We start from the raw sequence: 72,089 nt of genomic DNA on the forward strand, positions 1-72,089 counted from the left end.
TTTGACAGAAAACTCCTAAAGGAAGTACACTGTACCTGAAAAAGGCAAAAGGCCATGGGTTTATCTCCTTTGAAGGCTGCTTTTGCTCCTGCCTCTGGCCATGGCTTACAATAGCTTCACTTTGAAGTAAGAAGTAGTCAGCTTGTTCAGTCTGAAAAGGCTCCAAGACTTAGTCTGCCAGCTATAGGCTCTTAACAAAGCTGTATTCCCTCCTACTCTGCTGGCAGATTGGCTAGCTCTAATCTGGGTTCATCTCTTCTGTAGAATATTATTGACAGTGTCAAGAATTAGCCAACACACACCAACACTAAAAATTTCCTATTATTTTCATTAACGTCACTGCCCTTTGTTTGTACCTTCCCAGGTTCTGCTAGCTACTGTTTTACCAGGATTGCCAACTTTCCAGTCTGTAATAGTTCTGTCATTGCTGATGCCATCCAACCATGTCCTTTAAACTAATCCTACATTTTAGCTAATGCAGTAGACCCCTTTTGGTATCAAAATCTATATTAGTTAGAATTAAGTTTGGGTGCATGGGTCATGGCTTAAATGATGCATAAATTTATTTCTCTCCCTTGTAAAAGAGTTCTGAGGGAAGCAGTCTAGAGCTGATACAAAGGCTCCACAGTATCATTAGCGTTTCACGATCTTCTAGCTTTCCTCTTCACCTGCCCAGAATGAGACCATTGACCATGTGGTTCAAGATGGCTGCTGGAATTCCAGACATCACATCCATTTTCCATACACAAAGATATAGGAAGAGGGAGAAGAAGGGTGTACCCTTGCTCTTTCCTTGAGATTTTCTGAGAATTCTAGATTACATTATATATCCTATACTACATTATAACTGAACCATCAAAAGCTTCAAGAGAGACTGAGAAATATAGTCTTTTTAGCTGGGTAGATATATCCAGCTATTTATCAAGGTTCTGTTACTAAAGTGAAGGGAAGGTGGGTATTGGGGTAGGAAACTAACAGCTTCTGTCACAGATAAATGTTTAAGTAATTATAAATTAAGGTAAACGGTTTTATGTGCCTTAAAGGAGCTTCAGGTAGATTTCAGTGAGAATTCAGGTGGGGAGAGGTAGCCTCCAGCTGGATGGACCAGGGAAGGCTTTCAAAAGGAGGTAGCACATGAACTCATTCTTTGAGTGAGTAAGAGGGAAGTAGGACATTCAAGCTGGAGAGCTTGAGGCATGAGAGCAGAAATTTTGTGCCCTAGGTGCCTCGCTGACCTAACACTAGTCCCAGCCCTGGACTAGAATAGAAAGTACATTAAGGAGACAGGCCACAAACAAGGGTGGGATGTCAACTTTACCAAACTCAAGTAAAGGAACAGAAGGGCGCTCCCACACTCGTCAAGAAGAAAGCTTAGCATGGCAGGCCAGTTCCACATGACAGTCTGGCAATCCTTCAACCAAAGGAAGAATTTTGCTGTTAACTAGCAGAGTAATTTCTTGTAGACTATACACCAAAGACAAATGACATTCAATTTGCCACGGATATTCTGCGATTCTAAGCAGTGTTTTACTCATTTTATGATGAGACCTATATCAGATCTTGAGTGAGGAAACATTCAGGATATCTGCTAGGATGTTAACATAGCTGATACCGGCTGTAAAGACACACAAATCGAGGATGGGGTGGGGGAGGGCGGATGGGACAGCACGTTCCCTGGGTGGGCTTCAGAGCGCATGCTCACATGAGTCAGTGGGAGGGAGCGCTTCCTCGCTTGCGGTGTAACATTGGCGGGAAGATGCAGGGGGCGTGTCACGTTCTCAGTTACTCTACTCTGAGAGTAGCTTGGTCACCTGCACGGAGGATGAAGATAAATGGTTACGAAAGCCTTTAATAAAAAAGGTAAGCTGGGAAATGCGAGAAGTTGGTTATATTGCGTGGTTACAATATCATGAAAGCACTAAAGCACCACGTCACCTCTTTCCTAACTCTGCAGTTAAGATACTGGAGTTCTGATTAGTCTTGGTGGATAGGGGTTAAGTGACTGGAAGGGACATTAGAGGAGTCTTCTGGGCTGGTGGTCATGTTCTGTATTTTGACTTGGATGCTGGTCACAAACTGTGTTCACTTAATGACATTTGTTTAACTGTAAAAAAAAAAAATAAATAAACTGGAGTTCTAGGTTTATAATTTCTATAACCACATGTTTTAGATCCTGAGTCTTCTTCCAGTAATAGTTAAAGATGCTGGAAACTCCATTCATTAGTTGGTCTGCCTGCAGCTGTCTGGTAGACGGAGTGGAGAGTTGGTTATAGAAAACAAATGAAAAGTAATGGACGCAATTTATTGAGGTACTTTCTAGATGCCAACCTCTTGCCATTCATTACCTCATAAAGCTCTTTGTTCTTACCTCTAATTATAGGTAGAAGAAATGGAGGTTTATAGAGATATTAAATTTTGTGTTCAGTGGTCATCTTGCTTATGTTGGAGAATGTTCTCAGATGGTAACCCACTTCCTCTTGAGAAGAACATCTTTGGGCAACTTCAAGCATAGGAAAGTTATTTTTTATGTTTGATCCAAAAGTTAATTCCTTATAACTTCTGCCTACTGATTCTAATTCTATCCTTAAATATGCAAAGATAGCTATCATGTTTGCAGGTTTATCTTGTCTCCTGATTAAAAATTCAAATTCCTCATGTGGTCTGATTTTATACTTCTTCCTTACTGGGCTTTCTATTCTTTGAATATGTTCCAGTTTGTCTATAAGCTTTAAAAAAGTGAACAAACTAATCCACCTGTGAGTTTCTTAATGCATATTCAAAAGGGGACTGTCACCTCCCTTATTCTAGAGTTTACACTTCTATTAATGGAACCTAGAATTTCATTACATTTTTTAGGGTGTCAGAGAAGGGCCATTAATATTTTATAGTTGATGTCCATTGAAGATACTGCTGACAAAATCTGTAATTCTTTTTCTTTTTTCACATTTGCTTTGCTATACCTTGTTACCTCTATACTCTATTTCTGCAGTTAGTTTTTTTGGATGCAAGCACGGATCTTACATTTGTCACAGTTAAACAACATTTTATGAAATTCAACCCATTGCTTCAGGTGCTGAAGATCTTTTTGAAGATTGATCTTGCCATCCACTGTACTATTACTTCTAGCTTCCTTTCATCAGCTCATTTGAAAGCCTGCCCTCTATATCTTCTAGGCGAGTACAACTAATAAGATGGGGCAGAGATCTGATCAGTATTTGGCACTCCCCCTCCAGTTGACATTGATATGTCACAAGGAGACCAGTCCCCAGCACCTGTCAGTTGGCAGTCTGTCCTTCTTGTGCTGTTTTTGGCATTCAGATCCTTGTTTATAATGTTTTCCCTTTAGCAATGGCCTAAAGTCTTTCATCACTTAATGTTTCAAGGTCTGCACATTTTCAAGGTCTAACTCAAAGCCCACACCCTACATGAAGTTTGCTCTGACCAACTGTGATTCTTTCATCTCAGAATTCCCTTTGCACAGACTCTTTTTGTTTTTATTATTATTTGTTGTTGAAGTATAGTTGATTTACAATATTATACTAGTTTCAGGTGTACAGTATAGTCATTCAGCATTTTTGCAGATTATACTTTATTATAGGTTGTTATAAGATAATGGCTATAATTCCCTGTGCTATACAGTATATCATTGTTGCTTGTCTATTTCATACATAGTAGTTTGTACCTGTTAATCCCATACCGCTAATTTGTCCCTCCCCCCTTCCTTCTTTTGCATAGACTCTCCATTCTCAACCCCCAGTGATTTTCTATGAATGTAAACTGCATCTTTACCTCTAGTCTCATGAAGGCAAGAACATGTTAATTATTAGCCTCTAGCCTCTGGTTACTATAATGCCAGGCTGAGAGTAGTTCTCCATTGTTACTTGCCTTTGATTGATTAGGCCAGCAGTTCTCAATGGCAGATGATTTTGTCTGCCTCCTCTTCCCTTCCCAGGGAACGTTCGGGAAGGTCTGGAGACATTTTCGGTTGTCCCAACTAGGGACGGTGCTACTGGCATCCAGTGGGTGGAGCCAGGGATGCTGCTGAACATCCTAAAATGCACTGGGCAGCCCCCCACGTGAGCGGATTAGCTAAAGTGTCAGTAGTGCTGTTAATTCACCGGGTGTTAGACAGTTCAGGTGTGTTCTGATTGACTTTTTAAAGGGCTGCTCCATCGGCCTGTTTATAGGTACATTTTGGTGGCAGGTGATGTGTCTGGTGTCCCTTCCTAGAATGGATTCTGCGTCTATGCAGTCATGTCTGGCATTCAGGCAGTTAGTCCTGGATAAATTACTGAAAATGTGATTGTGAGGGAGTTAGCAGGTATCACTACAGATGTAATGAAGTTGATTCCACAAGCTACACCCCCAAAATTAGTTTTATTAGTTTCTGGCCATGCTCTGTTTAAATATCTAGGTTTTTGCCTCCTCAGTTTATTTGTATGTTAGAATGAGATAATAATAGCCTTCTTCCAGCTATTTTATAAGGATATTTTGGAGAAAAAGGAGATGGTGTAGATGAAGAGTTTCCTCTGCTGGGGAAATGACTATTAAAAACTTTATAATGGTAGGGACATCCCTGGTGGCACAGTGGTTAAGAATCCGACTGCCAATGCAGGGGACACGGGTTCTATCCCTGGTCCAGGAGGATCCCACATGCCACGGAGCAGCTAATCCCGTGCACCACAACTACTGAGCCTGCGCTCTAGAGCCTGCGAGCCACAACTACTGAGCCCACATGCCACGACTACTGAAGCCTGCGTGCCTCGAGCCCGTGCTCCGCAACAAGAGAAGCCACCGCAGTGAGAAGCCCACGCACTGCAATGAAGAGTAGCCCCCACTCACCGCAACTAGAGAAAGCCTGTGCACAGCAACGAAGACACAACGCAGCCAAAAATAAACAAATAAATAAATTTATAAAAAAACAAAAAACAAAAACATTATAATGATAATTAGTAGTGACGATCTGGGGTAAGGAAGAACAAAGAAGTTCATATACAGTGTGTTATCCTCCAAAGAAAAGGGCTAATTAAGGCAAACATGCTGTTCAGGTTCTAACTCTTATTTCTGTGGCCAGGGTTGATCCCTTAAACTAGAAATATGCCTTCCAATTATGTGCTGGGGAGACCCTACTGGGTGCTCTCTCCCCCACCTTCGGAATGTGGCCAGGGCAGAAATAGCGGATGAGGGACAGTAAAATGTTTGCCAATCTTCATGTGCAGAGTGCTTTTATTATTACTGAATGAAGGAAGTCATCTCTTGATGAACTCAGCTCATTTCCATGTTTTCTTATGTAGCTCAGAGAATCTTTTTTGTTTGTTTATTTATTGAAGTATAGTTGATTTACAATGTTGTGTTAGTTTCAGGTGTACAGCAAAGTGATTCAATTATACATATATATATACATATTCTTCTTCAGATCTTTTTTCCGTTATAGGTTGTTACAAGATATTGAATATGGTTCCCTGTGCTATACAGTAGGTCCTTGTTGGTTATCTCTTTTATACAGAGTAGTGTGTATCTGTTAATCCCAAACTCCTAATTTATTCCTTCTCTGCCCTTTCCCTTTTGGTAACTATAAGTTTGTCTTCTATGTCTGGGGGTCTGTTTCTGTTTCTAAGCTCATTTGTATCATTTTTTAAGATTCCACACATAAATGATGTTGATATTTGTCTTTCTCTGTCTCACTTACTGCACTTAGTCTGACAATCTCTAGGCCCATCCGTGTTGCTGCAAAAGCCCCGGGGGATCTTTCGGCACACGTGAGCTGGAGGACTTCTGAGCGGTGACAGTATGGCTGCTCCCAGGCATGTGTCCCTTTGGCATGCAGTCTCTAGCCTCCACGACGCCTGCCCGCCTCACCTAGTGTTTGTCTGTGCCTCTGTGGCTGGTGTGTGATTGGCATCCGCCCCCATGCTGGCATGCCAAAGGAGTGAATGAACAATGGCATACCCTGGCACCGACGGGCGTTGTAATAACTGTGGAAAATGAGGAATTTACAGATGCATGAGTCAAGCTCCCACTTCAAAGGTCCTCACCCGAAATCCTCCTGAAATTAGAAGCAATACTGCTGAACACAATGCAACCTTTTGCATGGCTGCCCAACGTTACTATAAATCTGTGTGTGCAGTGTTTGGGAAAGTTACATTACTGGGAAACCGGTGCACTGTTTTCATCTGGGATTTATGTGTAGTGTTCGGTAGGTAGGTCCCGCTTGGGAAATAGGAGGTATGTCATGGGAAGCAATTTGCTTTCAACGGGCAGCCAAGACTCAAAACAGGCCCGGGCTCTTTGACCAGTTACTTCACCAGCAATCCTCCTGGGTTTGAACTGCCTTCACTCTGAATAAAGAACATTCTCTCGCTCCTGGGCCTGGTCTGAGACTCCATGAGAAAAGGGGGAGAAATAAGTCCTCTGTGTCCCATTTCCTTTGTCCGTACACCCCACTTCCTCGCCAGGTCTCAGTAGAGACCTGAACGCTTGTGATGTTTATAGTGGACGCCGTCTCTCCTCCAATGGCTCCCTGTTCAGGTCTGTCCTCCCCAGCCAGGCCTTGGCTCCAGACCTACTTTTTCCTCTCGTGAATAACTGCTACAACTTGTCCAATGCTCAAGCACTCATGAAACCTCATCTCACCCTGTGAGGTAGATATTTTTCACCTCTATTTTGTACATAAGGGAACAGCCTCAAAAAAAGCATAAATAACTTGCCTGAGGTCACACAACTAGAAGCAGAAAGTCTAGCCCAGGTCTGAAGCCCAGGCTCATACACTGGATGATATTCTTCCTGCTCTTTACTTTGGAATTTAATTGTGAAATTCCTCATTCTTTCAGATTAGCAGCAACCCAACTATTTACCTCTAACGTGTTTTCATAGTATTTATATCTCAGCAGGGTCTTCTTGGATACAAGGCCCAAATGTTACTGTTAGATTTTCCCACACCTTGACAAGTGTTGAGGACAGGGTGGAGCCTTTTAACTCTCTACCAAAACTACCGCCTGGATGGGGAGACCCGTGGTTGGTTGGCCTGCTTTGTCCAGTCTATGCTGGACTTACGTAGCTATTCTTAGTGGACAAGATAAATACGGGACAGTGCTCTCTGGGCACTGTTGATGTTTGCCTTGCTGACTCTCATGTTTTCCTTTTAATTTCAAGGCTGACCATCATCTTGCCTCATTTTCCATTCTGAGATGCTAAGACCTTCCATTCAGGGTGATGTCAAGTGTCTTCTAGATATTTCCTTGGTCAGGTGTCTCTCTGAGGCAGACAAAAACTGTGAAATAATAACAACTGGCATTAGGCACCAGACCCTGTGCTGTATTATTTTTATCATCTCATCCTCACCAGAAAACATTTGAGAAATGTGTCATGGTTTGTTTTTTTTTTTTTTAACAGGCCAATATTTATTATGAGCATGAATATTAATATTTTAATCAAGGTATTAGCCAATTGAATTCACAATATATAAACAGATAATATATTATGACCAAGTGGGGTATATACCCAGTATACAAATTTGTCTTAAAGCTTTATTTTTTTTTCAATTATACATATATATATATATATATATATATATATATATAATATATATTCTTTTTTTACATTCTCTTCCATTATAGGTTATTACAAGATATTGAGTATAGTTCCCTGGGCTATACAGTAGGTCCTTGTTGGTTATCTATTTTATATATAGTAATGCGTATATTTTAAGAGAAATGTGTCATATTTTAATCTTGAGGAAATTAAATGATGGTAATGGGATAATTTAAGTGATTTTTCCAAAGACACACTTCTTAGCAAATCCAGACTTTAAAGGGACTAGGCAATAGAGGTGATGGTAGCAGTTTAGTTGTGGCTGATGTGACATACAATTCATTACATTTTTTTTTTTTTTACTAGCTTCAAAATTATAAACTGGATGGTCATGCGTGGTTGACTGGTGGAGATTGATGATACTTCAGTTAGAGATCAAAGAAAAATCATTTTCCCAGTTCTCGACCTATTCACATTGTTTAAAAAAAAAAATTCTTCCTAGTTTTCCTTCTTTCTTCTTCTTTCGCAGAGTAAGTGCAGGCCAGGAAAGCTTTGGAGTGTGACTTCAGGGCCAGGTTGTGTTTCATTGCCGCGTGACACTGTATGTCATCAGTTGCTATTGCTGAGTCTCGTTGGGTGATAGAGCACTCTTCCTGGAAGTCTGGGTCGGGGAAGGGAGTCCAGAGCATGGATGAAGTTAGTAGTATTCTATCAAGTTGGTGCAAAACTTCTTCTAGTTCACCTATTTTTTGCTTTTCTTTTTGTGTATTGAAAGTATTTTAAGGCTATGTATTTCTCCTTCAGTTTTTGCCTTGCTAACAATATCTTTGTTCTTCATTCTAAGTAGTTGAAATATTTCCAAAAAAATTTCTTTTGCATTCCATGAATTATTTGGGGGTGTATTTCTGAATTTCTAGTTGCGTGGATTTTTAACTTGTTTATTTATTTTTCTTATTTTTTTTTAATTGAATGAAAGAGTCTTTAAATTCTATAGTGCTTTACAACCTTCAAAAGTTTCACACACATGATTTTGTATAATCCCGTAATAAGCCTTTTTAAAAAAATCTCCTACCCTTATCTTGCCCTTCCCCGCTTCCCTCACCTCTCTTGTAACCACTAGTTTGTTCTCTATATCTGTGAGTCTGCTTCTTTTTTGTTTTATTCACTAGTTTGTTGCATTTTTTAGATTCCACATATAAGTGACATCATATAGTATTTGGCTTTCTTTGTCTGACTTAGCATAATACCTTCCAAGTCCATCCATGTTGCTGCAAATGGCAACATTTCATTCTTTTTTATGGCTGAGTAGTATTCTATTGTGTATATATATATATATATATATATATATATATATATATATCACATCTTCTTTATCCATTCATCTTTAACTTGTTTATTTTTGTGTGAGAACATGGCCTGTATATATTGATTCCCTGAAATATGTTGAAACTGGTTTTATGGCATAGTTTTGGTCAGTTCTTGTAAATGCCTCATGTATGTTTCAGAAAAATATCTATTCTCTAATGGCTTGGTCTAGAGTTCTATATCTGTGTATTAATTCAAGCACATTGATTTTGTTGTTGAAATCTGTCTCTTTAAAATTTTTTTCTGCTTGATCTGTCAATAAATGAGATAGGTATGCTGAAAGCTTTTACTATGATGATGGGTAGATCAGTTTTTGCAGTTTATTAGTTTTTGTTTTATAAATTTCCAAGTTATTAAGTACACACAAGTATAGAATTATTATGTGATACTGATTAATTTAATATTTTAAAAAATCAGTATGTAATAAAGACCCTTTTTATCTTCAATAATGCTTTCTGCTTTAAAGTCTCTTTTGTCTTATGTTAATTTCATGGCCCCCATTGTTGTTGTTGTTGTTATTTTGATTAGTATTTGTCTATATAGTTTTTTTTTTCTTTTTACCTTTAACCTTTCTGTATGTGTATATCTTATTGATGTGTCTCTTGTAAAGAATATATAACTTTAAAAGAAGCAAGCAAACAGTTTGGCAATCTTGTGTTTCTAGTGGATAGTTCATTTCGCTTATATTTATTGTAATTTTGGATATATTTTGAGCTGTTTCTACCATCTTACTTCGACTTACAGTTTGTCTTGTTTATCACACTCTATTTCTATTTCTTAGTGATAAAGATAACACTTGAAATTTTTCTACCTTTTCAGAAGATATGATCTTCACATTTTAATAAGGTGTAATGTGCCACTCTGTTCATGAAGCCAAAGCATAGTTGTGACTTAACAACAAAAAAATATGGAGAAGCTAATGGCCTGATTCCCAACACTGCTAAAATATGTCAATCATTTATTGATAACAACTGTCTAATGGTTGAAAGAAATCTTGAACTTTAGCTTTCTTTATGGTTTTTGTCTTGCAATATGCCTGTTAAGCTGTGAAAACACAATAACTTTTTCTCACAAACTGATTTCATGAGGATTTCCCTCTCTTCTTATGTTTTCCCTGTTAGCGCTTTCTCCACCATGTCTGGATATGTCTCTGGCTGCCTGGTTTCTAGAGATTCTGGGCCTTGTACACAAGCCTGCAGGCCTGTCTCTCACTTAACCATTACCTGTCCTTTGCCAGCAGCCACGTCGTAGACCACAGCCACTCACAACCCGCAGGCTCTAGCGACTAACACAAAGAAACAATTATACTTTTACGTCAGAGGTATTTAATAAACCAAGAAAAATAAAGCTCAGAAACTTGGATGGAGGTGGAGAGTGAGAGAGAAACATTTTTAAAGTTCATGGATCTTTTCTTAAACAATCAAAGAAACCAACACCACTACTGTTTGTTTGTTTTCTTACATCTCCCTGTGCTCTTTTATTCCCTGTTTATTGATCTGGTTTTCACATCCCATCACTTAACCCTGGTCAAAAGAATTCTATGTTGCAGCTTATTCAAGGGCTTATTCTGTTCAGTGCTGGTATAAAATAGCTCCAATTTTCCATTGCTTAATGAGAAACATTTTTTAAAGCCATTGTGAGAACTAAAAATTGAAGTTGTGGATGGGTAGGAGCCATGGGAAAAGAGACTTCCTTTTAGATATTCTTGATAGTATTCAGAGGTTAAAAAGATCAGCACCTAACTTAAAAATGGTATCAAATGTCCTTTTAAAATTGGTGATCCCATAGTATGATATTGTCCTAAACCAATAAACTCTAATGCAGATATTGCACATGATCTGTTTACACTTTTTAACCTGTACTTGGCTCTTCTCAGATGTCAGCTGGTGTGTGCTCAAGAAATGTGAACTGACATTTTATATGCATCTAAACAGATTATAATAAGGTAAGCAAATTTGCTGGGGGAAAATTCAATGGGGATGACTGTCAGTCCTCCTTATGGTGAATAGTACATGGACTTCGGTCTCCAGCTACTCCATTGGTTTTGCTGGTTTTGGAACTCAAGGCCCTAGGAGAGCTTTTATTTTTTTAAAAATAGTTTTAGGAGGTAAGGATCAAACTTAAATATCCAGAACAGGTGCTTGTCTGCCAATGTGTGCATGCATTGGCACACAGCTCGTGAATTTGCAGCATGTGCCAGCTTGGTAATTGTGGGTGGAATTTAGGCATTAGCTCTAGAAAATGTAACCTGCAATGTTCTTTTTTCCCCTCATCCAAACAAAAGCATCCAGGACTGTGTATTTTCTATGTGAATAGTAATAATCCAGAGATGAGCACTGAGAAATGGATTGTTCCACGTGAGATAAATGTGTTTACCCCCAAACTGCCCCTTTCAATGCTAAAACCGACATTCTTAATTTTAATTCCTGCCTTATTAGCCATCCTTGACATTTATTGTTTGAATTGACAAATCGTTGGTCATTATTGAAGCTGGGCAATGTTTACACAATGCTTACTCTACTCTCACTACTTGGGATATGTTTGGATATTCCCAAGGTGGATTTGGATAGGACAGAGGAGCAATTAACCTTTAGGTGAGAGCTTGTGGCAGATTGCACTTCCCAAAGATGGCTGCCAACATTCCCTTCTGCACTGTGACCTTGACCCCCATTGAGAAATGGGGTCTACATCCTATCCCCTTATACCTGGCCAGGCTCATGATGAGTATGGCAGACATGGCACTATGTGTCTTCTAAGTCATAAAAGACAATGCAATTTCTGCCTTGTCATTCGCTTTTTGAGTCTTGAGTCATCATGTAAGAGATCTGACTTCCATGCTAAGAGGAAGCCTAAGCCACTTAGAGATGCCACGTGAAGGTGGGCACAGTTGTCAACTCCAACTGAGGCCCCAGCTGACAAGCCTCAACCTCCAGGCACATAAGTGAAGACACCTCCAAATGATTCCAGCCTTCAGCTGCTGAATCTTTCTCCCAAATCCCAGCCCTTCTTCACTCCTGCATCCCCTCCGCACCCCAGCTATTGAGTTTTCCCAGCTGAGGCTCAAACATCATGGAGCAGAGTCAAACAGTTCCTGCTGTATTCTCTCCAAATTCCCAAACTACAGAATCTGGAGTGCTTTGTCACGCACCAGTAGTAACTGAAACAAAGCCCCAGGGATTCTTCCGTAAGTGAAGACCAAGAGCTTTAGTGCCTAGTCTTTGTGAAGTGCTGTGTGGGTTAGTGGTTAAGACATTGAGCTTTGGGGTTGGACAGGTCCGGAATCAAATTCTGGCTCCATCAGCTGTTACACCCTAGGCAAGGTGTAATTATTATCCTCTTTGTATAAAAGGGGGACTAATTTCCTGTCATGGTTTTTCTTTTTTTGGCTGTGTTGGGTCTTAGTTGCAGCACATGGGATCTTTCGTTGCAGTGTGCGGGTTCTTCGTTGCAGCGAGAGGGCTTCTCTCTAGTTGTGGCGTGTGGGCTTCTTTCTTTCTAATTGTGGCGCATGGGCTTAGTTGCCCCAAGGCATGTGGGATCTTAGTTCCCCCACCAGAAATCGAACTCATGTCCCCTGCATTGGAAGGCGGATTCTTAACCACCAGGGAAGTCCCCCATCATGGGGTTTTATGATGATGAAATATTCAATATACAGCATTTAGCAAAGTGAATAGCACAGAATAAATACTCTGTAACTTTTAGTCTTTTTTTTTTTTTTTTGGTGTGTGAAATGTTTGACTTCTCAAAGACTGCTATTAGTGCCTTCCTGATTCTCAGCTGTGTTCCAGATAATTGAGCCTTCCCAGATAAATTAGGTCCTATTATATAACTGTTGAGATTAGGCAATATTATTTTCACAACTCAAAACTTGGAGAGAAATAGTTATTTTCACAACTCAAAACTTGGAGAGAAAATAGCAGTATATATCCACTGAAGCAGAGGTTGCTAGATTATAATTTCGAGGAGGACAGGGACCACATCTCTCTTTTTCATCATTGGATCTCTAGAGCAAACACAATTGAACACATAGAAAATGCTCAATAAGTACTATTTGTATGAATCACTGTAACATCCTATTTGTGTAGTCTTTGGATGACACAAAAGATGGAATCACCTTATCATCTGCTTATTTTCGAAACTATCAAAGATGAGGAATTTTCTGAAAAAAATTTACCCAGAAGCCTCAAATTTTAATATCCATTACAACTCTTTTCAGATGTCTTAATTTTATTTAGGACCACAGAAACCCACAAAATATTAAGATAACCCATTTTTTATATTTGTAGATGCAAAATATTTTCTCCAGATTCTTGGAATATTATGATAGATCTGAAACAATTTGTTAAGTAATTAGCCCAGTGCAGTTTTGCAGAAATTCTTCCAGTTTTGGTTTTTATGATTCAGAGGCCAAATTGGTAATGTTGAGGAAGCCCTGTGATTTAAATTAATTGTAACCTTAAACTTGCTTCATAATTGCAGCCGCATGGGGCAATAGCTTGACTTTCTTGTCACAACACATAGAACATTAATTAGAGTGAAAATTATAAACTATGGCAAGGGATCTTGCTGTATTCTAGCGACCCAACTTTAATGGAAACACTAGATTCTGGCTTGTATTGATAAAACAGGATATAAGCTCCTCTTCGAGAGTTAGATACCCTTGAAAGCTTTGGCATTTTATTGATGACTAGTACAGAGGCTATAAAAGCAAATTCTGCTGCCCAAGATCCAATTACTGCGCTATCCACATAGGTTAGTTATGCTATGGTGACAAACAATACAAAATGTCTTTGTCACACCGAGTCCACTTTAGGTTCAAGTAACTCTCCAGGTGGTGTCCCGACCTTCCAGGTCCTTTGATCTTGGTGCAGCTGCATCTCAGTGTTTGTGTGATCCAGCCCTGTGGCCAGGGAGGTGAGCACAGAGAATCTCGTCTTGACACTGGCTGCTTCTGCTGCGAAGTGATACTCCCCACTTCCGCTCCACACTTTACTGGCCAAAACAAGTCAAAGGGTTATGTTCAATTTCACCAGGTGGGAAAGAGTCGTTCTCGTATATGTTCAAGGATGGGAAGAGAATGGGGAACATTGGCGAGCCCTAGTAATGTTCCAGAATCTTGACTCTCTAATCAGTGCAACTTAAGCTACAATAAAGTATGGTGTAATTTACTGCAAAACGGGATTTGGTGGGAGGTGGTTCCGTCTTGGATTCTTTGCAAAGTGTGGGGATACTTAGTAGAGAAAATGCCAGAGGGACTGGGTTACAGCACTGCTTTGCTGAGAATGCAGTTCTGAGGCGAGGGCCTGGAGGATGGTACCATAGGGAGGCTCTCATTTAATCATCTTCCCTGGGACCCTGAGACTAAGACGTACAGTTTGAAAAGTAATCTTAGGAAACAATATTATTATGTTTCACATAGTGACTATGCGGAGGTAAGTATCCACCTTTCTTTTCCTAAGAACCCAGTGTACAGCCACTGCTGTCCCCTACCAGTCACTGCCCTGTTCTCAATTAAAAGAATGGACACAAATAGGGAGGGTCTGATATGACCCAGTTGGCGAGATGTGTTAGTTGTCATCTTTTTTCCCCCTCTAAACCAAACAAGGTATATTATGCATTTGCCTCTTTTTAAAGGCTGAATATGATCTCCTGTCATGATTTTTCTATTGCTGCATCTGGGTTCTTGACTTGTGCAAGGAAAGTGTCAATAATTTGAACCTCTTGGCACTTTCTCTAATGACCTTTGGCCAGTAAGTGCTAAGGAAGCCTTTGATGATGGGACTGTGGTCCAGCATGTTGGTGGTCAACTCTTGGACCATCCTTTTTTTAGAAATATGAAGCCTGATTCTTTTTTTTCAAATTTATTTATTTATTTATTTATTTATTTTTGGCTGTGTTGGGTCCTCGTTTCCGTGCGAGGGCTTTCTCTAGTTGCGGCAAGCGGGGGCCGCTCTTCATCGCGGTGCGCGGGCCTCTCACTATGGCGGCCTCTCTTGTTGCGGAGCACAGGCTCCAGACGCGCAGGCTCAGTAGTTGTGGCTCACGGGCCCAGTTGCTCCGCAGCATGTGGGATCTTCCCAGACCAGGGCTCGAACCCGTGTCCCCTGCATTGGCAGGCGGATTCTCAACCACTGCACCACCAGGGAAGCCCTTGGACCATCCTTTTAACTGAAATGCATCGTGGTAAAATCTGGGAAGAAAGGGGTCAAACAGGGAATTCCCTGGTGGTCCAGTGGTTAGCACTCAGTGCTTTCACTGCCATGGCCAGAGTTCAATCCCTGGTTGGGGAACTAAGATCCCGCAAGCCTCACGGCGCAGCTGAACAAACAAACAAACAAACAAACCCCATTCCCCATGCCCCCCTCCCACAAAAAAAAGAGAAAGAGGTCAAACAATTATTGCCCTTTGTGTTTCTTCCACACCACAAAAGAATCCCTACGTGTAATTAACAAATGAACTTTCCTGGTACATTGTTTTTGTCATATTAACACAGGATTTGCCTGGCGAGCATATATGGGGGTCAGGGTGGGGTTGGCCTTTTGTTGAAAGTCTGTAAAAGTGCCTCTGCAATGTGCCTTTCACAGTAAGTGCCAGTCATTTAAGAAGCAATCTGAATCAGAGAATGCACTTGAGGTTTGGTGTTTGTCCACATTTTCCATTGTTTTATTATTACCACATATGCAATTTTTATCCCTTACAGCATGTTGATAGTTTGTCGCCTTTTTAATAAAAACAGGGCAGTGCATTAAAGGATATTGTCTTGCAGCAAGAATAAGAACAATATCCATTTATCAGATGCCCATACAGAGTACTGGTGTCAATCTTTGAAAAGGGAGCATCAGTACCCTGGCCTGAGAGCATTAGAACACGAGTTGTTTACCAGAACGATGGCCCTTTATAGGAAAGGGAAACAAGAAAAAGGCATCTTTCAGGAAAAAGAGCTGATTTTTGCAGCTAATGAGAAAGATTTCATTGGATTTTTTTCCTATGTTATTCTCTCTTGATTTTTTTTTCCCAATGTAGTTTTCTCAATATATTGTCATATACAATGGTGTGCACATAGTTACGTTTATTCCTTCATTCATTTAACAATTATGTATTGATTGTCTACTATGTGCAAGGAAAAGGCTAAGTGATAGGGATAAAAAAATATAATCTTAAAAACATTCACTGTCCAAAAAAAAAATTCACTGTCAACTAGGGGAGATAAATAGATTAAGCATTAGAGAAATAGAGTAGAAATAGAAAGGTGATAGGAGACCACAAGAAAGGGCATATATAAGTACCTAGGGAGAAAGGGGAGACAGGAGAAAGATCATCACAGCTTTCTGAGTCTCGAATGATGAACGTAAGTGGATCAAAGGGGAAAGACTGTTGCAGGAAGAACCCAGAGATGTTAATCAGTGGAAAGGTTCAGGGAGTGGCACGTGACCTGTAAAGATGGTGAGGGAGGGAGGGATTGTGGTAGAAGGGTATGCTGATCAAGGTCTGGGAGTCAGCCTCACAACTCAGGACTTCAAGGAGTTTGTACTTCACCTTGTAGGGTTGGGGAGCCACTGAAAATCAGAGAGGGCTCTGATCTGATTTCCGTGTTAGAAAGATAACTGTAAAGATGAAGCAGAGTTTTGCTTGGAGGCTGCCATGTTCTAGGCTCAAGATGATGCATGGCAAGAAGAGGGAAGGTGAGGGGTAGTTAGTTACACTGGAAAATTAAGAGAACTTTTTAAGTGATTGGATGCAGAGGGTTAAGGAGGAGAAAAAATCAGTAATGCTTTCCATATTTCTGGCTTGTGTTACTGGCATTAAACAAAATAAGGAATAGAGGGGAATAAGCATGTTTGAAGGGAATGTGAATTTTGTGATGCCTAAATATTGAAAAGAATATATCCATTAATGCAACAGTCTTGGCTAGCATTTATTGAAAGCTTGTTATGTGTCAAATCTTGTTGTAAATTGTATGTTTTAACTGATTTAATTCTCACAACCATCCTAACAGGTATTGCTAGTTTATTTCATCAAATCTAAGGTGCCATCAATTGTAAGACACATCCTGATATCAAAGATGTTAAAACGTCCTTTCTAGAATTGATAAAATATGGTATTATCCCCATTTTACGGATGAAGAAACTGAGGCAGAGAGATTAAGTAATTTATACAAAGTCACATTGTTAGTTAATAGAGGAGCTGGGATTCAACTTTAAGCAGTCTGGCTCCAGAAATTGTTCTTTTAATCACGGTGCTATGTCACCTCTTGGTACATATGGATCTCAGGAAAGTGTGATCTGGGATGGAGATTGAGATCTGAGCGTCAACAATACAGATTTTTCTATTATACGGCAAAGGTGTAGTGTAGATGGTATGTATGGTATATGATTCATCAATTTGCGATAAAGTCATAGAAGCTAAAAAAGAAATAGAATTGGTAATTATAACCCACGCCTTTTTTGATACGTGAACACTTGTCAAAACATTAGAGTACACGTATTTTAGGCAAATATTCTATAAGAGAGACTAAAGATGCAGTATCAACAGAGTTGTGCGTCAGAATCGCCCAAAGAAAAATTGGATATTTTCAGAGAGGAGACAGTGGATTTTCCCAGCTCTTCAGCCTCTGACTTCTCTGAGCATTCAGGATCTTCTCACACATCTTGTGAAATGATAGCCAAGAGGTGGAGCAGGACAGAAATCTCCTTGAAATCATTGCTATGCAAGTGTGCAAAATCAAGGCTGTGAGTCTGCATGTGAAAGTTCATGATATCTACAGTCCTGAGAATAATTAAATTCCATACCTGCGGGTAAGTGTGTATTTGGCCACTTGCCTTTGCTTATTAGGAAGACGGTAAGTATCACTCAGTGCAGAGTCACAGCTTTTTGGAGGCAATCCTTCGGACTCAATAGCAACAAATTTGTTTTTCAGGCACAGTTTTTTTCCTTGCATTTTCCCACCGCCCCTTCTCTCTTCCATTTCCTCTCTGGACTATCAGTTCCCAATGGGGGAAGCAGAAGGGTGAATGTACAGGTTGTTAAAGACAGAAACCCAGTTTACAGAGTTGCAAGGGAAATAGAAAAGAAGCGTTGGAACTCAGTCCTCCAGTTGGTTTAAGCTTTAATCAGGCGAAGAGGATAAGCAGAGAATAGCTTTGTGGAAGAAGGTTGCAGAAAAGCAGTGTCTCTGTTTCCTTCTCAGCAGGATCAGGTGCAGAAGATAGGTATAAATTGTCTTTGAAAAGAAGATGGTGGAAGAGTCCCAGAAAGAGGGCTGCTTCAGTAGCCAGCCTTTCAGATGGGGTCAGTGTGAACGGCCCCGAGCAACGGAGGCTTAACCCAAACAATTTCACACGCTTGTAGTACCTTTCATCCAACTCGTTGACAGTATAATGACAGTAAACAGAGCAAATGAAGAAGTCGCTTCAGCAGGGAACGGGTTTTCTGAAGAAGAAAGACATGTTTTGGAGAAAAAGGATTCTAAACTTCTTTTATTTTGCTGTGCTTTGGCCCTCGAAGAAATCGACGGTTTTTAAAATTTGCTGTGCTTATTTAATTCCACTCTAGTTAAATCATCCACACCAAATGTTTTTTGAAAACTCTGAAAAATTCCTTATTTGTTTTTTGTTTATCTAAGGGTACTTGGATAGGAAAGAATTCTATTTATATCTCTTTAGCGATCATTGGCATAAGACAACAGTCTCGATACTTTTCCTTTTTATTTATTTTCTACCATGATGTCTTCTATCAGCCCAACAACCCATATTAAGTAATCAGATTAGCTAGGTGATAAACTGCTTTGTGTAAATCTTTTGAAAAGGAGGTGGCTTATAAATACATTCCAAGATAAATACAAAATAGTGAAAGCACCAAAGTCATCCTTGAGAAGATGAAAACAATTTATTTTTCTTTACTAGAGAAGAGTTTGGCAGAGCCAAGACCTGAGACACAGAGAGAAAATATAATAATTTCCTGAAAGAAGTGAGTGATAGACTGTTTGGTGGGTGACAGGCTGGGTGGGACCCAGGCAGGCCTTATGGCAGAAACTTCTCAAAGAGTATATCAGGAATTACATTCTGCAGCTGCTAACAGGTACTGTGACATGGTGTCCTCCACAAGATGAGGGTTTATATTTATCTCATTTAGTGACAAGTCCAGAGGTAGGCAAGCTGGTCTGTTACATGGCAGCTCCCTGATGTCATCAGAGACCAGGCCTCTGCTCTGATCCTCAGGCTTACAGAATGGTTGCTGGGGCTCCAGCAATCACATCCATGACTCAGGTAGGAAAAAAGAGGAGCAACGGAATGAGCAAAGGGGCTCTGCTCGTTGAGACAGTCCCTTTTAAAGAGCTTTCCCCAAAGCTCTGCTTAATAACATGCCTGTCTGCAAAAGGCCTAACAAAGGTAGTTTTCTGAACTGGCCAGCTTCTCCCTTCCCCAGTAGTTCTGCTAATAAGGAATAGGGCAGAATGGTTATTGGGTAGGATCTAGTAGGCTTTGCCTTTGGAGTAGGAGGGAGTGCAATAGATTAACAACACTGAAGGCAAACCATGTTTGTTTTATTATTTTAGCCAGAGTCAAATTTTTCAGAAGCCAAAATGCAAATGTTGCTTTGTTGTTAATACCGTTTAGCCCTGGACACTATATAATCAATACTATAACATTTCATTGCAGCCAGGTATGGCTGAATTATTGGGGTCAATAATTACAGAAAATTTGAGATCACTGAAGAATTGACTATTGATACTTGACTGATCACAGAATTCTGTAGGGTTATACTTCCTGCAAGAAGATTGTTATTATTATTATTACTATTATTATTTTGAATGGTGTTTGGGAGTAAGGAGGTGAATATGGAGCTGGCTCATTTTGTTTAAAGCTATTTTTTGGAGAGTTCGTAAATAGCTGAATCTGCCTCCCTGGATCCCATATGATAGACACAAAATGGCCCCAGGGGTTCCAGAATAGAACTCTGTAGACTCTAGAACTTTTCTAATTGATCTCAATGCTGTAATAAACAACTTTGTGCAGTTGACTGTGGTTTTTATCCTCTGAGGAAATGCAAACCTCTGATATCTATCTTGCAACCCTCTGTCCACTAACAACCATCTATCTCTTCTCACAAAACTTCCAGTGGGTCCACATGTGTCTTGCACCACCACGCAGCTTATACTGATGGGATCTGAGTAGTGAGTTCACTCCTTAAAAAAATGTTAAAACAACAAAAATCTTTTCTTAACTCTAACAACAATTCTGCAATTACATCAAACAAAAGTAAGTAGAAGTTGTTGATAATGTAGTTCTACCATGTTTGAAATGTTTATTTTGTCTTATAACTGGGATAACCTTATGGGAACAAAGAGTGGGTTTCATGATGGCAATTACTTTACATGGCAATAGTAATCTAGAATATATCCCAGAAGATTTGGCTGGATTGTGGATCATCAACTAAGTCCAGAGAGCCTCTGTGCTTGGATTAGCTCCACTGGGCATGAAACAAGGCACCAAATTGACTGTTATTTTCTTTTTCTAGAGAACTTTATACGTAGCTACACCCCTGTGTGAAAAATAGAAATGATTTTTGTTTTTAAATCTGAACCAACTTAAAAAAAAAATGTGGAAGGAATAAATTCAAGTGCGTGAAAGCATAAGGAGGCAAAAGGAAATAATTCTATTATATTTATTTTTCAACAAGGGCTTACATCTGTTTCTAATTTACGCAGATTATTGACACATCTGGATGTTTGGCCTTAAGAATTGTAAGTTGCTGTGGTGGCATTTATTTTTTGAATCAACTCTTCAGACCACCCTGGAACTCATGCAACTAGTTTGGAGAGAAGGTTGTGATATTTTCAATAAAGTTACCTTTTGGCATTTCAAAACCAGCGCAAATGGGATTTTGTCATCTTGTGTTTTATAAATTGTGGTTTTGCATTTTTGACACCTGAAGGAAAAATAAGACCAAAGCCAAAGGCCTAATGGCTTGACAATGACAAATTATGATAGCTAGATAAAGCTATCAAGGGGACACTGGAGATGGGTGTAAGGTTAGCTATTCACATTTACCACTGGAGACCCTAGATTTCAGCAGGAACCAAATAGTAAAGAAGCAAGTGACTGATGCAAATGCTGTTTTAGCTTGGCCTGATGGGAGTTTGCATTCTAATGAGGAAAATGGGATTGTTAAGAAGTAACATTGATTAATACTTTACCTCTTGGACTGATTCCTTTTGTAATCAGGAGCTAACTTTTCTCCCTATGTGGTCTGATAGGAGTAATTTATTCCAAGGGTATGAATAATGGGAATCATGGAGTAGACCTTTAAGATTTTAGAAAACAAAAGCATGATAAAACACTTATTTTATGGCAGATATTTCTGAAATGGAGTAGCATGATTTTATTAAAAGGAACAGAAGACCATACATCAAAATCCTAATGTAAATTGGCAAAAACAGAACAAAACTCCCTGACAGTTCTTTAGTTGAAAGGTACAGTAGAAATAATTAAGCACACAATATGGTTTGATTAGTTTTATTTATTTATTTATTTTTAAAATTTTTGGCTGTGTTGGGTCTTCGTTTCTGTGCGAGGGCTTTCTCCAGTTGCAGCAAGCGGGGGCCACTCTTCATCGCGGTGCGCGGGCCTCTCACTATCGCGGCCTCTCTTGTTGTGGAGCACAGGCTCCAGACGCACAGGCTCAGTAGTTGTGGCTCACGGGCCCAGTTGCTCCGCGCCATGTGGGATCTTCCCAGACCAGGGCTCGAACCCGCGTCCCCTGCATTGGCAGGCAGATTCTCAACCACTGCGCCACCAGGGAAGCCCTGATTAGTTTTAAAAGAAGGCTCTTTGGAGTTCTCAGAGTAGTTTTGGTTCTTTGTTTCGCTGTCACAGCCGACCTTAAAATTCTCTCCTGTTGGAGATAAAGTCTTACTAGGCGGGGTGATGCCGCATAGCAGACTGACATTGAAAAAAATGATATTCTTTTGAGGCAATTATTGTTTCATTTTGAAAGGAAATGATCATATTTATAGAACATCCGATATATCCGAGAAACAAACATCTGTTGTGCTGACATTCCTGTGTCTTTAGGTATTATTTTATTAGGTGTTCACAAAGCAGAAACACCAAATGTATATCCATGCCTGAGATAAACAATAAAAGGTTCCCGAGTATCAGCCCATAGTCAATTTATAATGTGTAATGGAGGTCTACTTCTTACAGCTTTTCAGTAGACATGGCAGAGAAGGAGTTAGAATCAGTAGGCCAAAATCCAAAGACCTCACCTTACATAAACTAGCTCTGTAATTAGCAACGTTCCTATTTCCGTTTCAGTAGAGTCTTCTGTTTTAAGAAGCTCCTAGGCGTCCATTAGGATCAACTAATGGCCTCTGGGTATGGTTTCACTGCAATTCAGTAGGGTGGTAGCTTAGCACTGTATAGCGTTCACTTGGTGGTATCACTTCTGGTATCGCCTACAGTCCTGTCATTTTCAAGCCTCAGATCTCATGAATGTGTGAGCCACAAAGCTAACTAGGAATATCTCTAGTTAATCCTTAGTGTCTAACTCCTGATTAAGCACCGATGGGCCTTTAGTAGATGCTTTGATGATGGAAGATGGGTGCGAAAGTGAAAACTGAGTGCACAGACAACACAAGCATTTCATTCAAGTGAAGCTTTACCTTTCTTCTAACCAGAGTCTGAGTCACATCTAGGCTACTGGAGATAATAATAGTAGGCTGGCTTGAGTTTTAATCCACCCTCCCTTTTCCTCTGTCCGCAGGCAATCTGCTCAAAGCTGGGGTTGTGGGGGGGAAGATTTTGGGGAAGTTTCCAATGTCTTTAATGACAGACTTTTGGAAATGCTCATGGACACTGACAGCTAAATAGGGACTGAGTAAGACAGTGTCCTTAAGACACTCTGGAAGGGGGTCTGGTCAAGCGTGGAGGCGTTTCTTTTCCAGGTGGATCCTTGGCCTGGCCTGGAGTGCTCAGAAGATAACCATTGTTTCTGGAACATCTAAGAGAATCCATTTCTCTTTCAGTAAACATTTGCATGGGCTGTTTCAGGCCACTATTGGAGCTATAAATCAAAGAGTGAGAAGAAGCAGGACCAGGTGAGAACCTGATGTAAAAAAGCGCCAGTTCAGAGAGAAGAGCAAAGCAGGAGGAAGGAACCGGGGAAGCAAAGGTGCAGAATTGGGCTGGATCCTCGTTCTTCAAGGTTCAATTTCTCTGGTGTACTGAGCACCCAGACCCCACTCCTCCTCCTCTCTTGCTTCTGACAGGAAGTAGGAAGCTGAAGAAATATGTCTTGAGGCAAATTCCATTGCACGCTTAAGAGGAGGCAGTCCCAGAATGCTAGGGGTGGAAGGTAACTTTTTTTTTTTTTAAATGAGAAATAATCTCCTTTTTTAACTCAAAAGGATCATGTGCTTCACATCAAGCTGGTTCAAAAAGAACCCAGGTCTTGGGGCTTCCCTGGTGGCGCAGTGGTTGAGAATCTGCCTGCTAATGCAGGGGATGAGGGTTCGAGCCCTGGTCTGGGAAGATCCCACATGGCGCGGAGCAACTGGGCCCGTGAGCCACAACTACTGAGCCTGCGCGTCTGGAACCTGTGCTCCGCAACAAGAGAGGCCGCGATAGTGAGAGGCCCGCGCACCGCGATGAAGAGTGGCCCCCGCTTGCTGCAACTGGAGAAAGCCCTCGCACAGAAACGAAGACCCAACACAGCCATAAATAAAAAAAAAAAAAAAAAAAAAAAGAACTCAGGTCTTAAAACTAAGGCTGCCATGACATTTATTTTGCCATATGTAATAGTTTTAAGTTGAAAAAGGTTCAATATAAAAGATTACCTTTAAAACCCACTGGGACATTCTCTGGGGAATTCCCTGGTGGTCCAATGGTTAGGATTTCGTGCTTCTACTGCAGGGGGAACGGGTTCGATCCCTCATTGGGGAACTAAGATCCCGCATGCTGCGTGGCCAAAAAAAAAAAAAAAACCCACTGGGACATTCTCACATAAACAAGAATATTTCATAAACGATAAAGTTCTTTATTCAATGTTGTTCAGTCTTTTCAGTTTCATCCATGTCTTCAGTGTGGAGTTGCTTAACATTGCTGTTAACTTGTCCTGGATCTTCAAAAACAGAGGCAACATGGGACTTCCCTGGCAGTCCAGTGGTTGAGGCTTTGCCTTCCAATGCAGGGGGTGCACGTTTGATCCCTGGTTGGGGAGCTAAGATCCCACGTGCCTGGTGGCCAAAAAACCAAAACATAAAACAGAAGCAATATTGTAACAAATTCAGTAAAAGACTTTAAAAAAATGGCCCACATCAAAAAAAAAAATCTGAAAATAACAAACAGAGGCAACTTATCCACTTTGATTTATGTTGAAGGCAAAGCCTTTTTCCCAAAGCATCCTAAACACCCCATAAAGTAAAGATCAAACTTCCTTATTATATAAATGGGGAATTGAGGCCCAGAACGGTAAAGGGGATGAGTGGAAATCTTTAAGTAGGACCCAGAGCAGACAAGTGTTTTTTTCTCACTTGTACATGTTATTTTATTGTCTGTCCGCCTTCACTGGAGTGTAAGCTACAGGAGGGCAGGATTTTTTGTTGTTTTTGTTTTTTTAATTGAGATACAATTGACAAGCAAATGTTTTTGGTTTTTTGATCTTAAGTAGGAGGAAATAATTATTAAAAATATTTTGAACATTTAAGAGCTGTCTCTTAGTATTTACTGGGTATGTACAGTATATTCCATCCTGAACTTGATGCAGTGCTGAAGAGAAAAGGATGACACCTTCCATTGAACTGACCATGAACTGACATTGAACTGAACATTGGACTGAACACCTTCCATTGACAGGCAAATTTGACACATACAAAGTTGGCATTCAGTGGTATTGTAAGTAAGGATGAATACAGATGGACACACTATGAAGGTGATAGTTCACCATTCAGAGAAAGGAAAAGAGCTCTTCTCTCCAGCCTTCTAGGGCTAACAGGTTGGATGGAATTCATATAGAAATCATGTCAAGTCTTTGCCCATGATGAGAGTGGAGCTATTACATACCCAATGGAAATCCTTTGGATTTGTTGGTTTGTGGACTTGGGAAAATTTTCTCCCTTCAGCCATTCCAGAGGGTTCAGTAGGATTTGGAATCTTGAGGTTGTGTTAATCATTACTTGAGTCATCAGGAAGAACTCTGCTTATTCTCTCTTCCTTCTTCCTTTTTTGCTTTCTCTTCATCACATTGTGGCTTAAGGCTTTCTCGAAGACCTACTCTGATTTCAGAATCTATTGTGTGTGATCTTTCTCAATGTTTTCTTTTCTGTTTTTAGTGGTTGGATCACATTCAGCTCTGATCTCTCACCAACCAGAAATTCCTATTCTTTTGACTCATTCTTTTCCTTTACCAGGAAATATCAAGATGAACCACTACATTATCAGGTCTAATCCTTATATGATTTTCTGTTTTCTTTTCATCTGACCTTTAAGGTGAAAGAGCTTAAGCTCTCAGCTGTGTTTTAGATTTGCAATGCTTGTTTTAAATCTATTTCCAATTGAAGATGATATTTTATCTATTTATTAGTAAAACCTTTTAATTCATATCATAACTCAGTATTTTTGAGGACTCAGTATTTTATAGTTATCTATTTAGAAATCTATAACTCTTTTTTTATCAACTTATTTTGTTATATAAAGTCATATAAACATTTCTTATCACTTCCTTTTTCATTGAAACAGTGTCTTGGACCATTATGTTTTATTTGGTATCCTTAATTTTGCTATTGTTACAGAAAAAGTCCAAATTTTGAACTTCTGAGTTTTGACCTCAAGTTTTCCTAATGAGAGAGTATACATTCTATATCCAAAATGTCACTCCAGGTCAACCTGTCCTTGGAGATTTGACCCAAATCTTTTGTCCTATGTGCAATGAGAGACTCAGTCCTTCCAAATGTCTTAGGGAACTGAGGGGATAGGGCACCTTCATTTCTTCTGACCCTTTCTGGCCTTGGGTGCCTGCTTCTGCTGATGAGCTCAGCTCATGGCTTACCCATCTCTGTGTGCTGCCCCTTTTTTTACACTCTAGCCCACACAGGACACAGCCCAGGTCCTCTTCCTCCACATTCCAAGGCTGTGTATAGCAGACGTTCCCTGAAGTTCAGGGCAATGGAGTTGCTTTATGAAAAGAAGTTAGAATTATAGTACCCTTAAAATTAAATACATAATATTGCAGTTCTCAAAAATCTTTGGTCCTTAGGAACTTTATACTCTACCTTTTCAGCAGGCTGCCTGGTTTGTAATCATCTCTTCATTTTCCATCTTCCCTCTGGTCTCTACTCCATCCTTTCAAGTCTTGTTATTTCTTATACTGAGAGGTCAAATCTTATTAAGTCCTGCCATTTACTGGGGCATCTCTTCAGGACCTTAACTTACATTTAATGTTTCATCTTGGCATCTTCCCAACCAAGACTTTTTTTTTCTTGTGAGGAATTTTGGCAACCTGTTGTCAATCCCCTCTGGCACACATCCCTCCTCCCTCCTCCCCAGTTAAATGAATTTAAACCAGAGGAAGCCATACCCTCTCTGGAGTAAACCTTTTGGTAGTCTCGTTATTTTAAATGTCTTATCTCATTTTATTAAAAAATTTTTTTAATATTATAATTTATCTTGCATCAAAAGATCTCATGAAAAATTATGAAAGCTATATATGTTGTCAAATATAATACAAGTGAAGATAAATGAAATTGAAAATAGCAGATCAGCTTTTAAAAAAATTAACATGCATTATTTCAAAAAGTTTTACCCCACTGTTGCATTAAACTTTGTTCCGTTTTTCCCCTCAAAGTTATTCATTCTATTTCTATTTTTATGGTTAGGATCAACTTATATATAGATATATCGGTTATATAACACCTATATATAGGTTATATAACACACACACACAGCCATATATAGGTTTTATATATATATATATAAACCGAGTTCTCTATCAACATCAATAATGAAAAAGTGTACATTCTCCCTGGGCTAAATGAGAAATTTAACACATTTTCCACTTCCCAGAAATTGTTGAAATAATCTGAAGTTTTAGTTCCAGATTATTTTTCTTTTATATTACAGTACATATGTTCAATTTCAAGAACCACCCCCCTCATCTTTTCGAACAAATGTGTCCGGTTTCAACATCTCATTATCAACAGTTGTTTAGACTTAGCTGTAAGTTTTACCAGCTCTATTGGTCACTACTCTTTCTTTTATGAGATATCTTTTCCTCTTCTTGAATTCTTTATATAAGGAAAAACCCCTCCATTTTATGTCTGCTTTGGGCACTTAAAGCACGTCAGGGCAGTCAGCTTTACCCACCTTGGCCAGCACTGTCCTGTACCCCCAGAAATTACAAACCACGAATGATCCCCAATCTTCCCTACTCCTCATGAACTTTGACACCGGGTCCTGAATTTGTTCCATTGATTTCTGTGGCCCGTCCTTGTGTGCAGGCCTGTTCCTAGACCCTGGAGGGTCTAGGCCAGGGTTGGGGTGGATTGCGGACCTGGTGGGCTTTTCCTCCTCTGGGTGTTTGGTGTGCTAACACTCCCGTCACCTGTGCTGATTCTTGCTGAAACAGTGAAACTCTCTAGTTCTCTATTGTATTCTTTCAGGAGAAGTAGAAAGTAACCTTCATGTGTTTAGGACAGTAAGTAGTTCTGGGTTCATACCTGGAGCAGGTGTCTGCACTGGCTTCACCTTTCCGTTTTTCTCCCCACCATCTCCCCCTCCCATACCTGTTTGATTTTGTTCTCCACACAGATTAAAGCACACACATATGCACACACGCATGTGCGTGTGCCCACACGCTCCCACACTCAACCAGAGGGGGAAGGACATGGTGGGGTCAGTAAAATGATATAAAGACTAGTCTCCAGAAATCTACATCAGAGCAGTCCAATCAATCAACCACTTAAGAATTACATCGATTTCCTGGGCTAAATCAGCCATGGTCTCTGCCCTCAGGAGCACACAGTGTTGTTGGAGTGATCCAGATGAGCCCACAGGAAAAACCACCTGGAGGAAAGAAGAGGGGATGTAGAAAAGCTGAGTCCACATTCCCATTCCATCGCTAGTGGTCGTGCGAACTGCGACGTCACTTAATTTCTCAGAACCTTATTTCTGATTTCTTCTGACAAAAACAGCTTTTAAAAAATTTGTTTTATTTTTTATTAAGAGCTACATAGTTTGGCAGTAAAAAAGACAGAAAAGGATAAGAAACGATTAAGTCCGCACTCAAGGTCTGTAACCCACTAGGGAGGCCAGACAAGTGCGCCAGATAGTGTGAGAACATTGGTGTCCTACGTGACAAATGACCCTCCGTGGTGCCCCTACAAGGTCAGAGATGGTAGGAGAGGAGAGAGAGGTTATTTAACATCAAATGAGCTCAAAACCACACTGTTTAATACTTGTTTTGATCTCCGATCTCAGTTTGAATATAGCAGGTGGGACACAAAATTGGCAAGAGAGAGAAAGGAAAGTTCTGGCATGGGGGGTGGGGGGGACGGGGTGTGGCCGCCTGGGCAGCTGGCCAGTGTCTAGTAGCCACGCTCACCCCCAAAGAGAACATTCCACTATCAAATCGGACGTGTTCCCACCTCACACAGTGTCTTCCATCTGTCTCAAAATATTGACAGCCTGAAGAAATGATGTAAAAGAGCAAATAAGAAGTGAGGAAGAGAGAGATTACCCAGGGCAAACAAGAAGGATGACGGCCAGCTGTTCTCCATTCTTCCCAGGGACAAAGAGTTCTGTTCTCTGATGGGTCCCAGCACATTATCTTATTGCACTTAGCACTTTCTGCCTTGGATTGCGGTTATTTATGTAGGAGGCTTATCCGCCCTGCAGAACGGCAAGCGTGTGGAGCCCAGAGCCCGCCTCTTTCGTCTTCGGGTCCCCTCCACGTGGGCCTTGCACTTAATAAGAACCCAGTGACCGTGGGTTAAAAGCACAGAAGGGCTGGAAACAGCAGTGGTAGGGATTTAAATCACTCGGAGTTAAGGACCGTCTTCTTGAGGGTTGTTGAATCAGGGAATAATTTACTGAGGAATGTTATCTCCTTCTCTAGAGGTCTTTAAAAGAAAATAACACATTCTCGTCAATTTGCAATGATTTAAATATGGTCTTGCATGTGGCCAGGGGGAGAGAGAAGCTGAGCGCTCAGGATTCCTTCCAGAGCTCGGAGCTCTGATTCTGTGAAGGGAAACATCACCTTCATCTTCTCTCCCCTCTCTTCTCCCACTTCCTGGTCCACCAGGTTTAACTCCACCTGCGACTGATAAATTCACAGTAAGATTTCTGCATCTTGTCCCTTCACGGAAGTCTCCTCTTACCCGGAATAGAGATCTGGGTTTGGGCTTATTTACCAGGACAAAGTCCAGCCCTTATCTGAGGCCCTGGCGGGTCTCTGTTTCTACCTGCTCTGATGACGGTACCCTTCGGAGGAAATCAGATGGCAGGGCTGCCTCGCTCTTTGCACCTGGAAGAAATTGAGGCCGTTAATGACGTGAATGTTTTTTGGTTACATGTTTTTCTGAAAATCTTCCAAGTGGGGACTCTAATCTTGGCTGAAGATTCTTTCAAAGGCATTTAAAATTTCTCTGACTGTCACTGGCTTTGGACCCCCAATACCAGCCATTGTATATAGAGGCCAGGAACATTTTCCCCCTCTCTTTATTTGAACCTGTGGCACTACGTGAAAATAAAGGGATTTCTGACAAGAGAACCACATTCTTCCATTTGACTGTGAAATCATGTTTCTCCACCTGAAAGGAACGTTGCCTCCTAAGTCTAGTTTTCAAATGGTTTTGGGACAAGACAGTCAAGGACCACTGAAGGTACATTTTTCTAGTTGGTTTTTTTTTTAATTGAAGTATAGTTGTTTTACAATGTTGTGTTAATTTCTGCTGTACTGCAAAGTGATTCAGTTATACATATATATACATTCTTTTTTAAAAAATATTCTTTTCTGTTATGGTTTATCACAGGGTATAGTTCCCTGTGCTATACAGTAGGACCTTGTGGTTTCATCTTTCTAGTTTTGATTTCTCATTTCACTTGGGCTCCAGAAATTCCTCGTTTGCTTATATTTCTTAGAATTTCCTCTTGAAAAATGATAGTAAAAGGTGGAGAGCTCTTGGTGGTTGGATGAGACCAGGTTCTTTGGGAAAGAAAAGAGAATAGTGGTGCAACATTGAGCTGAAGTGTCCTGAGCCCTCACTCTGGGCTCCTGGAAGCTGGGGACAGCAGCTGCATCTCGTCGCTCACCCTGTAACTCCAGATCTCCACCTGAGAGAACCAGCGAGCATGTTGGAGGTGGGCCTCCAGGATGCCATCAGACACTCAGAAGCAGTCACACTGGGCCATCGAAGGAGAGGTTCCTCCACTACACATATTCTGGGAGTTTGAACTGTCTAGACCTGTGCTCTCCAGCCCCAGATGGCTACCAAGCACTTGAAATGGAGCTAGTCTGACCCAGGATGCTCAGTGATTGTAAAATTACACACCATGATTTTGAAGACTTTGTACAAATAAAGAACGTAAAGTAGCTCAATGATATTTTTCATTGATTACATACTGAAATGATGGTATCTTGGATATACTGAGTTAAATAATATTATCCTACTAAACGTAATTTCACCTATTTCCTTTTACTTTTCTTAACATGGCTACTAGAACATTTAAAAATACATGGGTGTTTCGAATTATATTTCTATTGGATGGGGCTTGTCTTGACAGCATTGGAAAGGTCTAGGGGCAATTCCCCTCACTAGATTTTCTCCTTCACTCTGTTTCTTCTAAAATTGTCAATTTGGGCAAGGATGCTATGTTGTTTTGAAAGGTGCACACGCCCTTCTCCACATGCTTCTTGTTTTTCCCATGAAATTATAAATGTCTTGTGTAGCTTTAAGTTGTAGAGTCAACAAACCCATAACGCGTGACAACTGTTGTGTTTGGTATGGTGCTGGGTTCAGGGATTGCAATACTGAACAAGACCTGGCTGCGTCCCATGGAACCTGCTGTCTAGAGATAAGGCAGGTAAGTACCCAGCTGCTGGAATCAAATTTGGGAAGTGTTGTGGATTCAGAAGGATGGATATTTCATTGAATCACTTGTTTCTATATTCTCCCTGGTTCTACTCAATCACTTTTGTATATAATTTGTTTTTAGCACACAAATAAAAGATAGTCATTGTAAAAAAGAGGAAGAAAGAAGAGAAAAGAAAAGAAAAGGAAGGAAGGAAAGAAGGAAGGAAGGAAATACTGATGAAGCAGAAAACACAAAACTCATCATTGCCACTGTTAGCATTTGGATATGATCCTTTCCAGGAATAAGTCTTTCAACAAGTGTCAGAACTCAAACTCAAATTAGGCATCACAGTAAAGGGAATTTGTGACTTCTCAATGGCTGGATCCAGAGATTCAAGCAATTGTTAACTGTCTACCTATCTGTCCCTTTCTCTCTGACTTTTGTTTGTGCTGTCATCTGTGCTGGTTTCATTCCCAGGCTGACTTTCTGCTTATTCTGGAAAGAAGGACCCTGGCAGCTCAGACTTATATCATCCTTTGTGCCTGAAATGTCAGGAGAAGAGAAAGAGAGAGAGAAAAGAGGGGGGAAGGAGAGAGGTGGAGAGGGGGAGGGAAAAGAGGGGGGAGGGAGGTGAGGAGAGGGGAAGGGAGGGAAGCAAAGAGGGAAGAGAAGGGAAGGGAGAAAGAAGGCACTGGGTCAATCACTGTGTTAAGAAAGACTAATCCAACTGGTCTACCCAACAAAATCCACTGATGGAGAACAGGGAACGAATGGTTTCCCAGAAAGGCAGAAAGAAAGGATCCATTTGTCTCTCTACTACCTGCCCACCTACTTACCAGCCTACTTATATATCTGGCATAATAAACTATTTGGGGGCATGAAGGAGATAGGAAAGTGCCTAAGTACTTTTTTTTTTTTTTTTTTTTGAGATTAAGTACTTCTTAACAATGCAGGTTCATTTTACTGAAAAAGGCAAGACCAAAGCCAGATTAATAGGAGAGATAGCCTTACCTCAATGTGACATTAGACTGTGCTTTTTTCCAAGAAAAATATTATCATTCCCCTGGATGAGGTATGCTGACCTCTTCTGAGTTGACATTTCTGGTAAGGAAATCAGTTGCCGCTCTCTCTTGTGCAAAGACTGAATCGGATATAAAGACTCCACGTTCATTTCTGCTCACAGTAGGAAGGTCCATCTCTACCCCACCCTCACCCCTATCTAACCAAAGAGACCTCGCTGATGTTTCAGCCAGGGCTGGAGGTGCTGCTCGATTTTGCTGGATGCAGGAAAGACTAAGGAGCAGAGCATCCTTTTCCTGATGGAGAGAGGAGTGTTGCATTTCCCAAGGGAGGGATTGGGGTGGGGTTGGGTGGTGACCCGGGACTGATAAACTTGAGGAATGAGCTACAATGGGGAGGGGAGGTGAAATCTCAAGCGACTGTCCTGGAGGAAGAGAGTATTTTCAGAGGACACTCTTGTTGCAAAGACTGAAGTCTAGTAGGGCCTTCTGTTGTGGTTCAAGGCAGCAAGGACATTAGATGGTATTCTTGCTTTTATTCCTCCTACAATTTACTGTGGTTTCAAGATGGACCCGACCCTGCAGCAGCTACATTCTTACCAGGCTAGGCAAGGTCTGGGAAAGGTGAGGGCTGGATCTGCCTTTACTCTCTTCGGGGGAGCTGATGGAGAATGGATGTCAGTCCTAAGAGAAAGAAAGTTTAGAGACCCATGTGGCAGCAATGGCTAAGAAGACGCTCTAGGTATGAGAAAGTAAGAATGAATTCATTGATCCTGCACCCCTTTTCTGCGGAAAGAATTAGTTAGCCATACCTTTGGGACCAAAAAGGAAGAAGTTCTGACATTTTCATGTATAATACATGTCATGTATAATACACGTCACCTGGAAATATCAGTATCTCCCCTGTGGATGCTTGTCCAGCACAGAACACATCTATAGTCACTGGGGTTTAGTTCATGCTTTTATAAAAACTGACTAGTTTCTAACAGAGAGGAGCAAGGGTGGCAGATGTTGAAACTTGAGTGTCCTGAATGCCTATGGATCTCAGACCCTACGAGGGCGCTTCACGCGCTATCTGCATGGCACCCAGCACACCTCTCTTGGTCTATGCTAGGAGTCTTCTGGCACCAGATAAAATAAAGACAACACATAGTTTAGGCTGCACAAAGGTCAAAAGGACACACATAAATAACGGGTACACATATCAAATAAAGAGCAACCTTTGCCTCTAAAACTGATATACCACCTGTTAATCTGATCATGTAGAACATGCTTCTTAGACTAACATTGAACATGATAAAACTTGGTTTACAGAACAATGTACTTTGTAAAATAAATGATTGCAAAACCCTTTGAATGTAGAAGGTCTTATATGGATGTTTAATGATCCTAGCAATTATTTTACAACTTAATTGTGGGAAAATGAAAGGAATAGAGTGGCTTAACGAATTCAAAAATTTATCAGACTGTGTGTTACGAGGGAGATAAAAGGAGAGTTTGTAGTTTAACGTCACGTTCTGTGAACGTGAAACCTATAATGAGTTCTCAGCATTTTAAAAACTGGTCAGGGCATCCTTAGATGGAAAGATTTTGATTGTGCAATTTGCTTTAAGTGAATTATATTTTACATTCTGTAAGAATAATCTTTTAAAGAAACAACAAATGTTATGGGCTGGCATGGCATAGAGGTGGGAGAGCTGATGAAATATTTACATGGAGAAGACTTGTGACTCTTTCCATGTGAGCAGAATCTCAAAACCTGCTCCAGACTCAGCCCTGAGCACAGCTGAAATTGGGTGGGTTTCCTTTTTTAAAAAATCTGTATAATGCAATAAGATGATATTAACATAGGCTTTAGAGTGGACTTACAAAAGGCAATAATGCATGCTTTACATTTTGTTGAGGATTACAAAACACTAAACATTCATCCCATCCATAGAATTTTCCCTGATGGTCCTGAGAGCCGCATGGTGTGAGTTGAATGCAAATGGATATTGGAGTTTTATTGTATTTGGCTACCAAGTCTATTAAAGAAATAGCTAACCATGCCTGTTCATTAGATGTGCTCTTGGCCTTGGGATTTTTATGCCTTTGGTCCTCGGCTACAACAGCTCATATATAATAAACAGAGATTAAAGTTGTTTCCTATCATGAGATGAATAATATTTAACACAGCTATTCAATGTATCTGACTAGTAACCTTTGACCAAATCACTGAAATAATTTGATTTTTAAAATCAAATTTCATCCTGCTTTGACGTGAATTGATTCACTGGCTCCAATTCAAGGTTTGAAATCGGCATTTAGGCATATGTGGCTGCCTAGCCTGTAAGAACGGTCAATGCCCAAACAATCTTTCATATTTGCAGTTCAGATTTACTCTCTCACAATCATTTTGCAACCCATCTGCATAGGGTTTACACCTTTGAGGTATAATCCCAAGTCATTTATCACTTTTTCTGTACACTAAAATTAAATGGCTTAATTCTCAGGGGATTAGTTGAGAAAACATTTGCTGTTTGGGCCAAGCCTCTATAATCTATATTTCTCACAGTTGTTAAAATGTCAAACTGAAAGAGGGGCAAGCAAAGCAACAATAAAGTTCAAACAGAGTAAACTATATTCTCTCCAGTTATTGCAATTTTTTATCGGTCTCATTGATCCTGGATAATAAATGCACGTTGCTATAAATTTCAGAAACTCAAGAAGATTTGAAGAGAATCAATGTTACAAAAAACAGTGTCATGAAAAAGAGGATTTTACTGGCAAGGTTAAGAGCTGGCTTTCTGAGAGGGAAAAAAATGCTGGGCTTGTGTTTTCCCACAGATCTTTGAGGATTTCCAAACTTTTAAAATCAAGTCTCTTGGGACTTCCCTGGTGGCGCAGTGGTTGAGAATCCGCCTGCCAATGCCGGAGACACGGGTTTGGTCCCTGGTCCGGGAAGATCCCACATGCCACGGAGCAACTAAGCCTGTGTGCCACAACTACTGAGCCTGCACTCTAGATTAGTCTGCGAGCCACAACTACTGAAGCCCGCATGCCTAGAGCCCATGCTCCGCAACAAGAGAAGCCACCGCAATGAGAAGCTCCTCTCGCTGCAACTAGAGGAAGCCTGCACACAGCATCGAAGACCCAACGCAGCCAAAAAAAACCCCCCCAAAAACAAAAAAAACAAGCCTCTCTTAGAAGTATGCTTGAAAAAAACGAATGTCTGTAGTTGAGCAGCACAATTAACAAATTAATGAACTCACTTTCCATCTATCCTTGAATTCTAATTGCTAATTGTTGTTGGTTAATCTAAGTAAAGCCTCAGGCCTTTACTGGAAGTGTTAGCATCTGAAAGCATTGGCTGCCTCAATTTCCTCAACTAACACTCAAGGCTTGTGAAATTTAAACATACTTGTAAAATCTAGGCAACTTTTAATGTCCATCAATAACGTGTAACCAAGGTGCGGACCTATTAGGAAAACAAATGAGCAGCCTTTGGAATTAAAAGGTAAATATAAGAATTCAGGGCTATACTAATTGCTCTTTCATGTTACAGCTGTTCAGACTTGGCCCCAGCAAAGTTTCTTTCTTGCAAGAGCAACTGTATGCGTGTGTGTGTGTGTGTGTGTGTGTGTGTGTGTTTGCATGCGCACACATGTACATAATTACCTCTATGGGGAAATTCAGCCTTTTAAAGAGTTGTGAAAAAGAATTGTGTTAACAACTTTCCTTTTACCTGCAGTATTTGCACAGACTGAGTTGCTTTCCCACCCTTATTTAAAAAGCCTTCTTCCTTCTCAGTCATTTCCTTCTCTTCTCTCTGACATGACCTTGAATACCCATGCATTTCCCCACGTGGCTCGTCTGCCCGCACGGGAGCTAGTTTCCTCCTAGCTTGGCCCCGTGTGTCCTGACAAGGGCCGCGTCTGGGTGACAGCCAACGGCAGGACAGCTGTGGCCTGATGAGCAGTGGTGGGGTCATTCCCAGCAGGGAGGACAGAACAGCTTTAGGGCTCTCCTGTTCTTTGACAGAGAAACAATCACCCAGGATGGCCAGCCAGCAGGAGGCCCCGTGTTTCTCTTTGACCAGATACCAGTCTTGAACCAGCTGTAGCTGGAAAAGGCTGAACTGCAAAATGTAGCTGACTTCAAAGAGCAGCCATGAAGTTGCAGGACACCGTACAGAGCAAGATTTGATTGCTTAAAAGTACACATGCAGGGGGCTTCCTTGGTGGCGCAGTGGTTGAGAGTCTGCCTGCCAATGTAGGGGACACGGGTTCGAGCCCTGGTCTGGGAAGATCCCACATGCCGCGGAGCAACTAGGCCCGTGAGCCACAATTACTGAGCCTGCGCGTCTGGAGCCTGTGCTCCGCAACAAGAGAGGCCGCGATAATGAGAGGCCCGCGCGCCGCCATGAAGAGTGGCCCCCGCTTGCCGCAAATAGAGAAAGCCCTCGCACAGAAACGAAGACCCAACACAGGCATAAAAAAAAAAAAAAAAGTACACATGCAGTTATGGTTTTCCATGTCTACGGAATGCATGTAGATACACCAAACTGTGGCCAGAGCTTGTGGACAGCCACTGTAGTAGGTACTGAAGACAAAGATCAATCTCGTGTCCTACGAGGACTCTACAGACTAGAGGTGAAGGAAGTGACGTGGATAAGGCCGGGATAGAGGGTTGGGCCGGCTGCCAATGGGGCATCCCCATCTCCTAGTCTAGAGCTGTTTCTCTTTGTTTATGGGTGTGTGGTGTGTTCACAGTAGGAACTGGGATTGCGTGATGATGAACTAGATGTGAAGGAGCGGAGACTGGGGGCAGGAAGACCAGTCAGAGGTCACCACGAGAGTCTGAAAGTTGATGAGGACCTGCTCTGGGTGAGCTTGGTGGAAAAAAAAAAGAAAATGTTAGATACATATGTTTTACACACACACACACACAAACACACATGCAGGATTTTTTCACAAACATGAATTCTTTGGAAACACAAACTAGATAGCCCACAGTGATTTTCTAGGGTCTAAAGCTGATGTAATACTGGTTCCTTCTTTAAGAAAAGAAAAATTGAAAACATGAAAATTGGTTAGGAAGGTGAATATTTATTGTGAATGAGAAAAATTTTTTTAATTTGGCAAGTATCACAAACACCACCAAATTTAGATATACAACGTTATTTTTATTAACTAACCGCCTGACACTTTTTTTAAAAAACATCTTTATTAGAGTATAATTGTTTTACAATGGTGTGTTACTTTCTGTTTTATAACAAAGTGAATCAGCTATACATATACATATATCCCCATATCTCCTCCCTCTTGCATCTCCCTCCCACCCTCCCTATCCCACCCCTCTAGGTGATCACAAAGCACAGAGCTGATCTCTCTGTGCTATACGACTGCTTCCCACTAGCCATCTATTTTACATTTGGTAGTGTACATATGTCCATGCCACTCTCACTTCGTCCCAGCTTACCCTTCCCACTCCCCATGTCCTCAAGTCCATTCTCTACGTCTGCGTCTTTATTCCTGTTCTGTCCCTAAGCTCTTTAGAACCTTTTTTTTTTTTTTAGATTCCATACATATGTGTTAGCATACAGTATTTGTTTTTCTCTTTCTGACTTACTTCACTCTCTATGACAGACTCTAGGCCCATCCACCTCACTACAAATAACTCAATTTCATTTCTTTTTATGGCTGAGTAATATTCCATTGTATATATGTGCCACATCTTCTTTATCCATTCATCTGTCGATGGACACTTAGGTTGCTTCCACATCCTGGCTATTGTAAATAGAGCTGCAATGAACATTGTAGTACATGACTCTTTTTGAATTATGGTTTTCTCAGGGTATATGCCCAGTAGTGGGATTGCTGGGTCGTATGGTTGTTCTATTTTTAGTTTTTTAAGGAACCTCCATACTGTTCTCCATAGTGGCTGTATCAATTTACATTCCCACCAACAGTGCAAGAGGGTTCCCTTTTCTCCACACCCTCTCCAGCATTTATTATTTGTAGATTTTTTGTTGATGGCCATTCTGATTGGTGTGAGGTGATACCTCACTGTAGTTTTGATTTGCATTTCTCTAATGATTAGTGATGTTGAGCATCCTTTCATGTGTTTGTTGGCAATCTGTATATCTTCTTTGGAGAAATGTCTATTTAGGTCTTCTGCCCATTTTTGGATTGGGTTGTTTGTTTTTTTTGATACTGAGCTGCATAAGCTGCTTGTAAATTTTGGAGATTAATCCTTTGTCAGTTGCTTCATTTGCAAATATTTTTTACCATTCTGAGGGTTGTCTTTTTGTCTTGTTTATGTTTTCCTTTGATGTGCAAAAGCTTTTAAGTTTCATTAGGTCCCATTTGTTTATTTTTGTTTTTATTTCCATTTCTCTAGGAGGTGGGTCAAAAAGGATCTTGCTGTGATTTATGTCATAGAGTGTTCTGCCTATGTTTTCCTCTATGAGCTTTATAGTGTCTGGCCTTACATTTAGGTCTTTAATCCATTTTGAGTTTATTTTTGCTGACACACTTTTGTAATACTTTTTTTTCTACATTTTTTTGGCTTCATATTTTTTGATCACCTTGTCATAGTACAATATTTTTGGAATATTATTTTCTGGACAGAGGTTGGAAAGATAATCCAGTCTTTCTTTTAGCAGCTAGATGCAAACATGTCTTTTGTTATTGATGAAATGCATAAAATCCATAACTTTACTGCTATAGAACTATACCCTACAAACACAGGAATTCTGATAAGTTCTCTTGTGCAATTCTCATCAAAAAAAAAAAAGGAAAAAATGAAGGAATTCCCTGGCAGTCCAGTGGTTAAGACTCTGCACTCTCACTGCCTAGGGCCCAGGTTCAATCCCTGGTCAGGGAACTAAGATCCCACAAGCTGAGTGGCGTGGCCAAAAAAAAAAGTATTGGTTTAAATAAAGGAAAAATGTATGGCGAGCGCATAATCATACTTGCTCCTTCTTTGAGTATATTCTGACAAGAATTGTCTCTTTTTAACCCAATGTTGATGAGAATCCAATCCTCCATTTATAATCTTACATGTCTGATGACTAGAAGAATTTCACAGAATAGCTTTGGCTCCTTGTAAACCTTGCCCTTTCTCTACTACCCATAAACTTAGAACATCTTAGGACACATTCCCATTTTCGTAGAGCAAAACAACCTTTGGTCTTGCTCCTTTGTATCACAACACAGGGTGAGTAAGTGCCGTGGATCTTAGGGGCATTACTTCCACACAGAGGGAAAGGGCTGCAAACCAAATAAAGATATCCACCAAATCCAAACTAAATATAACCTCTATTCAATTCCCCCTTAGCCCAGAGTTTCTCAACCGTGGCGCTATTGACATTTTGGACTGGGTAATTCTTTGTTGTGTGGGCCTGTCCTGTGCATTGTAGGATGTTTATCAGTATCCTTGGCCTTTACTCCCCAGATGCTAATAATATGCACCCAGTGATGACAACCAAAAAAGGTCTCTGGGCATTTCCAAATGTCCCTTAAGAGCAAAATCATTCCCACTTGTGTCATCATTGAGAACCAATGCCTTGGATAGATTCCCCCAAATACCTATGGCCATTCCAACACTATCTAGCAAGAGAGGACTGAGATAAAGCAGAAGTTGCCGTGGAAAGGTGACAACAGTCTTTCCCAATTGCAGTTAAAGTATTTTACTTGCAGATTTCACAAAAACATGGAAAGGCATCGCTGGTTTTTCCCCAGGGCCTGGGGAGAAACTTGGAAAAGGGTTCTTCTGCCTCTGGAGGAAAAAATAAGTGTCAACACAATGACAATGTTGTGACATTTGTAGTTAGTGCCATGGTCCAGGACTGGGTGATTCTTGTCTTGAAAGAGACAAATTTTCATGAAAATCCATTATTTTGTCAAAAGGACCTAATCTCTCATGGATCAATCCTTTGCGAAAAACACTGAAATGGCCTCAAAATTGACATAAACTTCTTGGCCCGACAGGAAGGTATAAAATCCCCAAACTTCTTGAGACTGGTTGGCAATGCAAACTGCTTCTTAGGATAAAGAGTAGTAGACATTATATACCCTGGCTCTTACCCCTCAACATGAGTTCTTCTTTTAATGAGATCTCATTTATTAAATTCTGCCTACCAAGAAATAAAAATTCTACCACTCTGTTAGCCTATCAATTTCATTTTTTCCACTTATTCCTTGTAAATTCTTTCTTTAGAATATCACTTTTCTACCCTGATAAAAATGTCTTATGATTCTATTTAATGAAGCATCCCATTTGGATGGAACTGGCTGTTCAGAAAAGTGGTGAATAAACATCCAGTGTTTTCTGCATACTTTAAATCTCTGCTTTATCTTTTCCCCTGGTTTCTGGGGGGCATAGTCCTTGTATTTTTCTCTTCTGATGCACAAATATCGCATCCTTTTCAGTTCACCTGTGATTAATTTGAGGGTTTCAAAATGAGTGTTTATTTAGAAGAAAATGCGCCCCATGCACCCAAAGTATAACAAAGTTGAGTTTAATCAAGTATCTATACAGAGGTCTATGAGAGTAATTAAGATGTAGCCATGGATTGACTGAATTGCTTTCTGTTGCCTCAACTCTAGGGAAACCCATCCCAAATTACCCCCTTTTAGTCTTTAGATATTTCTAACTCTTTCCTATTCCTCTTGTCCCCTTCTTATGAGCAAGAGTCAAATTCTTTTTGAATTCTGAGCCTAATTAGAAAAGAAAGAGAAGTGTATTTTTTTGCGTGCTCTAATCACGTTGTTTTTATTTTCTTTCATCACTCTGTTTCTTTTTCTTTCCTTTCCCACATGTTGCTTTGATCATGGTATTTTTTATGGTTCCTCTTTCCCATAATCCCTTCTCAACTAGGATGACTGCTTAGTCCAGCATAGGAGATTCTCTCCTGTGAGCCTTCCCTCTCATCAAGATCAACAGAAGAAGTGTGTTTTGAGTCACATAATAATTTTTGTTTGGGGGCATACAATTTTCCCTGCGTAACTTATGAATTCAGGAGGCATCGAGTCTGTCTCATATGAGTCTAGAAAAGTATTTTCTTCCCCATTTTAGCCAGTCTGCATCTGAGACAACTATCCTTTTTGCCTTGAGATGAGCCCATCTTTGCTTAAGAGGTCTTCATCCTCAAAGATCATGCCATCACTAAGGAATTTTAAGTGTTCTGCTAGAGACTACTTGAAGAGACACATGCTCATTTCCACAGTGCACCTGTTCCTACGGTGGCCTTCCTCTCCACTCAGCTCAGTGAAGAGCACCACCTAAGCACTGGCCCTCTATCCTGCTTCTTCAGGATAGCAAAAATAGCTTGTATGCAGTGAGGGTTTATCAAGAGCCCAAACTGTCTTGACCGTATTTACGTGCATTATCCCATTTCATTCATAGAGCCGCCCTGTGGGGTAGGCAGAAGACCAAATTGAGGCTTAGATGAAGGCACTTGCCCAAGTCTACCCAGTTAGAACACTGTAGAGCCGAAATTCAAGCCCAGGCCATTTAAATTCAGGGTCTGAATGCTTAACTTTCATTATGAACACTGTGACTTGAAATGATTTCTGTGTGAGATCAGTCCATATGGAGGTAAACAGGTTATGATAATTGGACTAGAAAGGCCTTGATACATTCCCTATTACCACATGACAGGCCACAGCACATCACTGGGACGTCTTCAATATAAATTACTCAATGGCAGTTCCAAGATGAAATACAGTAGAGAGTAATGTACCACAGAGTTTTAAAACTGGGAGGAATTGATTAAGTCATCTATATGACATACACACACACATACATGTATTTCTACGTGACATATAGACATATGTATGTATGTATTTTGGAGTATCAAAGATTCTTGACTCAAGAATATACTCGATCAGATGTAAATAGCATTCTTTGGAGGTGACATTTCCCTGATAAGACACTTAAAGGATGCTCTCAATTTTGCACACTAAGAATCATTTGGAGATTAGTGTATGTACATGTGAGTACATGCACACTTCCAAAAGTCTAGTTCTTTTTCTTGCTACTGTGGTACCGTCCTCACAAACCTATGATTCACAACAGGAATGTAGCTTGGAACTTCTGCTATGTAAGCAGCTGCAGATACTTCAAATACCATTGTACATGTGATCCAGGACTTGCTATAAATTTGCCCCTAAAAATAAAGTAACAAGTGACTGAGCAGCAATAGGAATTAATCACTGCAGTGTGTGAATGGAATGTGCTAGGCTCTACCTCAAAATCCTTTTATAAAAAGATTGATATAATTAAAACCCCAAAGAAACACCCAAGGATGCTATATTTGAGTAAATGTGCTGCAAAATTTTGGAAAGAGGATTTTTTTTTTAAAAAGGGGGAAGCATGGTAAAAAAGTGTTTCCACACCTTCTGTATCAGTGGAAATGGGATGATATTATTACATTACTGAAGAATTTACCCTACAAAGGAATTTAAATTGGATTCAATCTCTTGGTACACTGGGATTTTTTGAAGGCCAAGGGGATAATCAAGCTTCTCAATTAAGTTGTTTGCCATGACGGGAAATAACTTCACAGTTAAAATTTCTACCATGATTTGTAGCAAAGATTACCTTGGTGATTCAGAAATATGAATTAAAAACCCAGGCATCTCAAGCTTTCAAAATTAGATGTGAATGAATTCTTTAAAAAGCAATAAACCAACCAAACAAAGAAAAAACAAAGAATATGACTTAAGGAGATCTGTCTTTTTCCAATGACTGTAACACATTCAGTATCCATCCAGCATCCCCTGCCCTTCTTACTCTTAACACCCTCTCAAACAGAAGGAGAAGGAGAAGAAGAAAGAAAGAAAGAGAGAGAGGGAGAGAGCGAGGGAGGGAGGCATGAGAGTGGGAGGGAGGGAGCGAGGAAGGAAGGTAGGAAGGAAGGAAGGAAGGAAGAAAACACTAACTAGAAGAAGAAGAAGAAAGAAAGAAAGAACACCAACCAGGACGTTTTAAAAGGTCACTAAACATGCGATTCAGAAAGGCGTCTCTGAGTTGGAGTACACCATAGGTAATAAAGTGTTTGGACCATTTGAAAGAAAATTTGATTGAAGATCAATTGTTGGACATGAGGAAAGTGAAAGAGATTTCTTAAAGACACTTGAATTACCAAAGATGAAAGGTTAAAAGCTTTAAAGACCAAAAACTACATTAGCAACTGAACAGTAAATACCATCAACAGAGACACAAAAGAATTAGCAAAACAAATATTAAATGAAGAGAGAAAAAAGGAATTCATTTCAGACGCCAAACAAACTTCCTTCTCTTTGTATTCTAAAATTGATTTTGCAGTTTTAGAGGGAAGTGCTTATGGGTAATTTCCGTTTAATGCTTTCTAAAAAATATATAAAATCACTCTTCACTTCAAAGGGACAGGGATCAAAACAGGTAGGTTTTCTTGGACAGCTTTGCCACTGCTCTACACTGGGTTAGGAGCTGTGAATGTTTCTACAATGAAAGATGATGTATTGTAGTCTGTAGATTCCTCAGCCTTACATGAATTAGGCTTAAAACCACACACTATAAGCCTAGTTTCCATGGCATTCTTGATTTCTAGAATAGTTGTGTTGTAGGGGGGAACTCCTATGATGTTGAAAAGCACAGGTACCTATATCTTATTAATCTAACATTAAAAAGACCTTTTCAGGTCATTGACAAATATTCCTTAAATACTGAACCTTAAAAAAGTTAACCATTATTGTTAGAGGCAATAATGCACTTTCCTGACTTCTTAAGGAGGCAGTTGAACATAGTTTAACCTCTTTTTGATAATTCAGGGTCATCATTATAGACTTCATTTATTACTCTTAAAATAACTTGATACTATCATGGACTGAAGTATGTTTTCCCTTACATTAAAAATCATTTGACTGCTCCAGACAAAGATACTGCAAGAAAAAACAAACAAAGAGAGCAACCTACAAACTAATACACTGATACAAAAATCCTCTCAGAATACTAGAAACCAAATTCAACAGCACATTAAAATGATTATCATGATGACCAAGTGGATTTATCCCTAGGATGCAAGGATGGTTCAATGTGAAAACGAATCAGTGTGATACACCACATTAAGAGAATTAAGAAGGACAAAATCACATGATCATCTCAATTGTTGCAGAGAAAGCATTTGATAAAATTCTGCACTCTTTCATGATAAAACACTCAACCAACTAGGAATAGAAAGATATTACTTCAATAGAATAAAGGTCACATGTGATGCTAACATTATACTCAGTGGTGAAAAACTGAAAGCTTTCCTCTAATGTCAGGAACAAGGCAAGGATGCCTACTTTTACCACTTACCAATGGCAATATTTGCAGAAATAGGAAAAAATCCAAAATTCAAAATCTCAAAGCACTGGGAATAGCCAAGACAATATTGAGAGAGAAGAACAAAGCTGGAGGCCTCACAGTTCTTGATTTCAGAACATGTAACAAAGGTGTAGTAATCAAAACAGTATGGTACTGGCATAAAGATAGACAAAGAGGACTCCAAGTTTCTGGAAAATGTGAGCAAACATCTTATTGTTAGGTTATGTGCAGCTTAGAGGTCGTGCAAGTCTTCAAATGACCTTGATTAGTGAAGGGGTTTGGCATGAGAGGGAAAGAGTGTGTCTTTTATACCATCCTGAAGTGAAAGTTTAGCATTTCCATTTCCGAACTTCATCACTGCAGTGGATTCTCTCCAGGCCAACAACAAAACCTGACTGAATATTAAGTGTATGTATGAGGTATAAAACCATTGTCAAGGAATAGTAAGACAAAAGGAAGCTATGCTGTGTGGCTGACACAGCAGGGTCTTGGTGCTCTGGCTGGGTGTCACGCCTGAGCCTCTGAGGCAAGAGAGCCAAGTTCAGGACATTGGACCACCAGAGACCTCCCGGCCTCATGTAATATCATTTGGCAAGAGCTCTCCCAGAGATCTCCATCTCAAAGCTAAGACCCAGCTCCACTCAATGACCAGCAAGCTCCAGCACTGGACACCCCATGCCAAACAACTAGCAAGACAGGAACACAAACCCACCCATTAGCAGAGAGGCTGCCTAAAATCATACCAAGTCACAGACACACCAAAACACACCACCGGACGTGGCCCTGCCCACCAGAAAGACAAGATCCAGCCTCATCCACCAGAACACAGGCACTAGTCCCCTCCACCAGGAAGCCTACACAACCCACTGAACCAACCTTATCCACTGGGGCAGATACCAAAAACAACAGGAACTACGAACCTGCAGCCTGCGAAAAGGAGACACCAAACACAGTAAGTTAAGCAAAATGAGAAGACAGAGAAATATGCAGCAGATGAAGGAGCAAAGTAAAAACCCACCAGACCAAAGAAATGAAGAGGAAATAGGCAGTCTACCTGAAAAAGAATTCAGGGTAATGATAGTAAAGATGATCCAAAGTCTTGGAAATAGGATAGAGAAAATACAGGAAATGTTTAACAAGGACCTAGAAGAACTAAAGAGCAAACAAACAATCATGAACAACACAATAAATGAAATTAAAAATTGTCTGGAAGGAATCAATAGCAGAATAACTGAGGCAGAAGAATAGATAAATGACCTGGAAGGTAAAATAGTGGAAATAACTACCACACAGCAGAATAAAGAAATAAGAATGAAAAGAATTGAGGACAGTCTCAGAGATCTCTGGAATAAAATTTCCGTACCAACATTCAAATTATAGAGCTCCCAGAAGAAGGAGAGGCAAAGAAAGGGTCTGAGAAAATATTTGAAGAGATTATAGTTGAAAACTTCCCTAATATGGGAAAGGAAATAGTCAATCAAGCCCAGGAAGTACAGAGAGTCCCAACAGGATAAATCCAAGGAGGAACATGCCAAGGCACATATTAATCAAACTATCAAAAATTAAATACAGGGACTTCCCTGGTGGCACAGTTTTTGAGAATCTGCCTGCCAATGCAGGGGACTCTGGTTCAATCCCTGGTCTGGGAAGATCCCACATGTGGCGAGGCAACTGAGCCCATGTGCCACAACCCCTGAGCCTGTGCTCTAGAGCCTGAGAGCCACAACTACTGAAGCCTGTGCACCCTAGAGCCTACACACTGCAACTACTGAAGCCCTCGTGCCTAGAGCCTGTGCTCTGCAACAAGAGAAGCCACCGCAATGAGAGCCCCATGCACAGCAGTGAAGAGTAGCCCCTGCTCACTGCAACTAGAGAAAACTTGCACAGAGCAATGAAGACCCAACGCAACCAAAAATAAATGAATAAATTAATTAATTAATTTAAAAAAATTAAATAGAAAGAAAAAATATTAAAAGCAGCAAGGGAAAGCAACAAATAACAAACAAGGAATCCCCATAAGGTTAACAGCTGATCTTTCAGCAAAAACTCTGCAAGCCAGAAGGGAGTGGCAGGACATATATAAAGTGATGAAAGGGAAAAATCTACAACCAAGATTACTCTACCCTCAAGGATCTCATTCAGATTCGACAGAGAAATTAAAACTTTTAAAGAAAAGAGAAAGCTAAGAGAATTCAGCACCGCCAAATCAGCTCTACAACAGATGCTAAAGGAACTTTTCTAGGCAGGAAACACAAGAGAAGGAAAAGACCTACAATAACAAACCCAAAACAATTAAGAAAATGGTAATAGGAACATACATATCGATAATTACCTTAAATGTAAATGGATTAAATGCTCCAACCAAAAGACATAGATTGGCTGAATGGATACAAAAACAAGACCCATATATATGCTGTCTACAAGAGACCCACTTCACACCTAGGGACACATACTGACTGAAAGTGAGGGGATGGAAAAAGATATTCCATGCAAACGGAAATCAAAAGAAAGCTGGAGTAGCAATTCTCATATCAGACAAAATAGACTTTAAAACAAAGACTATTACAAGAGACAAAGAAGGACACTACATAATGATCAAGGGATCAATCCAAGAAGAAGATATAACAATTGTAATATCTATGCACCCAACATAGGAACATCTCAATAAATAAGGCAAATGCTACGAGCCATAAAAGGGGAAATCAACAGTAACCCAATCATAGTAGGGGACTTTAACACCCCACTTTCACCAATGGACAGATCATCCAAAATGAAAGTAAATAAGGAAACACAAGCTTTAAATGATACATTAAACAAGATGGACTTGATTGATATTTATAGGACATTCCATCCAAAAACAACAGAATACACATTCTTCTCAAGTGATCATGGAACATTCTCCAGGATAGATCATATCTTGGGTCACAAATCAAACCTTGGTAAATTTAAGAAAATTGAAATCATATCAAGTATCTTTTCTGACCACAACGCTATTAGACTAAATATCAGTTAAAGGAAAAAAACTGTAAAAAATACAAACACATGGAGACTAAACAATACACTACTAAATAACCAAGAGATCACTGAGGAAATCAAAGAGGAAATGAAAAAATACCTACAAACAAATGACAACGAAAACACGATGGCCCAAAACCTATGGGATGCAGCAAAAGCAGAGGGAAGTTTACAGCAATACAATCCTACTTCAAGAAACAAGAAAAATCTCAAATAAACAACGTAACCTTACACCTAAAGCAATTAGAGAAAGAAGAACAAAAAAATCCCAAAGTCAGCAGAAGGAAAGAAATCATAAAGATCAGATCAGAAATAAATGAATGAAATAATTGCAAAGATCAATAAAACTAAAAGCTGGTTCTTTGAGAAGATAAACAAAATTGATAAACCATTAACCAGACTCATCAAGAAAAAAAGGGAGAAGACTCAGATCAATAGAATTAGAAATGAAAAAGGAGAAGTAACAACTGACACTGCAGAAATACAAAGGACCATGAGAGATTACTACAAGCAACTCTATGCCAATAAAATGGACAACCTGGAAGAAATGGACAAATTGTTAGGAAAGCACAACCTTCCAAGACTGAACCAGGGAGAAATAGAAAATATAAACAGACCAATCACAAGCACTGAAATTGAAACTTTGATTAAAAATCTTCCAACAAACAAAAGCCCAGAACCAGATGTCTTCACAGGAGAATTCTATCAAACATTTAGAGAAGAGCTAACACCTATCCTTCTCAAACTCTTCCAAAATATAACAGAGGGAGGAACACTCCCAAACTCATTCTACAAGGCCACGATCATCCTGAAACCAAAACCAAACAAAGATGTCACAAAGAAAGAAAACTACAGGCCAATATCCCTGATGAACATAGATGCAAAAATCCTCAACAAAATACTAGCAAACAGAATCCAACAGCACATTAAAAGGATCATACACTATGATCAAGTGTGGTTTATCCCAGGAATGCAAGGATTCTTCAATATATGCAAATCAATCAATGTGATACACCATATTAACAAACTGAAGGATAAAACCCATATGATCATCTCAATAGATGCAGAAAAAGCTTTTGACAAAATTCAACACCCATTTATGATAAAAACTCTCCAGAAAGTAGGCATAGAGGGAACTTTCCTCAACATAATAAAGGCCATATATAACAAACCCACAGCCAACATCGTTCTCAATGGTGAAAAACTGAAACAATTTCCTCTAAGATCAGGAGCAAGACAAGGTTGCCCACTCTCACTGCTATTATTTAACGTAGTTTTGGAAGTTTTAGCCACAGCAATCAGAGAAGAAAAATAAATAAAAGGAATCCAAATCGGAAAAGAAGAGGTAAAGCTGTCACTGTTTGCAGATGACATGATACTATACATAGAGAATCCTAAAGATGCTACCAGAAAACTATGAGAGCTAATCAATGAATTTGGTAAAGTAGCAGGATACAAAATTATGCACAGAAATCTCTTGCATTCTTATACACTAATGATGAAAAATCTGAAAGAGAAATTAAGGAGACACTCCCAGTTACCATTGCAACAAAAAGAATAAAATACCTAGGAATAGACCTACCTAAGGAGACAAAAGACCTGTATGCAGAAATCTATAAGACACTGATGAAAGAAATTAAAGATGATACAAACAGATGGAGAGATATACCATGTTCTTGGATTGGAAGAATTAACATTTTGAAAATGACTACACTACCCAAAGCAGTCTACAGGTTCAATGCAATCCCTATCAAACTACCAATGGCATTTTTCCCAGAACTAGAACAAAAAATTTCACAATGTGTATGGAAATACAAAAGATCCTGAATAGCCGAAGCAATCTTGAGAAAGAAAAACGGAGCTGGAGGAATCAGGCTCCCCGACTTCAGGCTATACTACAAAGCTACAGTAATCAAGACAGTATGGTACTGGCACAAAAACAGAAATATAGATCAATGGAACAGGAGAGAAAGCCCAGAGATAAACACACACACATTTGGTCACCTTGTCTTTGATAAAGGAGGCAAGAATATACAGTGGAGAAAAGACAGCCTCTTCAATAAGTGGTGCTGGGAACACTGGACAGCAACACGTAAAAGAATGAAATTAGAACACTCCCTAACACCATACACAAGAATAAACTCAAAATGGATTACAGACCTAAATGTAAGGCCAGACACTATAAAACTCTTAGAGGAAAACATAGACAGAACACTCTATGACATAAATCACAGCAAGATCCTTTTTGACCCACCTCCTAGAGAAATGGAAATAAAAACAAAAATAAACAAATGGGACCTAATGGAACTTAAAAGCTTTTGCACAGCAAAGGAAAACATAAAGAAAACAAAAAGACAACCCTCAGAATGGGAGAAAATATTTGCAAATGAAGCAACTGACAAAGGATTAATTCCAAAATTTACAAGCAGCTCATGCAGCTCAATATCAAAAAAACAAACAACCCAATCCAAAAATGGGCAGAAGACCTACATAGACATTTCTCCAAAGAAGATATACAGGTTGCCAACAAACACATGAAAGAACGCTCAACATCATTAATCATTAGAGAAATGCAAATCAAAACTACAATGCAATATCATCTCACCCCTGTCAGAATGGCCATCATCAAAAAATCTACAAACAATAAATGCTGGAGAGGGTGTGGAGAAAAGGAAACCCTCATACACTGTTGGTAGGAATGTAAATTGATACAGCCACCATGGAGAACAGTGTGGAGGTTCCTTAAAAAAGTAAAAATAGAAGTACCATATGAGCCAACAATCCTACTGCTGGGCATATACCCTCAGAAAACCATAATTCAAAAATAGTCATGTACCACAATGTTCGTTGCAGCACTATTTACAATAACCAGGAAACGGAAACAACCTAAGTGTCTACTGACAGATGAATGGATAAAGAAGATGTGGCACATATATGCAATGGAATATTACTCAGCCATAAAAAGAAATGAAATTGAGTTATTTGTAGTGAGGTGGATGGACCTAGAGTCTGTCATACAGAATGAAGTAAGTCAGTAAGAGAAATACAAATACAGTATGCTAACACATATATATGGAATCTAAAAAAAAAAAAAAAAGGTTCTAAAGAGCTTAGGGGCAGGACAGAAATAAAGATGCAGACATAGAGAATGGACTTGAGGACACGGGGATTGGGAAGGGTAAGCTGGGACGAAGTGAGAGAGTGGTATGGATATATATACACTACCAAACGTAAAATAGATAACTAGTGAGAAGCAGCCGTATAGCACATAGAGATCAGCTCTGTGCTTTGTGACCACCTAGAGGGGTGGGATAGGGAGGGTGGGAGGGAGGGAGATGCAAGAGGGAAGAGATATGGGGACCTATGTATACGTATAGCTGATTCACTTTGTTATACAGCAGAAACTAACACAGCATTGTAAAGCAATTATACTCCAATAAATATGTTAAAAAATAATAATTCCTCCAGAAAATAAAATTTGTTTCTTTACCTAAAACAAAAACAAACAAAATAAAAGATAAACATAGAGACCAATGGAATAGAATCGAAAACCCAGAAATAAACTCTAGTGTGTATGGTTAAATGATTTTCCACAAGGGTGTCAGGACTACACAATGGTGAATGGTGTTGGGAAAACTGGATATCCCCATGCAAGTGGATACAGATGGACTCATCTTACACCATATAAAGAAATTAACTAAAAATGATTAAAGAAAGACCTAAACATAAGAACTGAAACTATAAAACTCCTAGCAAAAAACATAGGAGAAAATATTCATGATGTTGGAATGGGCAATGACTTCTTGGCTATGACACCAAAAGTATAGTCAACAAAAATAAAAATAGACAAGTGAGACTATATCAAACTTAAAAACTTCTGCTTAGCAAAGAAAACAATAAACAGAATGAAAAGGCAACCTATGAAATGGGAGAAAATATTTACGTATCTTATATTGGATAAGGGGTTAATGTCGATAATGTGTGAAGAACTACTGCAATCAGTAGTAAAAACAGATAACCCAATTAAAAAATGGGCAAAAGACTTGAATAGACATTTATCCAGAGAACATATACAAATGGCCAATATGCATATGAAAAGATATTCAGCATCATTAATTATCAGGAAAATCCAAATCAAACCAGAATGAGATATCACCTCACACCTGTTGGGATGCCACTCTCAAAAAACCAGAAAATACCAAGTGTTGATGAGGATGTGGATAAATTGAAACCCTTGCACATTGTTGGTGGGATTTTAAAACAGTGCAGCTTTTATGGAAAAGGTATGGAGGTTACTAAAAAAATTAAAAATAGAGTTACCATATGATCTAGCAATCCTACATTATATATCCAAAAGAATTGAAAACAGGATCTCAAAGAGATATTTGCACACCCATATTCATTGCAGCATTATTCAAATAAGCAAGGTATAGAAGCAACCTAAATGTCCAACAATGCATCAATGGATGAATGGATACAGAAATTGTGGCATATATACATACATATATATAGATAGATAGATGATAGATAGATAGATAGATAGATAGATAGATAGATATAGATGCGCCCAATGGTATATTTTTCTGCCTTAAAAAAGAAGGAAATTCTGGCATATGCTACAGCATGGATGAAACTTGAAGACATTATACTAAGTGAAATTAGAAAATTGCAAAAAGACAAATATTGCACAAGTTTACTTATATGAGGTATCAGAAGTAATCAAGTTCTTAGAAACAGAAAGTAGAATGGTGATTGTCAGGGGCTGGGAGAAGGAGAAATGGTGCATTGCTGTTCAGTGGGTTAAAATTCAGTTATGTGAAATGAAGTTCTACAGATCTGTTATCCAACAATGTGCATAGAGTTAACAATCCTGTACTGATATATTTTTGTAGTTCTCTTAGTTTCTAAAGTATAATTTCTGTTTCTTCTTAGTGTTGTCAGTTCTTATTTTTGGATGTTATAGATCTATATAGTTTCTAATCCTCCATCTTAAGTAATAATGTTTGCGGTGAACATCTGAATATAACCCTATCTCTCTTACAAGTGCATGGGCTTTGTGTACAGCTGCTTGCTTCTCAGAGGCCTATTTCTCCACTTATTATTCATAGATATGTTTTAAAAAATTGTACACAGTGAGTTTTTTTTAAATTACAGATATAGAGGGGAAAAAACGACACAAAAGAAAGTCTTTCTTCCATTTCTATTTCCTAGCCCCCATCTTCCTCATCAGAGCCAACCACTGTTTTGACAATCTTATATAAGCTTCCAATCTTATATAAGCTTTTAAGTTATATATGTGTGTACACATATATGTATATATATATATAAATTTGACTTAAAAAACACAAATGGAAGAATACTATAAAACTGTTCTGCACTTCATCACTAAACAATAGATGTTAGAGATGTATTTATTATCTCCTATTTAGATTGATCTTATTATTTTTAATGTCACATAATAAAAGATTTAGTGGATAAATCAAATTAATTTAATTGGTTCTCTACTGATGGATTTAAGGTTGTTTTCATATTTTTACTATCGCAAACTCTAAGAATGCTATTTAAAAAAATGAAAGAAAAATCTCATAGGCAACTCAAATTCATAAAGCAAGTAATAGAAGCAGTGTGCAGTGTATAAGCCTATAACAAATCTAAGGCAGATAAATTAAAACAATTCAAACTTACCATAGAAGCTAAAACCTTTTGTACTAAGATGTTTACATAACATGGTACACCGTGGAATAGGATGCCGAGATGAGCACAGAGGATGATGGGTGACACCCCTAACACCTGTCCAGCCTGATTGATCCAGGAACATAACAGCTATGGAACCATGTTTGTACATGAATGGGTATGTGAAAGTACAAATTATAAAAATGTTTTTATGTAATAAATTTTGTAATTGTTTTACATGATTGCTTTTTGTCTTCACTACAATCCTGGAGGATGGAAAAGGAAGTGGTTTTAGGCCCCTTTTCCAGAAGGCAAAACTGAGGCTGAGAGAGGTCAAATGATCAACTTCGGTCCTTCCTCTGTTAAATGGAGCCAAAGACTCCTAGGTTGTCCTGAAGTCTCTATGTAATGTTAAACTTCTAAGAACTTAGATTAGTGGTTTATTGATAGAATCTGTATAAGACATTTAGAAATTATAGCAGCATTATTATTTATCCAATAAATATTTATTGTAAAAAAAAAAATGAACAGTAAAATGAGTGATACATACCTGTCCAATTTCAAATACATGCACAAAAATGTTAGGGAAAGCTTCATTTGTAAGTTTATGCAGGTTAAATGAACATGTTGGAGATGTTGAATGTGTTGAAATTTAACATTTAGCATTTTTTAGTGTGTATTCATTTTTATTATAGTTTAAAAGTATCTAAAAGAAATATAACTTAAAAGAATAAAATCTCATTTCTCACTTCTCAGATTGGCAAATATGATAAAAGTTGAAACTCAAGGTTTGGCAAGGACATGGGGAAATCAGCACTGACTTGTATTGTTTATGAGAACATACACTTGTAGAAATTCTGGAGAGAAATTTGGCAGTTTTAATACATTTCTTGGGACTTTTCCCAAACATGTACAAAAATATATATGTAAAATGGTTTTAATTATAACACTGTAGGTACTCACAAAAATTAGAAACTCTCTAAGTGTCCCAAACTGTGGGGATTTAAAAATAATTTACAATATGCATATACTTTAATATGTAGCTGATTAAAAGAGTGAATATATTTGTAGGTATTGATTGGAAATATTTCCAAGATATTTCATTAAGCGACCAGGGCAAGGTAAAGAACAGTAGTGTATAAAATCCTCTTTTTGTGTATGAGAGATAAAAGTGATACATATCTGTGTGCACTCATCTGTATGAAAAATTTCACAGCAAACTATTGATACAATATACTTCTGGGACGTGGGTTGGGGGACCTGAAGTGAAAGACAGACTTACACTTCAAAGTTTTCTTGTACTATTTTGTGAGTTTTATTCATAAATATGTATCTCCAAATATAAATTAAAATAAAAATATGGAAGCACTGTGATGTTTTTATGAAATAAAATTTGAAAAACACTTTTCAAAGAACTTGCTTTTAAAATAGAGTGGTGGAAATTCAGGGGATGGAATATCGCTTTCGGGTTCCTTGCTTTTCAAATCAGAAAGTTTTGAAATACATGAATTTCAAAAAATGCTCTTTCAAAGATTTTTTATGATATCATCAAGAAAGATGAAGATAAGAAGATTTAACTCCAGAAGAACCTAGAATGGCTGGGAATCAGCATTAGAGCTTCAGTGGGTGCGGGAAGAAATTTTGTAAGTGCTTTTGTGACCCCCAGATCCCCCCCAGAATCCCACAGAATCAGTTGGAGCCCCATTGTGTTAGGCAGTAAATTGCTAGCATATGGTGGAACACTCTCTCTCAGACTTGTAGCACCAGTGTACAAATTTTTTATCTCTTTATAGTTGAAATGTAAAGAAAATCTCTATAATTTTAATTATTATTATTTTCTTAGCTTAAAAAGACTTTATAATTTTCTTTCTGTGCATTGTGAAAAAGCATGAACAACACAGATAGCTCAAGAAAAACAGAGAAGTAAAAAAAAATTCCACTGCCCAATGATAACTATACTATACTTAATATTCTTATAGATTTCTCTTCCATGGTTTTTTGTTTGTTAACTCATTTAATTTGACCTTTTATATGGATGTGATCATCCTGTCTATACAATTTAATTTCCTGTTCAGACAGGCCAAGGGAGTGTTCTTTGGCTCCCTGCACTATAATAAAGATAGAAGAGGACCTGGATTATTATTATCATTAAACAGCTACAAGCAACAAAAACAGTCATGAAACTTCTCAGGAAAATATGGTAACATCAATGAAGGTAGGTTTGGAGAGTCAGACTGACAGGGGAATATGGAGATGAAAATGAAATTCAGGGACCAGAAGGGTTCTTGGTTTACTATATGTGACAACTTTCCAACTTGCAAGAAGAGAGACTGATCATTTGTGTCCTTGGTTCATGTGTTTGCAGACACAACTCTTCTTGATCTGGCAGAATCATTCCAGTGGGGAGAAGAACATCTGCTAAACCAGCCTTGGTAAAATCAATCTAGGGACACTTTGACTTCAAATCACAGAGAACCCAACTAATAGTGGATTAAACAAATAAGAGTTTAGTTTCCTCACATGATAAGGCTCCTGTAGGTAAGCTGCTACCGGCTTTGATTCAATGGATGTATGACATGGGAGCTGGCACTTTGTGATTCTTCATGATTGCTTCTGAGGTAGGAAAACAGTGAAGGGCAGCACCAGACAAAAGTGCTTCCTTTTATCGGGACATCAAAAGCTATCTCAGAATCCCTATGTCTGTTTATTTCTCACTGGCCAAAATTATGTCAAATGGCACCCTGAGCTGCCAGAAAGGCTGGGAAGAAAGGTATTTCATTCACTACATTGCTACATCACACAAAATTGGGGTTCTTTTATGGAAGAAGTGGGAAATAGGCATCATGTAGACAACTCACTTTGTCCACCTCAGGGGACAAAGGTTACCCACTTCAAATTCCTTATTTCCAACATATACATAGAATGAATCTTTCCTTTCCTCACTGTCCCAGAGGTGGGTGCTGTAGAAGGTTGATGAGAATGGGATTCCAGGTTGCACTGAGCAAGGAGACATGCCAGCTGGGGGCTATGAATACTCTTGCCAACCAAGCATCATCTAGAAGTGTAACTCAATCTCAAGAGAGGCCATCCTCCACCTAGGGGAATGGCCACCTCATGCCCACCTGGAGCCCATGTGGAAAAAGCCCATTCATAGGCTTGACCATTCAAGACCATCATGGTGTCATATGCAGTATATTGGAAGTTAGTGGACATTTCCTTTCCCTCCATTTTAACCCAACTCCAGAGGGGTAAGCTCTGCGAAAAGGAGAGGGTGTGAGAGAAAGCAGAATACATTCTTCACCCCTAGACTGTGGAAGCTGCAGAAGAGACTCTAACCGGGAGAGAGAATTGAGCTTTGGATTGCATCTGATGACATGAACTGGACTGAATCTTACAAACATAAATGAAACGGTATTGATAGTTATGAGTACGTGATAACCTAGAATCAGGCTAAGCTACTGTAAGGGAACCACTACTCAGTGGGAGAGGAGGATTTGACAAATTATAGCAATGGCAGCTGTTATGGGTTGAATCGTGTCCCCGCGCAAAAAAAGTTAAGTCTTAACCCTCAGTACCTGTGAATGTCACCTTATTTGGAAATGGAGTCTTTGCAGATGCAATTAAGTTTAAAGTCATACTGAATTAAGGTGAACCCTGGTCCAGTATGGCTGGGATCCTTACAAGAAGAGGGAAAATTGGACCTGGAGACACACAGGGGGAATGCCATGTTAAGACAGAGGCAGAGACTGGAATGACTTAGGTGCAAGCAAAAAAAAGTCAAGGATTGACAGCCACTATTACAAGCTAGTAAGAGACAAGGAAGGTTTCTATCCAGAGTCTCAGAGGGAACATAGCCCTGCTGACACCTTGATTTTGGACTTCTAGCCTCCAGAAATGTGAGAGAATAAATTTCGTGGTGTTAAGCCAACCCAGTTTGTGGTACTTTGTGATAGCCGCCCTAGGAAACTAATACAGCAGCCAACAGAGTAGAGGAAATAATGCTTTACATGTATACCCCTAATGATGTGAGACTGTTTATGAAACCAATAAGACATAACCAACTTTGATATGGATTGGTACCTTTGTCACTATACTATTTTCAATGACTGTTTAATGCCTTCTTTCTAACCTGGGCTAAACAGAAAACATCCTTCAACTGCCTTGAATTTTTTCCTAAAGCAGAAACTTATTAGGCTGTTCTTGCTTAGAGACTGTATAGTGCTTTTGCTTTGGTTGTTAAGCATTTTAATTAGGAGCACAGAGCTTATTAGAGAAGGCATTCATTGCTTCTCTAACTTTCTTAATATTATCTGAGTGAGGATATCTTTAACTCTGTCTCTTGTGTCTCCTCCTCTCTCTTTTTTTCCTGTATCTCTTTTTTCAAGAAGAGGAAAATTCTCTTTTCACAGGCTTGAAACCCTTTGTCTTTTTACTCTATCGCAAAATTGTACATGAGGAAAAATTAAGGAGAAGCTCAGTTGCCCATGGTGGTCTTATTCTAAGATGCTTGGCTCTTGTGGGCGTGTCATTGGCCATTCTCCTATCTCATTAACTAGTCAACATATTTGCATATATAGATGGGTAGGGAAGATAGGTAAGAAGCTAACATTTATGGAGGATTCAGGGTATTCACAGAGTAACTGTGCTACATATTTTATTTTATTTGAAATTTACTGGCTTACCTCTTTTAACATTTTGCAACTTGCCACCCGCTTCTTACACAACCTTAAAATTTGCCCTAAACATTTTAAATCATATTTTAACACAATAGAACTTGTCAGTTTTAAGTTTACTATGATTTCCTCACACTTTTTTTTACTTTAGAAAATACTAAAACAAATTTTAGTAAATCACATTGTGAATTCCCTGAAAATGCTATTTTTACAAAATAGAAATGATATGACAAATTCTTATATAATGACACTACAAATTTTTGGTTTAAAAATTTTTTAAGTGTAGACGTATGACTTGCTTAAAAGTAGAATATTTATATAATTATAGCATATTAATTATATTAGGATATTACTTCATGTTCTAAAGTCTATGCCATGGAAATATATTTGTCATTTGGAGGATGTTTGAGATATTTATTACTGTAGACACATTTTTAATTGGCAAGTATAAAAACTACTTGTTAAAACTTTGAATTCTTACAAAATTCAAGTTAATATTTAACACATGAAACAAAGTAAGAAATAAAGAAACCCTTAATGCTGAAATTCCACCATTAAAAAGTGCTTTAAAGTTTTCTGAACTTAACTTGAACCTTTATTTTCATTTAGGTGCCATTAAGGAATCTGAAAGGGGAGTGACAGAAACATTGTTTGAAATTTGCCTCTAAAACAACTTTAACCACTTTAACCCTTTGAATGCATGTCCCAGGCAGCATTAGGATGCAATAAACCCCAGAGAGAATTAGGGGAGAGAATTACTTCTGGAGCCCCTGTTCCGTCTGGCATTTCTTCTCTTCCTGTCTCACAAGAGTAATTTGAGGTGCACAGGTATCTTGGGGGCAGGATGAGTGGTGAGGCTGGTGACCAAGAGAAGGAATACGTGAGCTTTCTGCCCCCTGGCTTTTCTCTTCTTCCCTTTTCCTCTTTTGGTTACTGACTCTGCCACCCAAGTCATGACCCTGGGGATGACTTTCATACTTCCTTCCCCCCACTTCTCCTCTTATCAATATCCAAGTCTGATGTTACCCCCTTCACATGCAAATTTTTCCCTTCCTCTTCATCCCTTGGAATTGTTCACAGGACAATTACAACAAGCTCTCCATCCAGACCTTCTCTCCAATCTACATTTCATGCTGATACTACAGAAATCTCCCCCAAACCACAAATATGACTATGTTACTTACCTGCTTAAAAAAATTTTAGAGGGTTCTCAATGCCTTTAGGATAAATCGTAATTCCTAGAGCTGGTCCTTAACTTCTGACCAAACTTTGCTTTCCACTTTGGGCCCCTTAAACCTCTACTCATAACCAGGGTCACTGAGTTTGGAGTGGTCACTGGTACGACTCTAGGGGACACTGTTCACAGGCGATCTCTATGACCAATGTTCCCTCTACTTGAAATGCCTTTCCTCCCTCTGTTCTTTTAATACACAATCTTTCTTGAGTTTCTCCCAGTACTTCCCTTCCTTGTATGGGAAGGGAAGTACTGGGAGCTCTTCTTCCTCTGTGTCCCCTCTCCCTGTATGAATTTCTTTCATATAGTCTATAATTCAATAGTAACTATTTGTCTATATGCTTCTCTACTTCCTCTCCTCTCTGCCCCCCAATAAAGTGTAAGTCCCTTGAAAACAGGGGCTGTTTTATTTGTTTTTATATCCTGAGCACTTAGAACATCACCTGGTACATAGAGGTAATTAATATTTGGTATGAGGACAAGTGAGTGAATGAATGCAATACAATTAACCTAGCCTTGGTGTGGGAACTCTAAGTTATCTCTTTAAATTTTCTCTATGTACATTTGGAGTGTTTCTTTCTATACTAGCTTTGGTCCCATCCTAACATCCTAACCTGTCCCTCCTGATTGTTTTCTGGTTGCTTTACCTGGTAGCTTCTGCCTCTAGCAGGACTTGGCTTTTTCCTGGAGCAAATATTAGCTGCCACCATATGCTATTTGCTCCCTTGGATCATGTGTCCCTTCCTCTGTGGAGATGACCAAGAGTTTACCATGGCTGTAGTGCAATTGGCAGTTGTCAGAATCAAAACTCATTAATAAAAAAATGATAATGCTTCAAAGTACATTACATTACTCCTTCAAAGTCCTTTGTGAACATTATCTTATTAATCATCACAATAGCTCAGGGAAAGATAAACATTGCTGGTTATCTTACCTAGATCATATTTGGAAGGACCTTTTTCTTTTCTTGTTATTGTTTGATTATGCTATGAAATCTGGAGAGCAATTTTCATATTGGCTATTTGGATATAATTTGATATGCTGATGTAAAAAGTTCCCTGGATCGGTAAGGTGGTTTTTATTTTTATTTTAGATGTCTCACCCGGACTCTTGTCAAATTCTTTCCAGAGAGCTAAGCAAAGAATAACAAGCAAAAGACTCTGATATTTCTGCTCAAGGATTGAAATTTTCTGGATAGCTTAAGACTCATTAAACCATTGATTCATGACCTAGAAATCAAAAGATTCTTCTTTACCTGCACACGTGTAGTGCTCAAGTAACTGTTGAATGACTGAATGATGTACTGATTTATAATTTAGAAGTAAATGAGGGGGCTTACATAGGAAATCAGAATCCTAGTCAGGAATTCCATTAGTAACTGATATCAAATATCTAAAAGAGAATTCTTTTAGGAAAGGAATTTTACTTAGAAAACTGGTTTAAAAAATCCGCTCAGCAGCTGTGTCCCCACCTCACCTTTAACATCTTAGCTTTACTTTCCTCATAACACTTCTCACACATTTCAGTGTGTTTATTGACAACTTTAGTTTCCCTTCTGGAGCAGGTGACATATTCCCTATGTGCCGACACATTGTGGGTCTCAATAAAGGACTGTCGAATTGAAAAACATTAACTAGAGAAATCTTTCCTATAACAAAATTGAAAGGAGGATGGATTCAGTTTCAAAATTATAAGAAGGGGTTGTCTAATACTAGGGCACTAGATTCAAATGGAGTGGCAGGTATTCTCAGCAGGACTTGTGTGAAGAATTTGAAATCTTTTAATAGCTCAGCAACAAACTGTACTGCCTCTAGGTTTTCTTTTCTCTAGAGATGTCACAGATGATAGTGGTACTTTCTACGTTCTAAGATGGCTTCTTCCTTTATGGGAGTGTCCAGGGTGGAGTGGCCATTGGTGCAACTATACCACTGTTATCTTTGGTGCTGGTCAAGTGTGCTGGGGGGGAGACTTCATGAGGTTTACCTCAAATTTCTTTCCAGTGCAGGCAAACATTTCTGACCTTATAGATTCTGTCAACTCTCTATGTCCACCTCATAAGCGTAGACTTAAAGGACCAGGCAGAAGTCAGGCTGTGGTGGTAATCAAACTTTCTCAACACAATAGTTTTGTGGCAACAGGGTGTGGAGCTGAGTGGAAGGGTGGACATTTCTCTGGTCTTGTAATTTTCCTTTCTGGTTGAACACACACACTTTCCATGGGCACCTTTTCTTGCCGCTCTTCATACTGTTCTTTCAGGCAGTGCTGGTGCCCAGGACAAAGAAGGAAGCTTCCTGAAAATCTCAATTTGAACACGCTCTTGAAACCTTTCTCCAATCCCCAAGGAATTGTGACCCATTGTTGAGAAATGTTTGAGTAGAACGTGCAGGCTCCTATATGCCACTTTTTAAGGTGGAGAGAGAGAACATCCTTCTAGCTTTCTAAAGTCTTGTTCATTCTTGCCTTTTTTCTTTCAGTGAGAAAGTTGGTGCTGATATCCCATAGACAAAGCACAACAAAGAGGATTAAAAGTGGTTCTAGAGTCCAATCAGCAATAAGGACCTTCCACGACTCCGTGCTGTGGAGGGAAGAATATTAGTCAATGGAACCCCAAGAAAATGATAATGCTTTCAAAATGAAATGCAGATCCTTCATCTAAATCTAGTTCCCTCAGCTTCAGCTAGTAAGCTTTGCACTTAGCAGTGCTCACACCAGCATCTGTTTCATTCCTTAACAAAATAACCTTGTTTTGATGAAATGCCTATTCCTCAATTGTCCATGTTTTGCACAGCAATTTTATTTTACATTTAAAAATTTTTAATTGAAATATAGTTGATTTACAATGTTGTGTTAGTTTCAGGTGTACAGCAAAGTGATTAAGTTATACATACATACATATATATATATATATTCTTTTTTTACTTTCTCTTCCATTATAGGGTATTACAAGATACTGACTAGACTTCCCTGTGCTATACAGTAAGTCCTTGTTGGTTATCTATTTTAGATGTAGTAGTGTGTGTGTTTTTATCCCAAACTCCTAATGTATCCCTCTCCTCCCCTCCCCTTTGGTAACCATTAAGTTTGTTTTCTATGTCTGTGGGTCTATTTCTGTTTTGTAAATAAGTTCATTTGTATCCTTTTTTTAGATTCTACGTATAAACGATATCATATGATATTTGTCTTTCTCTGGCTTACTTCACTTAGTATGATAATCTCTAGGTCCATCCATGTTGCTGCAAATGACATTATTTCATTCTTTTTTAATGGCTGAGTAATATTCCATTGCGTATATATGCCACATCTTTATCCATTCATCTGTTGATGGACACTTAGTTTGCTTCCATGTCTTGGCTATTGTAAATATGCACAGCAGTTTTAGATTGGGTATTCACAGCCATGATGACTGTGGTTGCTGTCCTGAGCAGTCCACTAAACAGAAACATCTCCAATGCTGAAACTTCTCTCAGGGAGATTTCTATAGCTTTGGGGGCCTACAGAACTCTCCACATAACTTGATATTCAACAAACGTTTTTCTAAAGCAGCGGAACCCTACTTACAAGGAAACGCTTAGATTTGGGTCATTGTTTGGGTGGAGGAGCCCAAGAAATGAATGATAAGCAGGTAGGGCAACCAACTCCCAAGTCTTTTTCCATTATGTCAGCTCTCCTGGTGATTGATCCTCTCTGTCCTGAGGTGGGTATTCTGGTAATCAGCAAATCATGTGTTTTCTAGAATTCTTGAAGCAATTCCCTGGAAACCCAGCCAATCACAGTTTGAAAGCCGCCAAAGCAAAGCTCGAGCTTGCTAACTAGAACTTTGTAATTAGGAGACTGAACGGAATTTCCAAAACTGCTCACTTTCCTTCCAAAAGTTATGAATCTTCCCTAATCTAGAGGAATCACTGGACCCATGAAGCTTGGATTTTAGAGCTGGTGGGTTTGGGGTTGAAATATCCATGACCTCTTTCTGAGAAGGAAAACTACCTGCATTGTGATTTTGTTCCACATCTTTGAGATAGACTTCATTTGACTTACTGGGTCAATCCTTATCTTTTTGAGTTGCCAAATTAATTACAAAGTTGGGGTGGGGAGTGTTGATGAGTTAATATTTTTCAAGCGTCAACTGTGGGACTCAGTTGGAAGTCCAGCAAACTTGTCTCTTTCATCCCCTGGTTTCCTTTCCCTCCCCCTGCATCTATCCCCCATTCCCCCACCCCCCCCACCACTTCTGCCCTCTCCCTAATTCTAACTTTCATATTAGTAGGGCAGCTACTTAACCTTTTAGGGTTCAGTTTTCTTTTCTGTAAAATAAACAGATGCTGGATGGAGATAATCAATAAGGTCTCCTTAGTTGCTGACCATTGACAATTACATGGGGTCTGGTCCCCCAAGGCCACACAGCCATGTCGGCTTGGGCTAGGGGCCGTAAATTGTGGGACAGTGATTAAGAAATATATAGGGTGAACTAACAGAAGAGAAGGGTTATTTTATTTTACTTAAAAAAAATTTTTTTTTTCCCTGAGGCACACGGCTTGTGAGATCTTAGTTCCCTGACCAGGGATTGAACCCGGGCCCTTGGCAGTGAAAGCGTGGTGTCCTAGCTACTGGACTGCCAGGGAATTCCCGATAAGGGTTATTTTAGTAGGTTGGTTTGTACAAGTGCATTTTGGCATCGACTCCTAGTCTGAACAATAAGAATGTTCTTCTTCCTGGAGCAATAAAGATACCTTTCTCATAGGAAATCTTATCACCTGCTTTTAGGTAGAGACAGGGAGGTCAGAGAACCCTTCCTCATCTGCTGTTTCTCTAGTGCCTTTAACTCAAAATAACCAAAATGCCAAGTGGCACATTTTGGGGTGGCAGAGAGGTGATGGTGGTGAGGAAGGGGAGGATGAATGAAGGCTTTTGAGCCAAAAATAACTGAATTCAAATCTTGAGCCCATTTATAAATTGTGTGATCACAGGTTAATTATTTAGCCTCAGTTTCTATTATATACTGAAGTGTATAGTGTGCAAAGTGCCTGGTATATAGTAGGCGCTCACTACATAGAACTATAACCTATTATTTCACCATTTTACCTACAGCGAAATCTACAATTAGACGTTCTGATCATCTAGTTGAAAACAAAACTCAAATAGAAGTCTTGGTGTTCAAGGGACAAAGAGACACACCTTCCCACTTGAGAAACAATTTTTTAATTTCATAATCTTCTGTTTCTGTGGCTCAGTTTGCTGGGATGCCGAGACGTACTCTGGTCTTCTTCACGCATCCTCCCATACCTCTGAGTTGTTTGGCACATGTTTCGAAATGTGAAAATGGGGATTGTGCACTAAACAGTAAAATCATTATGTTAAAAGCTCATTTTATTTTCTTCCATTTGAATACAAACCACAGTGCTGGAGATTTTCTTTGTTTTTTTTTGTAGAGTGGGTTCTCTCTCTCTCTGTCTCTCTGTCTCTCTCTCTCTTTTATCTGTCTTCCATTAGGGAAATATTTTTTTGATTGCTTACACCATTTATTTTGTGGAAATAAGAGCTATTGTTCTATCAGAAAAAGACAAAACAAAACACTGCAATAACCATTTAGAACAAGAAGGAAGGAAAGTATTTTGGAGAAAAATAATTCCTTTCCCATATTTCGCTTAAGTTGTATATCTTGGAACTAGTTTTCCATTATAAGGACCTTCTCTTTTGTTTATGGAAAAAAAAAATCTCTAAGAACACAAACCCCATAGGAATTGTCCATTTTCCTAACTAATTTTCAGGCACGATGCAAAACTGCCATTAATAATCGCTATGCCTTGTCCAGTCCAATTAAAAAAACATTTCTTTAGAGGTTACAAAAGATTTCCAAAACATGTTAAAGGATTCTTCTTAAAAAGTTGACTCCCCATGGAAACTTGGAAATCAGATTTTTGAAAATGTTCTTCTGAGCTGCCTCTGAAATTTAATCTTGAATAGCATTATACTGTCTTCCTATCAAGGGTAGCTTGACCTAGCTTTCAAGTAGTGTGATCTTGGAGGTGAGAGGTGGTCAGTGCACTCAATTTGGAGGTTTTAGTTACATCTTTTATCTCAGTTCACCATATAGCTTGCAGAGGCAGATTCTCTTTATGGAGATTATTTCCTTTCCTCCATCCAGAAATGTTCTTATTTGTGTCGAAAATTATATATATAACAAGTTTTCTTTGTAGATCTTAGGTGCGTCAGTGTTTTCCCTCAGCAAATGAAGTATAAATTCTATGAGGCTGGGGCACACTGTATGTTATTCTTTGGAATTCCCTATGGTGCTTATTTCAATTCTAGCCCCTTTGTAGCTGCTCCATAAATACTGTACTTGTCCATTTCTTGCTTGATTATCTGTTAGCTCAATCTAATCCAGTAGAAAATTAAAAAGAGGCTTGAGGCTCTCTACTCTCAATTCAGCTAACAGGAAAGATTTTCCAAAGCTAAACCGTCGCTTATTTCTCTACCCGCTTTGCTCCTGATTAGTTATGAGCTATAAAAAGAAAACGGTAGAGCCCAGCCTAATGTTTTGAATGATGGAAAGATTGAGCAGGTTCTCAGATCTTTCTGTATTGGATTTGTCGATCGTAGTTTCATTAACCCTTATTAAACTGAAAGGCATGTAGACATAGCTTTTGGATGGTTTGAAGAAATACTTCCCTCTCAGAAGAGATAATCAAAAAGAGGGAAGGACTGGGAGTTTGGGGTTAGCCGATGTAAACTGTTGCATAGAATGGATAAACAACAATGTCCTACTGTATAGCACAGGGAACTATAGCCAATATCCTTGGATAAACCATAATGGAAAAGAACATAAAAAAGAACATGTGTATATGTGTAATTGAATCACTTTGCTGTACAGCAGAAATTAACACAACATTGTAAATCAACTATACCTCAATAAAAAAAAAAAAAGAATTGGCTGCGTCTCTATTTCACTGTGTATTGTTGAATTTCCTCTAAGGGGATGATTTGATCACACAGATTTATCCAGGTTAGTTTGTTAGTATTCATCTGATCCAACTGCCGTTTCACACAAGAGGAAAGCTCAGAGTACAAGTGGATTTTGAGGCCAACAACCAGTTAGAGCCATAATCAGAATTTAGTCCTTTGTCTCACTCCCCTTCTACCTTGTTTCATCACTTGTTTTTGATAAATAAAGGGATTGTCCTGGTTACAGAGACAAGCTTAATCTCTTCCTTTTCTGATTCACCTTGGTTACTTATAAAATGAAGATGTCATGCTAATGAAAATATTTCCAACTTCCACCTGGAACTCTTATGGAATTTAATGTTGAGAGTTAGATCCAAACATGAAGCACTTTAAGTTACTTAGCAGAAATTTGCCATCTTACATGTACTTTTGGGGTTAAAAAAAAAAAAAAAGACAATCATGAAGAAAGGCCAAAGAGTAAATATCTACCACTGCTTTTTCCACTCACATCCTATAATACATTTAAATTTGTATGACAATAAATACAATTTTGAGGAGATTTATAAGAAAGAGCTCTGATGGAACCAAATAACACAGGCTTATTATTATTCCCATCACCACAGTTTGAAAGGTGTGGCAGGAGAAAGTGAATAGAGAAGCTCAGATGAAAGACAATATTGATATTTGGCATGCTTAGATGATTTTCCACCCAAAGATACAAAATCCTTTTACCCACACTAATTATGCCTCCCCACCAGGGCCAGCCTTTGGCACAGCTGGGAAGCTGGCGGAGGTTGACTTTGACATCTCTGGCCTTCTCTTTGCTGTACCCCTTTTCTTTTTCGATATTGCTCACATGGCTCCTCTTTGAGTAGTACCCATGCCACTGATTGTTAAGGAAGCTGGTCCTACTGAATCAGAGTATCTGTGAGTGCAGCCCAGGAATCTGCATTTTTAACTGCATTTTCCCACCACCACCCCCATGATCTTCTACACACAGGGCTTTGAAAACCACTGAGCTAATAACCAATCCATCCTCCCAAAGTTCTGTTCTTCTTCTACCTAACAAATCTGCTCTTCTGAAGTGTAGATGACAGATGTAATTTAGTAGGAATGTTCATCAGTGATACTGGAAAAGCTTCTGCTTGTTTTAAGACAGAGAAAGAATGGTCTCTTTGTGGAATATTGGGCATTTGGAGTTGAGTGAGGGAGGTAATTTTAAAATGGAAGTAACTTAAATGCCCATCAGCTGAGGAATGGATAAAGAAGATGTGGTACGTATGTACAATGGAATATTACTCAGCCATAAAAAGGAATGAAATTGGGTCATTTGTAGAGACATGGATGGGCCTAAAGACTGTCATGCAGAGTGAAGTAAGTCAGAAAGAGAAAAACAAATATCGTATATTAACGCATATATGTGGAATCTGGAAAAATGGTATAGATGATCCTATTTGCAAAGCAGAAATAGAGACACAGACATAGAGAACAAATGTATGGACACCAAGGGGGAAAGGAGGGAGGTGGGAGGAATTGGGAGATTGGAATTGATACATATACACTATTGATACTGTATATAAAATAGATAACTAATGAGAACATACTGTATAGCATGGGGAACTCTGCTTAATGCACTGTGGTGACCTGAATGGGAAGGAAGTCCAAAAGGGAGGGGATATATGTATATGTATGGCTGATTCATTTTGCTGTACAGTAGAAACTAACACAACATTGTAAAGAAACTATACTCCAATAAAAATTAATTAAAAAAATAAAATTAAACACAAATTTAAAAAAAATGTTAAATCTTTAACATATTAATTTAATTTTTAATATTTGATTTTTTATTTTTATTTTGCACAGGAATTGTTATTGCTAAGAAGGCTAAGTTAGTGGGACAGGCTTGGCATGTGAGATCAGAGTCTTCCGTTTAAATCCTGATTCCATCACTTATTAACTTGGTGATCTTCCCAATTTACTTAACTGTTCTTAACTTCACGTTCTTCATTTATATAATGAAGACAATAGTATGTAAATTGAGGTATTATTCTGAGAAGTAAATGAGATAACTGTGTTTAGAGCATTGTATATGACAATGCTTAAGACACATCGGATGTCCCAAACATATTTAAGGCATGTGTACCAAGGGCCTTATATTAATTGGTTGTGGTGGGAGTGTGGGTAAGGTGGTGAATAAAGCAGACACGATGTTCATCTAACAGAGAGCTTAAGTCACATCAAGGAGAAAGACCTGTAATTGTTTCAAGAAGAGGTAACTGTTGAATCAACATTCATTCATTTGACAAGTATTTACTGAGTTTCTACTGCGTGTAGATTCAGTTCTGAGTTAGGTATGAATATCCGGTGATAAATACGACAAATAAGCTTCTTCATGGAGCCTACGTGTGTGGGGGGCAGAAAATAAACAAGTATGAAAATAATCAAATGGATGACACCAAACACTGAGACGGTCTGCAAAGGGAGTAAGGCAGGATTATCTTAGGAGGATGTATTAGTTTTCTAGGGCTGCTGTGACAAAATACACAAATTGGGAGGTTTAAAAACAACAAAAACATGTTCTCTCACAGTTTTAGAGGAGAGAAATGTAAAATCAAAATTTTGGTCCTTCTGGAGGCTCTGAGGGAATATGGGTTTCATGCTTCTCTTTCAGCATCTGATGGTTGTTGGCAACTCTTGGCATTCCTTGGCTTGTAGGAAGATTACTACTATTTCTGCCTCCATCTTCCCATTATCTTTTCTCTGTGTTTCTGTGTTTTCTCTTCTTATAAGGAAAAATACCTTCCACTGGATTTAGCACCAACCCTAAGTTCAGGATGATCTCATCTTCAGATCCTTAATTACATCTGCAAAGAACTTTTATCCAATTAAGATCATCTTCACAGTTTGCACGGGTTAGGACTTGAACATATTTGAGCAGGGAGAGGGGGACTGTTCCGGATTCATCCCACTGTCAGAGGGATTTTGGCTGGGTGGGAAGTGGGTAGGCTACTTTACGTGGTTGGAGAAAGCCTTTCTGAGGAGGAGAACTGAACTGAGACTTGGATCATGAGAAGAAGCCAGCCATTCAAAGACATCCAGTAAGAGGGAGCAGCATTCATAAAGCCCCTGTGGTAGAAATGAACTTGATAGGCTCAAGGAAAGGGAAGAAGGCCAGGATTGATAGAGCAATCAGAGTGAGAGGGAGAAAGGTAAACATAAAAGATGAGGTCAGAGAGGTAGAAGCATGGACAGATCATGCAGGGTCTTGTTAGTCAATAATTTTGTGTTTGTGTTTTATTATTATTGCAATAAGAAGGCTCTGTTGGAGAGGTAGGGAGTTACTAGGGAGTTAACAGTAGGGAGTTAGATATGCAAATCTGGAGCTCAAGGGGAAATCTGGACCAGGGACATGTTTGCTCGTCATCAACATATAGCTGGTGTTTTAAGCCATGGGCCAGGATGTGGTCATCTAGGGAATGAATGGCAATAGAGGACAGAGTTTTGGGTCTTTCCAAGATTTAGAGTCCAGGAAGAGGAGCAAACAAAAGACAGTAGAAAGAAATGGGCAGTGGATTGAGAGGAAAACCAGAATCATGTGTTGTCATGGAAGCCAATAGAAGACAATATTTGAAGATGGAATTGGTCAACTGTGTTGAATCCTGGAGAGAAGTTAAGTAAAATGACAATAGAACACTAACTTGGCAAAATGCTTATCAACGGTGTCTTGAAAAAAATGCCTTCGTTGGAGTGACGGAGTTGAAAAATCCAACTGAAGTGAATTGAAGAGTGAATGGGACATGGGGAGGTGTGGGCAGGAAGTTTAGGCAACTCTTTTAAGATTTTTGTTATGAACAGATGAACATATAATTTACTATCCAAGCTAGGACACTTTAGAGAGTGAAGAGGGAGGGGTGTGCTAAGAATAAATAAATTATGTAATTAAAAAAATCAGATTATTGAAGCATAATTTATAGACTATAAAATTCACCCTTTAAGGTGAATGGGCGTAATAATTTGATGGGTAAAATTATACCATTTTGAAGTAAGTATTTGTTAACTAATTGATTTTAGCAAATCTGTGGGATCTCTAAAAATTTTTTACAATAGCCATCAAAAATCAAAAATAAAGTTCTCTCTAGAAATGAAATATTAATTATATATGTAGTAATGAAAATAATTTAATTCTCACTATATTGACTTTTCTGAACAATAAAAACAATATAAACAAAATAATTATTCTTGGCTTATGTTCACAAATTTGAAAGGGGTCCTTTATCATATCTCTCCCCATTATTTTTCTAAAAAATGTATTTTTTCTAATGTGGTTTTATTATCCGGAATTTTTTTCCATAAAGCTGCCTGCAATCTTCTTCAATGTTTCATTTTATGACTTAAAATTTGAAAATGTGACACTTTATTTACTCTTCCTTGTAAAACACAGTATTTTAAATAAAGAATACCCTCTCTCTACTGGTGCTGGGATACATGGTAAGCTCAGAGTAAATTCTGTTAATTGAGGATGTTCTCAATTCTCTCTCTCTCTCTCTCTTTCTTATTTTTCTCGCAGTGTCGGGAGATAATGTACTGTTAACTATTTGAGCTAATTTTTTTTTTTAAACTATTGTCTTTTCCCCTTCATTCAAATCATCTTCGTTTTAAAATACTTTTGTAAGACAAAAGTCTCTAATATACTCATCTCCATTTATAATTCTTTTGATTATTGTACAAATTTTGAGGCTATAAAATTATAAGACTTCTCAATTTTTCACGTCTGTATAAAATATGAATTTTTTCCAATAACAAAAGGGGCTGTATCAAAATATGCTCCCCACAAATTAAAATATTCTAAAACACAATTATAGAGTTCCACAATCAAATCTCGCATAAAGAGTGAGCTCTCATCGCCTAATATATTCAGTTCCTTTTTGCTTTTGTAGGGATCAATTTCAATGCCCTCATATTTGTAAGCTTTATTTCCAATCATTTCAATTTGTGAAAAGCCTCAAAATTTGAAGGCTTTTTTGGTGCTCCATGTGTTGACTGCTTTGATTAAAGATTTCAAGCTGATTCTAAACAAAATACAACCAAAATTTAGAGAACTTGTTTACAGAAAGCATGTTACCATTATAGGATGGTTTGGTTGCATCACAAAGAAATATTTCAAAAAGACACTTCTAAACTCCAACTGATGTCAGGCAGTAAAGAGAGAAAGAATTTACTGCTATGCTGAAATGATTTTTATATTCAATTATTTAGTAATCTTGTTACTTTGTGTAAATATAAAAATATTTCTAATATGATCAGTGCATTACTACAAACTTTTGTATGCCATTATGAACTCTGGGAGCACAAGAGCCAATTTCTAGAACATATGTGCTCCAAAGTTTGTTCATTTAGTAGCGAAACTGTTTAATCATGATGCTGTGCTCTACCAACATTTGTTTCTGTATTATCACCTTCCACACACGAATTATCTTCAGTGTTGAACTTAAAGTAGATTTATAATAATATTTACAATAATGCCAAATGTTTCAACATTTACAGAATGAACTTCCAAAAACTTTATTATTATTATTTTTTAATAAATTTATTTATTTATTTTTGGCTGCATTGGGTCTTCATTGCTGCGTACGGGCTTTCTTCTAGCTGCAGTGAGCAGGGGCTACTCTTCGTTGTGATGCGCGGGCTTCTCATTGCGGTGGCTTCTCTTGCTGCAGAGCACGGGCTAGACGTGTGAGCTTCAGTAGTTGTGGCACGTGGGCTTCAGTAGTTGTGGCTTGCGGGCTCTAGAGCGCAGGCTCAGTAGTTGTGGCGCATGGGATTAGTTGTTCCATGGCATGTGGGATCTTCCCGGCCCAGGGCTTGAACCCGTGTCCTCTGCATTGGCAGGCGGATTCTTAACGACTGCACCAATAGGGAAGTCCCCCCAAAACTTTATTATAGTACATGAAATGAGTTAAATAATCAAAACTTTATTGGAATTAACTTAATTGATATTTTGTTTGGAGTATCTAATATTACTAATACAAAACAGGCATAATTTTAATGTTTGCAAGTGTCTTCTGCTAATGAAATCAACATATTAATAGCCATCACTTCCTTTTTGCACATGTAAAAGAAAACTTGGAATAAAAGTGGGGAAAGTTAATTAACAACAACAGTCATTGGATCTAAATGAAAAGTCATGCCTCATAGAATGGCATGCACGTGCATCTTCTGTAGCTACACATGTGGA

Source organism: Balaenoptera ricei, chromosome 18 (assembly GCF_028023285.1).
Source record: "Balaenoptera ricei isolate mBalRic1 chromosome 18, mBalRic1.hap2, whole genome shotgun sequence".
Classification (NCBI taxonomy): Eukaryota; Metazoa; Chordata; class Mammalia; order Artiodactyla; family Balaenopteridae; genus Balaenoptera; species Balaenoptera ricei.